The sequence below is a fragment of the Lactuca sativa genome, chromosome 1 (genome assembly GCF_002870075.4).
Source record: "Lactuca sativa cultivar Salinas chromosome 1, Lsat_Salinas_v11, whole genome shotgun sequence".
Classification (NCBI taxonomy): domain Eukaryota; kingdom Viridiplantae; phylum Streptophyta; class Magnoliopsida; order Asterales; family Asteraceae; genus Lactuca; species Lactuca sativa.
In genome coordinates this window covers 18,681,452-18,753,540 of record NC_056623.2, presented here as the reverse complement: position 1 = coordinate 18,753,540, position 72,089 = coordinate 18,681,452, and the positions used below count along the sequence as shown (strand labels likewise).

General features: G+C 38.3%; 2 protein-coding genes across 2 annotated transcripts; one reads left to right on the top strand and one right to left on the bottom strand.

The window, feature by feature from the left end:
- The first annotated feature begins 31,589 nt into the window (after nt 1-31,589).
- Nucleotides 31,590-33,110, top strand: LOC122195820 (uncharacterized). The gene is made up of 3 exons (XM_042897993.1): nt 31,590-31,718; nt 31,812-31,885; nt 32,267-33,110. Exons 1-3 carry the CDS (start codon nt 31,610-31,612, stop codon nt 32,564-32,566), a joined length of 483 nt encoding a protein of 160 aa, XP_042753927.1. The 5' UTR covers nt 31,590-31,609; the 3' UTR covers nt 32,567-33,110.
- Nucleotides 33,111-37,851: 4,741 nt separating this feature from the next.
- Nucleotides 37,852-39,638, bottom strand: LOC111915712 (UDP-glycosyltransferase 89B2). Its single transcript, XM_023911346.3, has one exon. The coding sequence runs from the start codon at nt 39,412-39,414 to the stop codon at nt 38,002-38,004; it is 1,413 nt and encodes a 470-aa protein (XP_023767114.1). The 5' UTR covers nt 39,415-39,638; the 3' UTR covers nt 37,852-38,001.
- Between the last annotated feature and the right edge of the window lie 32,451 nt (nt 39,639-72,089).

The window sequence follows — 72,089 nt, the reverse complement described above, 5'->3', positions numbered from 1 at the left end:
TCATATTTAGGTTGGGCTGACCCATGAAGTCCTTCAGACTCTTGTGGTCCGTATATATAGTATACCGGACTCCGTACAGATAATAGCGCCAGATGTTGAGGGCGAACACCACTGCCCCCAATTCCAAATCGTGGGTAGGATACCTCGTCTCATGAGGCTTCAACTGCGTCGATGCATAAGCTATCACATGCCCTCTCTGCATCAACACCGCACCCAATCTTGATATAGATACATTATAGTAAACTACAAAGTCCTCCACTCCCTCGGGAAGGGCTAACACTGGAGCTTCACACAATCTCTGGAGAAGAGTCTCAAATGAGGCCTGCTGCTCGGGCACCCAGGCAAAAGCAACACCCTTCCGGGTCAATCTGGTGAGAGGAACAACAATCTTGGAGAAATCTCTAATAAATCTCCAATAGTAGCCGGCCAGACCCAGAAAACTCCTGATCTCAGACGGGGATCTCAGCACCTCCTATCTAATAACTGCCTCAATCTTGGCCAGGTCGACCAATATCCCATTATGATTAACGAGGTGTCCCAGGAACTACACCTCTCGTAAAGAGAAATCACACTTGGAGAATTTGGCATAGAGCCTCTCCGACCTCAATACTCCAAGAATCTTTCTAAGGTGCTCCTCATGTGGCTCTCTGGTTCTCAAATACAACAAAATATCGTTGATGAAAATGACCACCGATCGATCCAACATAGTCCTGCACACCCATTTCATGAGGTCCATGAACGCCGTCGATGCATTGGTGAGCCCGAAAGGCATCACCATAACTTGTAGTGCCCATAACGAGTCCTAAAGGCTGTCTTCTGAATATCCTCCTCACAAACTCTCATATGATGATATCTAGATCTCAAATCAATCTTGGAGAACCAATATGCCCCCTGCAACTGATCGAATAAATCGTCGATCCTCGAAAGTGGATAACGATTCTTGACCGTCAGCTTGTTCAACTCCTGGTAATCAATGTACATCCGGTGTGAACCATCCTTTTTCTTGACAAAAAGGATCGGAGCTCCACACAGTGAGCTACTCGTTCTGATGAACCCCTTCCCCAATAGCTCCTGGAGCTGTGAGGATAACTCCTGCATCTCTGGTGCCACATGGCGATAAGGTGCCTTGGAAATAGGCGCCACATCCAGAACCAAATCAATCCGGAACTCCATCTGCCTCTCGGGAGGCACTCCCGGCAACTCCTAGAGAAAAACATCCGAAAACTCGCACACTATTGGAACCTCAGAGATAGAACTCGACCTCCCTGTAGCAACCCGCATATCCATCACATACGCCAAAAAGCCCATACAACCTTGTTGTAGACTCTGTCTCGCTCTGGCGGTAGAGCAGAAAGCTGATTCAAATCATGTACCCACGCCATGCACCGTAAGCACTCCCCCACTAAGGTCTCGTATAGTCACCATCAAATGCTCACAGTCGATCATAGCTCCAAACCGACTCATCCATGCCCACTATGACACAGACATCACCAATCGCGATAGGTACTAGGTTTATCGGGAACTCGACACCAAAATTCTCTAGTACATATCCTCAAAATACATCAGTAGCAAAAACCGCATGATCTTTGGCTATAGAAACCCTAAAGGTTCACTCAACGCCTCACGTTAGATACTGATGTGACGACTAAAAGCTAAAGACACAAAGGATCGACTCGCACCCGCGTCAAATAACACTAAAGCATTACAGAACTGACAAGAAAAGTACCTGTAAATAGCACAAAATAAGCACAAAAAATCTCAAAATAATATAAATAAGGAAATACGTACCAGCCACGACATCAGGTGTTGCGTGGACCTCCTCTTCTATCAGCTTAAAAGCTCTCCCATGAGCCCTCGGAGCCTCGGCCTTCACCGACCGACTATTAGTAGCACGCAAAGCAGTAGGAGTGACCCTAGGCTGATCCCTGAACAAGCTGAGGGCACTTGGCCTTCCGATGGCTGGTCTGGTTGCAGTGAAAGCAAACTGCAAACCCCTTGGGGCAATCCTTCCCCTTGTGCCCCTCTTTGCCACATTTGTAGCAAATCCCCGCCCGACAAGTTCCCTCGTGACTCTTGCCGCACTTGCCACAAGTGCGGCCCTTCTGGCCCCGAGCTCTCGCATCAGCGGGCTTTGCTTGCTTCGTCGCCGGTTGCGACTGTACCGGTCTCCAGTCTCTCCCATAGGACTCCCTTCCTCTCTGGCCTGTAACTCTAGCTTAATCTCCCTCCGTCGGGCATGGTTTGCAACTCGGTCAATGTCTGGTAAGACGAGTTCACCACGAACTCCCGTATGTCCCTCCTTAGAATACTCAGATAACGACTCACACGTTCCTGCTCAGTAGAAATGTGCTCAGGGCAAAACAATGCCCTCTCATGGAACATCCTCGAAATCTCAGTCATAGTTTTTGTCTTCTGCTTGAGAGACAGAAACTCCTGGACTAACCGTTCCCTCTCCACCTGGGGAACATACTCGTCTCGGAACAACTACGTAAACCTCTCCCATGACACTGCAACATGATCTACAGGGGTAAAGCTAGGTGTCACAAACTTCCACCACTCCTTCTCTCCCAAGCGAAGTTGGTTCAGCGCAAACCAAACTCTCAAATGCTTTGGGCATGAACACGTTTAAAACATCCCTCGATTTCGGAGATCCATCTTATAGCAACAACTGGATCCTGTGTCCCATCAAACTCTAGTGGCTTCGTGTTGCAGAATTCCCGGAACAACAACGAGTCACCTCCATGTGGTCTAACAATGGCAACAGTTGCGGTAGCTGAAGCATCAGCGGCCTCGGTAACAACGGCATACCGCTCATCAAATGTCTCAATCAGGGTGGTCTTAATAGACCCAAACATCTCCAGTATCACCTCTCGAATGGTTGTGGCCACCTCCTCATGGATGATCCTGCAGATCTCCTCGTCACCAGCACCACTGCTCTCGGGGTTGTGGCATGTACCCGCCATGATGTCTCTGAAACACAACACGAAATCATCAGAGACTCGCTCGAGCATACTCACACTCGATTTCCCGCCCCTACATGCTCTTTAGCACCCTAAGGATTCTTACTTGGTGTGACATCCCCAAAATCTCGGCCAGAAAAGACCGATTTTCATTTATGCTTTTAAAATAATTTCAGAGTAAATCCTTTTGATTTAAAAGAGTTGCAGAATTTGTTCCCAAAAACAAAACGTGATAAAATAATATTTACCAAAGCATTTCATAAAGAAATCTATTTTCATTATATAATCAAACCTCGGGATGTCATGTTCCGATACAGACCATAAAGCATAAACGATAACATTACAATTCATTCAACAAATATATACATATACAGACTTGTAAACAAAATAACTTGATGGTTCATCCATCCTATGCCCTTGCGCCACTTCCCGTAATACAAATGAACTGAGTGGGTCAGGCTTGGGAGCCTGGTGAGCATATAGGGTTTTCAACCCACAATAAATAATCATATTTAACTTTCACCAACCAACAATAACCCAATTACCCATTCCCGTTATTCTCACTTTATGTCCCTAAGACAACTAACATAAGGGACCTAGTCTAAGAATATTTCATCGGGGCGACAACACATGCTTCGGGGTTCCTCAGCAATATAAGTCAAATAAGGCAACCATGAGGGGGATGGAATACAGCGAATGAACACCCAAGTTCATTAACACCTACAGGTTATGAGCCTACTAGCGTTCCACTGGACTGTCTAGAAAAGTCCGTGGTCGTCATCTAAATTCCGTTAGATGACTGGATCAAAACAACATCGAGGCCTCTCATCTGTTTATTACACACCAACTATCTACCCATGTTCTACCCGACATATTAGTAGATAAAAATACATATTTTTATACATAGTTTAAAACCTGTATAGCATTTTCATTCAATACATATTCCACATAACAGATGAGACACACCCACATAACACGTATTTCATAGAGAATAAATCAGATCTATGAGGTAGAAGAAAGTGAATGTACATTCACACGTATAACAACAAAGTATACACATAACACGTATTTTATATATAATACTTCATAATTATGCATTAGAAGAAAGTAACCACACACTCACATGATCAGAAGATGATCGGACAGCACTACGGCTTGTAGAAGTAGTATTCTTCGGCAGATCTGGAAGATCTTCACAAAAACCGGACTCCTCGCGGGTAGAGCTTCGGCTCAGGAATCTTACTTCTCAGGATCTTCGGGACCTCGGGACTTGTTTCGGGGCTCGGGAATGATACCGGGGCTTCGGGATAATTCTTGCACGAAAAACGATGCAAAAACGCAAGAAAAAGGGAAGAAATGAGCAATGAACTCGGTTGCCCTCGACCTCCTTTTATAGGGGCTGGAAGTTCGAATTACGCTGGGCGTAGTATGAAATTACGCTGGGTGTAATGACGATAAGATCGCTGACTCCCCCAAGGATAATATCGGTTAATATATATTTAAATTAAATATCGAAAATATTTAATAAACTTCAAAAATTCATATCTTCCTCATACGAACTCCGTTTTCAACGTTCTTTATATCCACACGTAGGTGAGTCTACGATCTACAACTTTTGTTTAGACTCCGTCGGCTAATTTTGACTTTATTTTTATTATTTATTTTTAGTAGGCCGGTACAGGAAAACTCCGTTATAAAATCATAACTTCTTCATCCGACGTCCGTTTTCGCCTATCTTTTTATCGTTTTAATCCTATTAACGAGACCTTCGATTCTCATTTAGATTGTTTCGGCTAAAAACCGCTCGATCTCAAATCGAGTATTCGGGCTGCATACTGCTAAGTCGAAACTTCGAAAAATCGTAACTTTCTCATACAAAGTCAGATTTTGGCGTTCTTTTTATGCACGCTCTCGGTTTAACGAACTCTACGACTTTCGTTTAGATCACTAAGGCTAAATATCGCTCTAACGTAAATTTCACTTTTTACATCATTCATCGTTGCCGATTCTGTCGCGAAACTTCGACAGGTCATAACTTCTTCGTTATAACTCGGATTTCGGCATTCTTTATATCTTCGAAATCCTTGTTTCGACCACTACATCTTTATGCAAAGATATCGGGCTTATCTCATACTTTAATTTTGACGCTTAGTTTTATCATTTATTAATTATATCTTTATAATTAAGTAATAAGCACACAAATACACATAATTCACATAATACTCAAATATTTCATCATTAATACTTCAAAAAGAGTTACAAGGGTTAAACTAGACTATTACATCAACGAAAATGCCTAGCCTGGAAACGCGGGCGTTACAATTCTCTCCCCCTTAGGATGATTCCGTCCCCGGAATCACACGTCAACAAACAACTGCGGATAGCGACTCAACATGTCACTCTTCGTTTCCCAAGTGAGATTTGACCCATTCGTATGTTTCCAATGGACAAACACTAATTCGACCATCTTGTGTCGAAGCTTCTTAGTCTTTCGGTTAACAATTGCCTCTGTTTCTTCAATTAACCTCTTGTTTTCATTAATTCTCAATTCAGAAATTGGAATTATATCGGGAACTTCTCCCGTGAACTTCCTCAAATAACACACATTAAAAGTGTTATGAATTCCATTCAGTTCTTCGGGTAATTCGAGCTTATAAGCTTGGTTCCCAATTCTCTAAAGAACTTTAAACGGTCAAATAAACCTTGGACTCAACTTTCCCCTTTTACCAAATCTTATAAGTCCCTTCCACGGCGAGACTTTAAGCAAAACCGAATCTCTAACCTCAAAAGTAATCGGTCTTCTCTTCTTGTCAGCATAGCTCTTTTGACGATCCTGAGATGCTAACATTCTTTCTCTAATTATTTTCAACTTTTCAGCGGTTTGATGGACCATCTCGGGACCCATAAACTGCTTTTCCCCAGCCTCAAGCCAACAAGACAGCGTACGACATTTTTGTCCGTACAAAGCTTGATAAGGTGCCATCTTTATGCTCAAGTGGAAACTATTATTGTAGGAAAATTCTACTAAAGGTAAGTGTTCATCCCAGTTACCTAGGAATTCCAGGGTACATGCTCTCAGCATATCTTCAAGTGTTTGTATTGTTCTTTCACTCTGATACAATCTGATACAATCGTTAACGGAACACCGTGAAGCCTCACAATTTCCTTCACATAAGAATTCGCAAGCTTATCCATAGACCATTTCTCCTTGGCTGCTATGAAATGCGCACTCTTAGTGAATCGATCAACGACCACCCAAATCATGTCATGGCCATTCTTTCTTCGGGGTAGTTTAGTGACAAAATCCATAACAATGTCTTCCCATTTATCCATAGGGACAGGTAAAGGCTCTAAACTCCCAAATGGTTTCTGATGTTGTGTCTTGACTCTCGCACAAGTCACACACTCAGCCACATACTTTGCAACATCAAGCTTCATCGTCGGCCACCAGTAGTAGGGTTTTGGGTCCCTATACATTTTAGTGTACCAGGATGAATTGAGTACATGGTCTTGTGAGCTTCTCCCATCAGAAGATCTCTTATCCCTCCGGACTTAGGTACCCAAATCCGATCTTGGAACACCTTCAGTCCGTGACTGTTTATACCGAACACTAACGTTTTACCCAAACGTTCCGCCTTTCGGTCATTCTTCTCTAAAGCTTCTTCTTGAGCTTTCTTTATACTCTCCACAATTGTTGAGACAACTTCTATTCTCAATGCCCTTGGCCTTTTTCTCTCAACATTGACTTTCCGACTGAGAGCATCAATAACAACATTAGCTTTACCGGGGTGGTAAAGTATCTCACAGTCGTAGTCCTTGAGTAACTCTAGCCAGCGTTGTTGCCTCATATTTAACTCTTTCTGATTAAAGAGATATTGGAGACTCTTATGATCAGTGAAAAGTTTACACTTCGTGCCATAGAGGTAATGCCTCCATATTTTTAGAGCGAAAACTACCGCTGCCAACTCCAAATCATGAGTCGGGTAATTCTTTTCGTGCTCTTTCAGCTGTCGAGACGCATATGCTATCACGTTTTCTCTTTAGGTCAAAACACAACCCAATCCAACCCCAGACGCATCGCTATAGACAGCGAAGTCTTCAACTCAATCAGGAAGAGAAAGTATCGGTGTCTCGCATAGCTTCTTCTTTAGCTTCTCGAATGCTTCTTTATGCTTATCATTCCAAGCATATGTACCTCCTTTGTGGGTCAAGCCTCTTAATGGAGTGGCAATCGAAGAAAATCCTTGGATAAACCTTCGGTAATATCCGGCTAATCCTAAAAAGCTTCGGATCTCCGTGGGACTTTTCGATTGTTCCCACTTCATTACAGCTTCAATCTTTGCTGGATCAACCATTATCCCTTCTTGGTTGACCACGTGACCCAAGAATTGGACTTGTCGAATCCAAAAATCACATTTGGAGAACTTTGCATAAAACTTCTCCTTCTTCAAAACTTCCAACACTTCTCACAAGTGTCTACCATGCTCCTCTTGGCTTTTCGAATAAATCAGAATGTCGTCTATGAACACTATCACGGATTTATAAAGGAACGGACTACAAACCCTATTCATTAAATCCATGAATGCGGCCGGAGCATTGGTTAGTCCAAACGACATAACCAAGAACTCGTAGTGTCCATATCTAGTTCTGAATACAGTCTTCTCGATATATTGCTCTCTTACTTTTAGCTGATGATATCCTGACCTTAGATCGATCTTCTAGAAATAGCTCGAACCTTGAAATTGATCAAACAGGTCATCAATCCTTGGCAACGGATATCTATTCTTTATTGTTGCCTTGTTCAGCTCTCTGTAATCAATGCACATTCTCATACTTCCATCTTTCTTCACTACTAGAGAAATAGCCTTTTACGACGCTCATTGCGCGTCGTAAAAGGCTCAGACGACGCGCAAATGCGCGTCAAGGAAGGCCCTGACATAAAGAGAGACGACGCTCATTTACGACGCACGTTTACGACACGCAATGCGTATCAAGGAAGGCCCTGTCATAAAGGAAGACGACTCGCATTCGCGTGTCGTAACCTTACGACGCGCGTGTTAATGACACGCAATGCGTATCAAGAAAGCCCCTGTCAAGAAAGGCCATGTCATAAATGAAGATGACACACATTTTTGCGTATCGTAAATTTAAATGTTTAAAAAAAATTATATATTTATTAATTTTTAAATTAAATTTGCATTTAATTTCTCATAATAGAAATAAAATACTTTTTTGATAGATTTACTAATTTTCAAATTAAATAACACATTAAAAGTCTCATAATACAAAATAAAATACCATAAACAATAAAGATAATTCATTGCACTAAGGACCATGTTAACAAAAGAATATAACATTATATACCATAAGTACCCTCAAGTAATCAATCTCTTACAATGTTACTAAAAATACCCTCGAGTAATCAATGTATTACAAAGTTAAGAGACTAAGTTGGTATGTAATATGGCACTAAGAAGCCCAAGAATTGTTTGTGTTTTTCCTGTTCCTGGTGGATCCTACATGGACAAAAGGTAAGAATTAACATTTTTAAAGTACAATGCCTCAATAAGGAAATCAATGGTAAAAGGAAAATCTGAATAAGAACAAACTTTATACATATATACATGGAAGTATTGTAATACACAATAACAGCAACAAATACCAAATTACCCTTTGCTTACCTTTTCTTATGGCCACCTCCAAAAGTGAGAATTTGATAAAAGATTTAGGTCACGCATTCTCTCATCAAGCTCTGTATCCAAAAGTGAGAATTTGATAAAAGATTTAAAAAGTGGGAAAATATCAAGAATATAGAGGATAATACATTAAGAAAAAAAATTACCTTCACAAAGAGCAAGTTTCAACCTTCTTCCCCAACAATGTTTGAAAGCAAAAAGCTCATATATATCGATCTCTGCTAAAAGGATATCTATTGCTTGATGATCTTTCTGCAAATTGAAGTACAAAATATATTAGGCATATGATAATAAGGAGAGAATTATATTTTTGTTTTCGTTTTTTATTTTTAATGCTCCTTTCACTGCTGTAATCCAACACATAACAGGATAAATAAATAAATAAAAACTAACAGAGATTAATGTTCTCTAAAATGAAGAACATGATATTTGATAAAAGAGAGAGTTAATTCAAAATTGATGGATGTTTACCTTTAAAAAAGGAAAAAAGACCATGAAATATGTATATTCCTAATAGCAGAGAAGGCAGTGACAGTGAAAATCTTCATTTATCATGACAGATAACCATCCCCCAATCCTTCTACCCACTTATATACTCTGTTGCAACAAACAAAATATATAAAGAATTACCCAAAATGCCCCTCCCATTAATAAGCCCTTTATTCGTAGGATTTTCCCATAATACCCTTATCTAAAATATGTGGCAAGCTTTTTTGGTTAACTCATCAAGTCATTATGTCCAAATTAAGTCAAAAGGAAACAACTATATGTAGCTTTCTGGATTAAGTGCTTAACCCATTAAGCCTATTAAGATAAAAAAAGAAACAAAGTAAGACTAATAAAATATCATATTATTTTCCATTCAGATTCTATATATATATATATATATATATATATATATATATCATTTCACTTTCAAGACTTCAAGTTTTTAAAAAAAATAAAAAATGCCAGTTTACAAAACTAAGCAATTTTAAGTTTAATAAAATATGGGAATACAAATCATCAAACTCACATCTGGACTTGTATGGCAATGATTCTTCTCCATTATGTATTCCATGTATCCCATCAAAAACCACACTAGGAGAACTTGTATAGATAAGCCTCTTCACATTAAGTTTAGTACAAGCATCAATTATGTTCTTAGTACTTGTAAATCCAAAAACAAAAGTTAATACTCTCTTAGAAATTAACTAACTATGTTTATTATATTTCTTTTTACCTGTAATTATTATTATTAAATAATAATTAAAACTTAGGATGTGAACAATAATATATATATATATATATATATATATATATATATATATATATATCCATGGGTCCTACACAATATCAAATAAGGAAACTTACTAGCCCAATTACAGCAGAGACTACAATGGCTGCTAGAGCACACTGTAAAAAAAGTCAACAAGAGGTGAAGTGAAGTCAAGATAGAAAATAAAAAGTTTTAATAACTGTATTATACGTACCTGAGGTATAAATTCAAACAATGGTGTTATGAATAATAAAGCAGAGCAGATGATAATGCCCATGACAAATCCTGACAAACCGGTTTTCGCCCCACTTTCATTAGTAACTGCTGACCTTGAAAAGGAACCTATAAAACATATTTAATTCCAAACTGGTCCTTTTAGAAGCATTTAAATATTTATAAAACCTAGCATGTATTACTATAATTAAGTTATATCACTTGTTCCTTTCTTACCTGTTGCAGGGTATGCTGAGAAAAAGGACCCAACAATATTAGCTACTCCTAGGCCAAACAACTGTTAAAAAAACATTGAATGAGTCAGAAAAGAACATTGAGTGAATGATGCAGCTGGTAGTTATTAATGGAGGAATCAGGTGCAGCCATATGGAAAACCACTTCTGCCCCTTCACAAGCTGCATAATGGCAAAATCACACATCAAACCATGTCAAATGCTAGAAACAATGACCATGTAGCTAAATGATCATAAAAAGTCTATATCTATAGGAAGGATTTAACAGAAAAAACTAATTGAGTTACCTTTATACGCATGTACATGGTGGTGCTGAGGCAGATGTTGGATTTAATAGACAAAGTAAGTACGTTCCACCATTTTTGCAATAGCCATCATCACAGATGCAGGAATCTTGATTCTTGGCCTGCAAACTACATAAAATCATAAATAAAGGCAAAGTGGAGCTTAATCTTTCCATGAAAACAAACCAAAAAGAAGAATATACCTTTCATACCCAAGACCTACAAGAATAAGTGACATGAACTCCCAAAATTGTATTGGTTCCATATTCATTATAAAGTAAGCCTAAAAATTAAAAAATAATAAAAACTTCATACATTATCTCAAGTAAAATTGAAAAGGTTTATTTAAATTACATCTCCTGCGGCTCCCTTTGATGCAGATCCATCTAAAGCTAGAGCAAGAAGGAAGTCAAGAACATATATTAGGATAGAAATAAAAAATAAAATTTAATGAAATATTAATCAGTACAGGTGTAGCAGCTGAACTAGGGTTATAACTAGCAGGGGCTCCTGAAGCATATGGTCCATAGCTTCTCGCCATTCCAATATGTCCCGAGTTATTGCTTCCTAGCTTTATACTGTTGAAGTGGGTATTTAGAATTAGAGGCGGCAGCCACTGGTAGTGCTGGATACATGCCACCACCTTGCTGTGGTTGTTTTGGGAATGTCCCATTGCTTAAAAACTGATGGATAGCAGTCAGTGAAGGGACATAAAATGGGGAAAAAGATTATTAGAACCTAAAAAACAAAAAACATGAAACAAAGTAAAATTTCACAATAATTTTAGCTTCTTATATGAAGATGAGAGAAATTCGTAATTTTTACCTGCATTTCTAGTGGGCCCTAGCCAGATAGAATTTTCAGAGGGATGACTGGAACTTACTTTCCCATTAACATGAGTTTCAGGCATAAAGTAGTTACTGCATTCATGAACAGTATTTAACTTTACATATTTTCTCATACTTCCTGATATTTGCTTATGCGGAACACTAGTTTGACCAGAATCCCCTACAGAGGGTAAAAAGGTAACCTGATGCTGCTATGTATATAAGCATAACACTTTTTGGAGGGAGCTCATCACAAATTGCAGCCAATACCTGCACACACCAATCACAAATGAGTACACCACATTACATGTTTAATCAATTAGAAAACTAGAAAAATAGATAGTAACAAAGTGACCGGGCACCACACATAAGTGTTATCAGCCTTGAATCTCAGTCCAAAACCCATAAAATTAGTTTTTTTAAACAGACATGAAAATGATAACCATAAACAATATACTGCTACTTATCATAACCCATATCATATATTCTAGATAGAAGAGATGAAGTAATAGTAAGGCGTAAGCATCTGACTAAAAAATATTTAAAAATGAAAAGCTCATAAAAGAAATAAATGAATTTTGGATTTAAGCCCTTTACCTGGATAGATTCCAGATTAGCATTCAGACAAGAAACAAATAATAGAGTTGTAATTTGGACTTAAAATTTACTGTTTTAGCTATTCTATGTCAATTCTTTCATTCATGTTACAATTAGAAAATCACAGGCTAGCTTATATGAAAGTTTCAGGGATATGTATTATGCATAATGTCTCTCCATACATACATACACTTCATGTCACATGAGTTATCTGAAAGATTCATGTTTTTTTATAAAACATTGAAATATTATCTTAAAGTTGTTGAGCCTCCTTGTACCCCTGTATCATTCAATCACAAATAAGGTGGTTATGATGGATTCTTAGCTAACTCGGTCATATTTTCAACAAACCCTTAACCAAACCCTTCATTACATATATTTTACTTTCCTTTTTCTCTATCTTGTTCACCTATATCTCCAATACCCCTTTTCACCCTAATGTGTCGATCTCAATGGAACATTTTTAGCTAAAAAGTAAGAAAAATGTATTGACAACTCATACCATTTTGCAAGAAAGGCACATACATGAAGACAGGGGCCATGATTCGATAATCAAATATTGAAAAACTCAGTGAAGCAAATAATCAAACACTTAGTGGGCAATAAAAATCCAACACATTAAAATAAAAAAATAATAAAAAAAAACTTGCACCAGACATGGAAATAAAAAATAAAAAGAAGCTTGAACACAATAAAAAGGAAGTAAGTAGTTAGGGATGATGATGAATAGTTAGTGATGATGGATTTATTTTCAACATATGATTTACCTTGAGATCCAAAATTAGCATGAAGAATAGGAATCACTCTGATAACCCTGTTGCAAAGACTTTCCCACATCATTATGCTTGTCAAAATAAGAAATTACATCAATGAAACTATAAAAATAACATGCAGTTTAAGAAGCAATTAGCGTTAATTTTGAATTGGGGAAACAAACCTTAGTTCTTTTTTCTTCACCATGGAAAAGCACACAAACAGAAGGACGTGTATGATGTTTTCCTTCAAGATCTTCGCCTTCAAAGGTACACGATTCATCTCCATTTTATCATGCTTCCCTACCGATTCCTAATCGAAAACCATGATTTCTAGAGCTTGAACTTTAGGAGGGGGAAGGAAGGAAGCATCGTAACTAGAGCAAGAGGGAAACAAAAATGGAGGATAAAAAAGAAGCGGGTTTTCAAAATGCTTGGGGATTTCATTTTCCCCAGTATCTACTAAAACCCTGGCCTAGCACGTGCTAGAGAGAAGGGAGGTGGCGATGGCTTAGGGTTTACAGAGAGACGGGAAGTAGAGAATGAAGGGAGATCTAGAGGAGAGAGTATCAGAGAGAGGAGAGTGGATTGCAAGGATGAAAGATAGATAGAAGATTTCAAAACAAGGCGGGTTTTCAAAATTTTGGGGATTTCGTTTCCCCCTTGTCTACTAAAAGCGCGTTTCATTAAAATTATAAAGCGACAGGTAAAGACGACGCGCGTTTAAGATAAAGCGCCCTCCGTGTTTTTAATTTTTTTTCTTGAGACACTAAATTAAGGGCACGCAGTAATGCGTGACGTAAATCCTAAATTTTTTTGAAGAGATGACACTATTTTAAGGGCACGTCCTTTTGTGTATCATTAATCAGCGCGTGTCGTAAAAAGCGCGTCATTAAAGGTCTACTTTCTAGTAGTGCTTCTTCACGAATAACACCAGAGCTCCCCAGGGTGATGAACTAGGTCTAATGAAACCTTTGTCCAATAACTCCTGAAGTTGCATCATTAGCTCCTTCATCTCCGTCGGTGCTAATCGGTACGGTGCTTTTGCTATTGGCGTGGTTCCTGGTAACAAGTCTATTCTGAACTCCACTTGTCTATCAGGTGGTAATCCAGGAAGATCTTCAAGAAATACTTCCGGATAATCACACACCACTTGAATACTCTGCATCACCTTCTTTTCCTTCTTAGCATCAATCACGAATGCTAAGTATGATGTACATCCCTTGGTCAAACACTTTCTGGCTTTCATTAGAGAAATGATTCTAGAATTTACTCTACATTTGTCCGCATACACCATAAACGATTCCTTCCCAGGCGGGTTTACTTTTACTATCTTCTTCTTGCATAAAATCTCGGCATCGTTGGCGCTAAGCCAATCCATTCCCAAAACGATGTCGAAACCATTAAGTTCGATAGGCAATAATTCCTCGTGAAACTTATTCCCATTAAGGTCGATTAAGATGTTTTTCATACGATGGCTAACAGGTACAAACTTGCCACTAGCAACTTCGACTAATAAAGCACTATCTAGTCTATTAACATGCAAAGCTAATTTCCTACCAAACTCATGCGAAATAAAGGAGTAGTTGGCTCCAGAATCAAACAAAATTTGAGCAGGTAATTCGTTTACGAGAAAGGTACCTGAAGCGACATCAGCTTCATCTTTCGCAGCCTCAAGTGTCATCTGGAAGGCTCTCGCCTTCGGCTTTGGTGGAATGTTGGGCTTTGCTGCCTCCTTCTTCTTCGGACAGTCTTTCAAAATATGCCCTTCTTCATTACAACCAAAACACATCCTTTTTTTGTTCGGACACTCATTGGCAAAATGCCCAATTTTTCCACACTTGTAGCAGGTTACATCCTCGCTACATTTCCCAAAGTGCTTTTTCTTACACTTATCACACCATTTCGCTTCGCCTCCTTTTCCTCCACCAAACTTTTTTGAATCAGATTTCGAAAATTTGCTTTTCTTACCGGAATCAGATGTTCCCTCAAACTTTCTCTTCTCACCAACCTCAACCTTGTCGTTGGTTCTCCCCTTAATCATGTTCTCAACAGACTTGGCAGCTCAGATAGCTGCCTCTAGAGTATGTGCCTGACGTACTGGCACCTCGTACTCCCATGGGAGTCCCTTCGCATACCGGTCCACCTTTGTCAGCTCGTCTGGGACGATACGCAAGGAAAACTCCATCTTATCGGTGAATTTATTAGTGTATTCATCAACTGACATGCTGCCTTTCGTCAATGCCAAAAACTTGTTTTCTAATTCCAACAGATTTTGGGCCGAGCAGAACTTACACTTGAACTGCACCAAGAATTCTGCCCACGTCAGTTGTAGTGGCTCATTAGGGCTTAACGTCTTCCCTAGAGTGTTCCACCAACGAACGGCTCCACCTCGGAATTGACACACTGCATAGATAGTCTGCAACTTGCCTCTGCAGCCACAAGTCATGATGGCTAACTCCATTTCGGAGATCCAATCCATAACTCCAATCGAATCCTCCTTTCCATTGAAGGTCGATGGTTTGCAAGTTAGAAAGTCCTTGTACTTGCATCCCATTCCATCATTCCTTCCATCATGGTTGTTTTGCCTAACTATCGGTGGGTTGGCTTGACCAATAGACCCACTGAAGTTTCCACCTTCCGAGTGCCCTTCATTTAATTCGGGCTCTTCCACACGAATTGACAGTTCTTCACGATTCTGTTGAAGCAACCGCCTAGTCTCCTCCATTTGACGATCCAACATTGTTTGAATCATCATTCGCACACCAGCCATGGTTATTGGCTCAGGTGCTGCTGCTACGACAGGTATTTGTTCAATCACTGGTGGTTGATTCCTGTTTTCATCAGCATTTCCAACTCCACTTCTTGTTCTCACCATTTTTGATGTACACACCGAATAAGGTGAAATTAGATCCTCATTCACGATAGATATTCAAATCATCCTTATCACTCCGAAATGTTTACATGCTAGTTCTAATATCGTAGATGTACGCTTAGAATCCTACACACATAAGGTTTCTAGATCTGGTCGGCATAGATCCGAACAAATAATATCATATATGGCAACATATAACATTTAGCACATAAAAGCATTTTAGGCAACCTTCCTAAAATAAACTAGTGCTCGTGTCTAAAACATAACAGACACATATCTCAAAATTTCACTTAGCATTCTAAGTTTAAGTCTAGAAATCCTACAAATTCCTAGTTTGCTTAAACTAATGCTCTGATACCAACTGTGACATCCCCAAAATCTCGGCCAGAAAAGACCGATTTTCATTTATGCTTTTAAAATAATTTCAGAGTAAATCCTTTTGATTTAAAAGAGTTGCGAAATTTGTTCCCAAAAACAAAACGTGATAAAATAATATTTACCAAAGCATTTCATAAAGAAATGTATTTTCATTATATAATCAAAACTCGGGATGTCATGTTCCGATACAGACCATAAAGCATAAACAATAACATTACAAGTCATTCAACAAATATATACATATACAGACTTGTAAAAAAAATAACTTGATGGTTCATCCATCCTATGCCCTTGCGCCACTTCCTGTAATACAAATAAACTGAGTGGATCAGGCTTGGGAGCCTGGTGAGCATATAGGGTTTTCAACCCACAATAAATAATCATATTTAACTTTCACCAACCAACAATAACCCAATTACCCATTCCCGTTATTCTCACTTTATGTCCCTAAGACAACTAACATAAGGGACCTAGTCTAAGAATATTTCATCGGGGCGACAACACATGCTTCGGGGTTCCTCAGCAATATAAGTCAAATAAGGCAACCATGAGGGGGATGGAATACAGCGAATGAACACCCAAGTTCATTAACACCTACAGGTTATGAGCCTACTAGCGTTCCACTGGACTGTCTAGAAAAGTCCGTGGTCGTCATCTAAATTCCGTTAGATGACTGGATCAAAACAACATCGAGGCCTCTCATCTGTTTATTACACACCAACTATCTACCCATGTTCTACCCGACATATTAGTAGATAAAAATACATATTTTTATACATAGTTTAAAACCTGTATAGCATTTTCATTCAATACATATTCCACATAACAGATGAGACACACCCACATAACACGTATTTCATAGAGAATAAATCAGATCTATGAGGTAGAAGAAAGTGAATGTACATTCACACGTATAACAACAAAGTATACACATAACACGTATTTTATATATAATACTTCATAATTATGCATTAGAAGAAAGTAACCACACACTCACATGATCAGAAGATGATCGGACAGCACTACGGCTTGTAGAAGTAGTATTCTTCGGCAGATCTGGAAGATCTTCACAAAAACCGGACTCCTCGCAGGCAGAGCTTCGGCTCAGGAATCTTACTTCTCGGGATCTTCGGGACCTCGGGACTTGCTTCGGGGCTTCGGGATAATTCTTGCACGAAAAACGATGCAAAAACGCGAGAAAAAGGGAAGAAATGAGCAATGAACTCGGTTGCCCTCGACCTCCTTTTATAGGGGCTGGAAGTTCGAATTATGTTGGGCGTAATATGAAATTACGCTGGGCGTAATGACGATAAGGTCGCTCACTCCCCCCAAGGATAATATCGGTTAATATATATTTAAATTAAATATCGAAAATATTTAATAAATTTCAAAAATTCATATCTTCCTCATACGAACACCGTTTTCGACGTTCTTTATATCCACGCGTAGGTGAGACTACGATCTACAAGTTTTATTTAGACTCCGTCGGCTAATTTTGACTTTATTTTTATTATTTATTTTTAGTAGGCCGGGACAGGAAAACTCCGTTATAAAATCATAACTTCTTCATCCGACGTCCGTTTTCGCCTATCTTTTTATCGTTTTACTCCTATTAAAGAGACCTTCGATTCTTGTTTAGATTGTTTCGGCTAAAAACCGCTCGATCTCAAATCGAGTATTCGGGTTGCATACTGCTAAGTCGAAACTTCGAAAAATCATAACTTTCTCATACGAAGTCAGATTTTGGCGTTCTTTTTATGCACGCTCTTGGTTTAACGAACTCTACGACTTTCATTTAGATCACTAAGGCTAAATATCACTCTAACGTAAATTTCACTTTTTACGTCATTCAGCGTTGCCGGTTCTGTCGCGAAACTTCGACAGGTCATAACTTCTTCGTTATAACTCGGATTTCGGCATTCTTTATATCTACGAAATCCTTGTTTCGACCACTACATCTTTATGAAAAGATATCGGGCTTATCTCATACTTTAATTTTGATGCTTAGTTTTATCATTTATTAATTATATCTTTATAATTAAGTAATAAGCACACAAATACACATAATTCACATAATACTCAAATATTTCATCATTAATACTTCAAAAAGAGTTACAAGGGTTAACCTAGACTATCACATCAACGAAAATGCCTAGCCTGGAAACGCGGGCGTTACACTTGGGCTACATACAGATCTGATGCTTTCAATAGTACGGGCCCAATACTACCTTCCATACCAACCTATAGTCACCCCAAGTCCTCCTCCTAAGATTCCAATTCACAAGTACTCTATCTCTCATGGATATTAGGCTAATCTCTCAGTAGACTCCTCATATACTCATCTAGATATCTCTCATGGATTAACCCTCGACTTAGAACTCTTTTTAAGTGATTCCTGCTAGATACTCCTACTCAACACATACTTAAGGCAACCACAGATAACACAAATTCCTAGGCTAAGGCATCACAAATCAGAAAAATCTAGCCCTAATTATGAAATATCTAGCCTATCCTCTAGCATGCATCCCTAACATCTCATAAATATCTCATAACACAAATAAGTAAAGGTATTTTGGGAAATCACCGTTCGGGCTCTGGCTGATTGTACACACTGCTCCAACTCGTTTTTTCTTAAAACTCTTACTCGTTTTTAAAAAACTGATTTCTTTTGAATATTTTCCACAAATCCTCAGTTTGAGTCAACACACACCTGAAGGTATATCCAAATCCCTCAAACCAACCCTCTTATACCAACTTGTAACACCGTAAATTTTCAAACAAAATTTTCATTTTAAAAATCACGTATTCTCATGACATAGTTCACAAAACCCAAATGACAAAGTTTTCAAAAACACATATTCAAAAAATGTTTTAAACATAATTTAGGATCCACAAAATGTAACTCCGCCTCGTGTGTACAATCAAGTCGGCGCCTTCCCGTGATCCTGAGAAGTACCTGAAACACATAATACATAACACGGTAAGAACAAAGCTTAGTGAGTCCCCAAAATACCACACATATCTCATTAGCCTCTCATGGCTAAGCTCAAATGAGACCCTTCGGTCAATGTGTCTCAGTCTGAGCCTCTGGTCCCACAACGCGACTGGACCCTCTGGTCCTAACTTAGTAAGCTCAGAATAATACACAACATAAATCACAAAGACATAATGCAGGATATCACAATACTCAATATAAGCACATAAGACCCTCTCGTCACACAAAGATTACCACTCTAGGTAAGTATAGTGAGAAGACTCACCTCGTAAGCAAGCAAGGAACTAAATACCCCTCGAACAGTCTAAACCACGCCTACATGTAATAAACATCTCTAATTAACACTTAAAGATCACAACTCTAAATAAACTCATGTTAATCCCTCTTTAACTTCTGGGATGGGTAAAAGACCATTTTACCCCTCCATGACCTCCATCCCTCAAGTTTGACCAAACCCTAAAGTCAACAAAAGTCAACACTCGAGTCAACAGTCCATGTTGACCCACCTCGTCGAGTGAATCTGTGCGACTCGTCGAGTCCCTTTGGTTCCTCAGAACCCTCATGAAGGTCCAACTCAACTCGCCAAGTTGACCCGTCCATTCGTCGAGTTACAGTGTGTTCAGACTCATCGGGACAAACTTCAACCGACTCGTTGAGTCAACTCATCGACTTACTGAGTCCCTTAAGTCGAATTCTCATTCAGATGTTTTAAGGTGGTACTGCTACCCCATACTCCAGATCTATCTTCCTAAGGCTCAAGTTTCACGTAATGATGCAAGCTTTACGTGCATGCATGGCATATTAGGCTCATAATGTCAATACAAGCTCCAACAAGGTCTAGATGCACAAGAGCTTGTCTCCTGCTCAATAAAGCTTGGGTCTTTGGACTCACAAGGCTCCCTACAGTCCAGATCTGAGGTTTCAACCTAAAGCCATGCTTAAATCACTTAATGACACAAGATGGATGGGAGAAAACCCTAAAAACTCCCTAAAACAAGATCTCATAAGGAAATGATCAAGTTAACATCTTTTTACCTCCAACTGAAGCAAATCTCTGAGGAATCTCTGGATCCAAAAGCCTCCTCTTGATCCAAGCTTGATGTTCCCCACTTCTCCTCCAAAAGATCACAAAAATGCCCAAGATTAACTCTCTTTTGTCTCTTAGCTCACTGTAGGTGATTAGGGTTTAACACAGGGGAGTTGGTTGGCTGGTGAGGTAGAAATGAGAGCATAAGGCCCTTTAAATATGACACAAACTCGGGGATATAGGGTTTCCTCACACAGAGCCAACTCGGCGAGTCGGCTCTACGACTCGTCGAGTTAGTCAGTAAACCAACATGACCAATCCGACTCTACTCGACGAGTCGGGCATATAACTTGTCGAGTCACTCATTCAATCGCAAACAAAAAAAATCGGGACGTTACAATTCTACATGAACTTGGCGATTAGAGAGGTAACTCGACGAGTTGGTTAGGATTTTCCCGACATTCTGGACACTGCATGGACTTGACGAGTTGTCTGAAAACTCGGCGAGTCGACCAGGATTTTCATGATTTCTTGAGTTCTAAAGGAACTCAATGATTCAGTGAACTACACTCGACGAGTTGGGTCAACATGGACTGTTGACCTTGACCGTTGACTTTGACTTTGACCAAAGGTTGACCAGTTTGACTTCTAGGGGTATTTTAGTAATTTGGGAATTTATAGAAGTGGATCATTGGTAGATGTAGGTGATTTAGTTTGGAGATGTATTAGGGGAGTTTGACATTATCATCATGAGCCACTTGTGAGGTGAGTTGTCCTCGCTATACAAAGAGGGTCGAAGGCACCAATGTCGGCCCTTTATTTGGATTGTTATCCTGGTTATTGCATGATGATATGCTTAGTGACCTGTTACGTTGGTATCCTGGTATATAGGATAATGTTATGTTGGTGACTGGTTAGGTCGGTATCCTGGTATATAGGATGATGCTATGTTAGTGAACGGTTAGGTCGCTATCCTGGTATATAGGATGATGCTATGTTAGTGATATGTTAGATCTATATGAATATTTATACATGCTAGCTAGTGTATTATATTTATGTTCACATGATTGTTTGATTGGAGGTTGGGTTGAGGCAGTCATGGTTTGTGCTTGCGCCAACATACCTAAGGTGGACCAGATAGACTGCCGACCCGATTAGGGCGTACTAGTCAGGCTGAAGGCCCTGCGAGCGGTCCGGATAGGTTGAAGGCCCTGAGTGGCGGTCCCGATGTGCCAATGGCTCAGAGAACGGTCCAGGTAGATTGGTTGCCCTACGAGGCGGTCCAGTCAGACTGATGGCTCATTATGCATGTTGTTTGTTTATATGATATGGTTATGGTTTTTATGGTGTTGGTATTTTGGGGAACTCACTAAGCTTCGGGCTTACAGTTGTTGATTATGTTTCAGTTAATTCTGATGATCGCGGGAAGGCGAAGGCGTGAGCATGCACCTCCTTATATTTTTATGATTTGATTATGGGAAACTCTGACATGAAATCATTTTGAAAACAAATTTGTAATAATTATTGGTTTTTGAATGATTTAAAAAGTTTTAAATTGGCATGGTTTTTATGGGTGTTACAGGACGGTAATCACATTCTCTCTCCTAGGGTTTGGTGATTTTTAAATAAACCTAACTTGTGTTAAATCCTTTTGTTTATTTTTTGGTGTTGTGGGTCTGATTCCAATAGAGGGGTACTCTTTTGGATCATTCATCTTTGAGACAACATGGAATGTATGAGATCACAAGCAAGTGAAACTGAGGTTGTCAATCCTTTACTTTAGTTATTTTTCAAAGTAGGTTGCTATAACTAGTAAACATAGATCTTAGGATGCATGTGCACTTAGGTATATCTTTTTATAATCCCTCTACCTATGAGTTGTATACTTGATGCTTTAAATCCTTAACAGTTGGAGACTTATCAGAGAATATGACTTAAGAATCATCAGAAATGTGAGTAGTTGGCTTAATAGATAATAACTGATTACGTACGTTGAACAAAAAGTTTCACTTTAAGGAGTTACAATATACAAAAAATGACCAATCATATATAATGATACATTTTTTTACCCTAAAAAATATGGATGAAAGTGGGTCCAAACATGACCCAAATGGACCCGGAACCGAAAACTAGCTAACGGGATTTTGTATGACAAGAAAGAGGAAAGGTATATAGGAATCAATTTTGGGTATGGTACCGGATAAAGTGTGTCCAAAACTGAAAAACCCGGAAACATCAAAGTGGGTCGGGTGGAATCAGGTAAAACGGGTATAGAACCTGAAATTTGGTAAAATCAAAATTATTTGGTGATTACTTAGTGGGTTGAACTTTGAAAATTTCTAGTTTTGAGATTGTAATGTCCCAAAACAATCATAGTAAATTTTTCTTCATTATTAGACGAATAAAAGGAGTTTCCAAATAACCATGAGTCATCAAAACATTGTCTCACACGACATCATAAAAATCAGAGTATCCAAACATACACGCACTCAAATCATAAAACTACTCGATCATGTGTACAATCATGCATTTACCTTGACCCGATCCTCAAAAGTACCTAAAACATTTAAATCCACAACTGTAAGCCAAAGCTTAGCGAGTTTTCCCAAAATACACCACACAACAATACACATACAATGTATGCTCACCACGCCTACAACACAAGGCCAAACAACCATCCGGATCCTACAACATCCAAGTTGGGATGATCCCCTTGGGTCTACGATATAAACTAGACCGCTCGGGTATCTTGGCCTACAACACAAAGTAGGACCGCCTCAGCCTAATAACAAAATATTCAAATATTCAAATAACAAAAAAAAAATATGCAATCATAACATATCTAACAGTCTAATAGATCACTACAACATTCCAACATTCTAACATACAAAGGATATATCGCTATACAAAGTTTAGTAAGAAGTACTCACCTCACAGATGAAAGCAGAAATCTCTACAACTCCTCTCATAGAGAAAACCGATACCACACCCACTTAACCAAATAAGGATACGTACTTAATCTAAGAACTGAACCTTAAAGTTTGACCTCAATTCAAACCTGGTCAAAACGTCAACGGTCAAAAAGCCAACACTGTGGCCACGTCGTGGTGGCTAAACACTAAAACAATCATGAATCTTCTCGCCGCCGCATCGTGACAGTAACCTTTCTACGTCGTGATAATGACCTAACCAATTTAATTCATTAAGCTCTTAATCCTTATTTTCAAAGCTCTAAATCTCATATCTAGATCGGTTTTGGCCATGTCTAGATAAACTTTCCAACTTATCCCTTCTCTAGCCTCTAGAAGCCTAGATCTAAATCCATAACTCAAAAAGGGACCAAACAACCTAGAAATCTCATGCATGGTTGATTTATGAAAAAGATACAAACCTTATGGGATAATAAGTTCTAAGAACTAGCATAGATCATATCTAAGGTCCTAGAGTTGCTTTAAACTCCATGGATTCATTTCCAAAAAACAAAAAAGGACTTAATCACATCACAAACAACTCATGGAGTGGAAAGGTATGAACTTTATACCTTCTAGAATCTAAAGATTGAAGTAGAAGCATCCCCCTAACAATAACAAGTCATCCCACAAGCTTGAATCACCCTCTCTTTCTTCAATGAACCTCGAAAGGTCAAGAACACACACACACACACACACCAGGGTTTCTCTAAAAGGGATGGAATCTGGAGTTGAGAGCAAAACCTAGCAATAATGTTTTTTAAATGGCCCTCAAGACCCGAAATAGGGTTTTTTTCTTTTGCCGCAACCACATTGTGGCCATTGCATCACTACATCGTAGTGATTGAAAATACACATTCCTTTATAGAGAGCTACCACATTGTGGTAAGCTTCATCACCACATACTAGCATCCATAAAAACTCTTAAAATTAGAAAGGTTGGGTCTCGAGGACCATACCTGGAAGTAGATGTTACAATTCTCCCCCACTTGAATTAGATTTCTTCATCGAAACCTGCAGTAACAAACAAGTATGGGTAGTGCTCGTGCATCCTCGTATCAGGTTCCTAATTCCACTCTAAACCCATTCGATGTTGCCGCTACACCTTAACCAAAGGAACTACCTTGTTGTGAAAGGCATTCATCTTTCTATCCAAGATAGCTACCAATCTCTCTACATATCTCAGACTCTCATCAACCTTAATATCGTCCAATGGTACCACAGATACATTATCTAATAAGCACATCCAAAGCTGAGAGACATGGAAAGTTTTATGGGTCTGCCTAAGCTCTTCCGATATATCTAATTGGTAGGCTATCGTACCCAACCTAGCCACAACTCGGAATGGCCCAAAAAATCTGGGCCCCAGCTTGCCCAACTTCCTAAAGTGAATAACACCCTTCCAAGGCGACACGTTCAGCAATACCATATCCCTAAAATGAAACTCAAAATCAGATCGTCGTTAATTAGCATAACTCTTCTATCTACTCTACGTCGTCTGCATCCTCTGTCTGACCTACTGAATGAGCTTCGTCGTCTTGAGAATTACATCAGTGCTCCTCATGACCCTCTGCCCAAAATCTCCCCAGAATACTAGGTTCTAACACCTCCTTCCATAAAGAAGCTCATAAGGAGGTGCACGAATGCTAGAATGATAACTGTTTTTGTACGAAAAGTCGGCCAAAGTGAGGTACGTGTCCTAGCTCCCGCCAAAATTGATGATGCAGGATCTCAACATATCCTCGAGCATCTGAATAGTCCACTCATTCTTCCAATTTGTTTATGGATTATATGCAGTACTAAAATTCAACCGAGTACCCAACTCATCATGGAACCTCTTCCAAAACCTGGAAGTGAATCGTACATCTCGATCAGATATGATAGAAATAGGCACACCATGGTGAGAAATAATCTCTCTCACATAGATGTCGGCCAATTTTTCAGCCAATGAACTTTCCTGAATAGCAAGGAAGTGGGCACTCTTTGTCAGACGGTTGAAAATCACCCAAATAACATCAAACCCCTTGGTCATCCTTGGCTGTTCAATGATAAAATCCATGGTGATCTGCTCTCATTTCCACACGAGAATATCTAAGGATTGTAACTTTCCGTGAGGTCTTTGATTTTCTTCCTTGACCTTCCGACAAGTTAAACACCTCTTAACAAACCAAGCTATCTCTTTCTTCATGTAATGCCACCAATAGCTAAGTCTCAAGTCATGATACATTTTTATCGTGCTAGGGTGAATCGAGAACTTGGACTTGTGCACCTCCTCTAACAATGTATAACGAACCTAACCAGAAATTGGAACCCAAACCTATCCACACCAATTCAATAGTCCCTGACTGTCGGTGATAAAGGTAGTAATATGACCTTGGTCTTCTCTTTCTTCCAGTTTTCCTTCTTGATCCGCTCTATTTGAGCGTCACTGATCATATCCGGAAATGCTGAAATGACGGTCATCCTCAAACATAAGTCCTGAACAGGAATACTAGTTGTCTTGCGACTTAAAGCATCTTCAACCACATTGGCCTTCTCCGGATGTTACAAGATCTCACCGTCATAATCCTTCACCACATCGAGCCACCTACGCTGCGACTTAAAGCATCTTCGACCACATTGGACTTAAAGCATCTTCGACCACGAATTCATAATGACCATATCGAGTCGGAAAGGCCATCTTCTCAATGTCCCCCTCTCTGACCCTCATATTTTTATACCCCGATCTCAAATCAATATTGGAGAACTAATACGCGCCCTATACTTGATCAAAAAGATCAGTAATCCCCGGGAGTGGATAACAGTTCTTTACTGTCAACTTGATCAACTCCCGATAATCAATACACATACCATGCAACCCATCCTTATTATCACAAATAAGATTGGTGCTCCCCAAGGGGAGATACTCGGGCGGACAAACTCCTTGCCTAGCAGCTCCTAAAGCTGCAAGAACAACTCTTGCATCTCAGGCGGTGCGAGACGATATGGCGCCTTAGCGATTTGAGATGCCCTAGGGATCAAATCGATCCTAAACTTAACTTGTCTCACAGGAGGTACACCAGGTAAATTCTATGGAAACACATTGAGAAACTCTCGAACCATAGAAACATCAGCAATGGAATGTCCCCTCGCATCTCTAGTATCAGTCATATAATCAAGGTATTGAGTACAACCCTGCTACAAATATTTTCTTGGCCCTTGTGGTAGAACAGAAAGCCGAACAAACCCTGGTACCCTCTCTGTAGACATTCAGTTCTCCCCAATTTGGAGTATGCCCCATCTTTAACTGCTACTCACAATCGATTAGAGCCCCGAACCGACCCAACCAATCTATACCCACAATCATACATACATTTCCTATCGCTATAGGGACCAGGTCTATCGGAAATTGCACCCTGGAAATCTCTGACACATAGTCGTGGAAAATGCTCAAAGAGGAAACCTTGTGTTCATTGGCGATGGAAACTTGCAACAGACACTCCAATACTCAAAGAGCTATGTCAAAAATCCTATTAAAGGAAAGTGATATAAAGAACTTACTCACACCTGAATCGATCAACATTATAGCACGCAAAGAGTTAACTAGGAATGTACCTAAGCAAATCATAAACATAAGCATGCAATTCAAAATAAGAGCTAACATAAGCATATATAGATACATACCAATAACGACGTTAGGTGTCATCATGGCCTCTTCTGCTGTCAACTGATAAGCATAACCCCTAGCCTTCGGAGCCTCAGCTCTCCCCTGGCCGCCATCTGTGATCCTTAAATTCATAAAGGTTGGTGTATGCACTGGCCTATCAATCAAGGGAAACTTGTACTTCACATAGCCAACCTAATCATAATGATAACAAACCCTTGTAACCTGTTGTTGTTATAACTGCTATAAATCCCGCACATAATGGCTCTGCTTGCCATACCAATGACATCTCATCGTTGACCGACATAAAACCTCGTACACCTTGCCACATTTACTGCAAGTGCAGCCCTTTTGGCTTCTAGATCGTGAATCATCAGGCCTGAACCACTTAGATGCTAGTTGGGTCTAGACTGGGTTCTGCCTCTTCTACCTCCTCTGAGTCTTCAACTCGATATATCTCCTATGGGAGTGGGACTACAGTTTTGCTAGGGTCTGTTATTGGGCAGTCATTACAAACTCTTTGATCTTCATCTTGAGCATGCTCAAGTATCATGACATCTATACCTGCTCCGAAGCAACATACTCAGGGAAAAAAGGCTCTCTCTATAAACATCTTGGTGATCTTCGTCACCAATTATACCGTCTGCTTGAGCGATAGATACTCCTGAGCCAACCTCTATCTCTCTATTTCTATATCTCTCTCTCTCTCTTTCTCTCTCTCTCTCTCTATATATATATATATATATATATATATATATATATGTGTGTGTGTGTGTGTGTGTGTGTGTGTATATATATATATATATATATATATATATATATATATATATATATATATATATAGTACCACACACGCCTAGCCAAATAAGGATACATCCTCAATCTAAGACCTGAACCCTAAAGTTTGACCTCAAGTAAAACTTGGTCAAAAAGTCAAAGGTCAGAAGTCAACAGTCTAGTCACCATGTCATTGCCAACACCATGGACACAAAGTGGAGGCTAAATTCCAAAACTATCACTAATCCCTTTGTCGCGACAATGTGGAAACAAACTTGCCACGTCATGGTTACGTCTTGACCAACATAATTCATTAATCTCTTAATCCTTATTTCGAGAACTCCGAAGCTCAAATCTGGATTGATTTAGGCTATGTATGGATAAAGTTTTCAACTTTATCCCTTCTCTAGCCTCTATAAGCTTGGATCTAAAACCCTAACTCTAAAAGGGACCAAGTAACCTAGAAAGATCAGGCATGGTTGATTTATGATAAAGATACAAACTTTATGGGACCATAAGGTCCAAGAACTAGCATAGATCTTATCCAAGGTGTTGGAGTTGCTTCAAACTCCAAGAATTCATTTCCAAAAACCAAAAATGTACTTACTCACATCATAAGCAACTCATGGAGTGGAAATTTCTAAACTTTATACCTTCTGGAGTCTAAGTATTGAAGTAAAAGCAGCCCCTAACAACAAAAAGTCACCTTACATGCTTGATTCATCCTCTCATTCTTCAATGAACCTTGAAAGGTCTAGAACACTCACTTTTTCACCAAGAATACACATAAACACACACACACACACTCTAGGGTAGGGATGAGCATATGACCCGTTGGACCGGACCGGACCGGAAAAAAACCGGGACCGGACCCCGACCAGACCGGATATTCAGATTAATGGGCCAGTTTTCGGGTTTTGTTTTTACCACTATTCGGACTTCGGGTTTGGACCGGACCGTACCCGGAATACGGGTTTTAACCCGGACCGGACCGAAAAACTTTTTCACCTTAATTTCTTTTGTACATATTTTAGAATATATAAATAATAATATTGACTTATTAGTTAATGCTATAAAGTTTTTATTAAATTATAAATTATTGCTACAAAAAAAGAATATATCTAATGTGATTGCGTATTAAAATTAAGTACCACATGTCTCACCAAATTGAATATTCCGTAATGTATCTATCGTAATATTATTTATTAGGCTTTTTTTTTTCTAAAAACCATGAACATTTATTTACTATTAGTGTTTTTAGAAATTGTGAGGCTTGTCCATAAGAGCGACGACTAAAAAAAAAACCTTTGTGCGGCTCTTTCATAGTTGTGACAATTATTTTTTGGGTTCGGCCCTCCAACTCTCCATCGCATTCCACCATTACAAAAAAAAAACGGTCCAATTCGGTCCAAAACCCGAAACCGGTTTAATACCCGAAATCGGACCGGACCGAACCCGGACCCGATACATACAAAAACGGTCCGGTTTTCGGTTAAGGTAATTCATGATTTTCGGTCTTCGGACCGGTCCAGCCCGGGTCTTACCCGTTGCTCATCCCTACTCTAGGGTTTCTCTCAAATGGATGGAAGCTGGAGTTAAGGGCAAACCTTAGCCATAATGTTGTTTAAATAGGGCTCAAGACTCGAAATTAGGGTTTTCATTCTGCTGCCACCACATTGTGGCCATGTCATGGTGATTGAAAACGCGTGTTCCTTTATGGAGCGCTACCACATCGTGGTGAGCTTCATCAGCACGTCGTGACATCTATAAAAACTCTTAAAATTAGAAAGGTTGGGTCTCGAGGGCAATACTTGGAAATAGATGTTACAAATATATCTCGATTTCGAGGGACTGTACATCATTGAATATCAAATGAAAATTATCAAAATTATAGTCTAAATTATGAATAAACTCTAAACTACATTTTGAAAAAAATTGCATGCAAATCCGACTTCAATTGAATTAGATATGCATGTTCTAAAATTTTCATAGAATACAAAAAAAAGTTGAAAAACTAAAAATTTCCAGTTTTGATATCTCGACTTTGGAGGATTGTAAGTCAATAAATATGAAACCTAAAACAACAAAATTATAATCTAAAATAAATTACAAACTCTAAACTACATACTGAAAAAAAAATTGCATGCTAATCTGACTTCTAACAAATTAGATATGTATGTTTTAAAATTTTCATAGAATACAGAAAAAAAATTGAAAAACTGAAAATTTTCAGATTTGATATCTCAACTTTGGGGAACTGTAAATCAATAAATATGAAACCAAAAATGACAAAAGTATAGTCTAAAATTATATAAAAACTCTAAACTACACGTTAGTAGAAATCGCATGCTAATCCGACTTCAAAATAATTAGATATGCATGTTTTAAAATTTTCACTGAATACAAAAAAAAAAAAAAAAAGTTTTCAGCTTTGATATCCGGCTTTTCGGGGATTGTAAGTCAATTTATATGAAACCAATATAAAATTATAGTTTAAAATCATATACAAACTCAAAAATACATGTTGGAAAAAACTGCATGTCAATTCGACTTCAAATGAATGAGATATGTATGTTTTAAACTTTTCACAAAAACTGGTTTTGGCCCCTAAAACCGGTTCCGGATCCTAACACGGGTTCCGATTCTTAAACCCGGTTTGCCCGGACCCAAAGGACTCATACCCGGATGACCCGAAACCAGGATAAAAACATTCTTTAAACCTGGACTGGTTGTAAATATTTCAATTCTAACGGCTCCGATTCCGATCTGATTTTCCGATTTTAAATCTAATTCATATTAAAAATTCATTATACCTTAATATAATTATATATTGCTATTTAAGATTTTAAACAAAATTTACAATTTTATATATAAGTTAGTGCTGTCATTTCAACTTTACGATGTTAATCAGTTTTGTTTTCTCTAAATTTACTCAAATTATTATATTTATGGGTAATTACCAATCTAGCCAAATTAAGGAAGTGATTATCAATGTTTAGCCAAAAATTAGTAAATGTCCAAATATAGCTCACGAAACCGTAGGTTCCTTAAATCATCTACGGTTTCGTATTTTGTATAATTTTTTTTTTCATTTGTAAGCTACAAAACTGTAGGTTTTGGGAAACCTACGGTTTCCTCTCGGTTTAGCTATGGTATCCCAAACTGTAGCCTACGGTTTTGGGGGGAAAATACGTTTTTTTTTTTTTTTTTAATCTACTGTTTTTGGGGTTTCGTCTACTGTTTTGTGAAAAAACCTATGGTTTTAATTTTTTTAAATTTTTTTTTTTAAAATTTTGAATTTTTTTTATAAGATGTACAAATCGACACTGCACAAATTGTGCATTGGACACTTATACACCGTAGGTTTCGTATGAAACCTACGGTTTTATATTTTTTTTTCAATTTTATTCAAAAAAAATTTAACCTCATATACAAAACCTACTCCTAATCACAAACATGGTAAAATTTTGATGAAAATTAGATAAAACATGGTAAAAATGACTAATCTGAAATTTTTTTTATTATATACTATGGGCTAATGGGCCACGAAAAAATAAACGGGCCCGTGAAACAGTAGATCATTAGCATAAAAAAGTACTTTTCGACCTAAAACAGTAATCAACGGTGTTGACAGTAGTCAACTTATAGTTGACTACTATTTTGTTGGCTATTTTTGGCTAAATGGTATTTTTTGGCTACTTTTTAATAAATAATTAAGAAAAAAAAGACTAGATTTGTAATTACCCATCTTGGTATATAATATATTGTCTTGTGTTTGTCATTATTAAATAATAATTCAAAAGCCTACTTATAAACATGACTATTAGTATTAAATAACGTAATATTTTATTCACTTGTCTCAATTGTCTCAACCATCATGTGAAACCCAATATTTAACTTTATTTGTTTATTAATCCAATAGTTTGAGTTAAAATAAATGAATTTGGGTCTCCAAAAAAGTGCTGCTTGTACCCACTTTTATATATTTTAATGGGATAAAGGTTAAAGAATATATCTTTGACTTTGACTTGAATCTTGGGTCTATAAATTATCAATGCTCTCCTTCCCATTCCATTTTCTCCATATCGTTTTGTTCTTAAAAGTATGCATGCAAAGAAAGAAACAAAGAACAAAATGGTTTCCATAAGGTTTCGTATCTTTGTCTTTGCAATCATATTCATGTTACTTAACGGTGTTGCATATTCTCTTCAAGGTAACTTCACTTACTCAAACAATCTTTTCTTTTGAATTCAACTAATTATGATATCCCTTTAGAGTGCTTAAGTTTCGGTTTGAACTTGTGTAGATGCTAAGATGGTGATGGTGGTTGGAGATAAATCTGCAGAAGAAGAAAGGCCCTTGTTGTCCAGACAAGAAAAGGTGAATTTTGCTCACTTAACCATGGAATGCTACATGAACACATGTGTATGGTTTCATTCCAAAATTCGAGTCACCAAAAATGTTATATGGTATATTCTCCTTAAAAAACAAGCACATCGGTTTTAAATGTATCTTTATTGATCAGGACACTAGCAAATTTTTGTGTATGAATTAGTTTTTAAAATCATGGTATTTAGATTGGCCAGATTGTTCTTTCAAAACGTCCAAATATTGTAATTTGCAACAATGAGCACTTTCTTCAAACTCTATAATACAGAAGCTAAGAACCCTATATACTTAGCATATTTGGTTTAATCATGCTTACATCTTATAAAGTATATTACAACTGACTTAGGACATTTATATTTGAATTGTTTTTAGGGTACCCTCTATGCAGTTTCTGCAAGTGTTGGAACATTGGTAAATGGAATGATAAATGGTAGGAGAATGCTGGTGAAGATGGCGGAGGAACAACATATAAATGGTGACGAGATGGTGTCAAAGAAAGCTTCGTCTTCTTCAAGTGGAAACCCTAGAAAAGGTGGTCATAAAATGACCAAGAGAAGCAAGAAGATAGATCATAATGATGATGATCATCATCATGTCAAAATGAGCTCGACTTTCATGGCTCTTAATTCTGATTACCATGTCCCAAGGTCTCATCCACCCAAAAATAACTGACTTCATATAGATAGGGTTAATGATCGTATACATTCAAGAAAGGGGAGCAATTTTGTAGTGCTAGTTTCTTTCTTTCTTTCTTATACCTTTGCTCCATCCTTTTATTTGATCTTGTTGGTAGGCTATATATAGGTAAAACTTGTGGAAATCTCATATAACTGTACGTTACCACACATATATACTACTAGGATTAAGACAGCTAATATTTTTGTTTATATATATCTATTTAATCAATCAATGTATTATTGAGGTTTTGGGTCATTTTGGACACTTTGTACGTTATGATTATCTTTTGCTGATTATTATTTACTTCAGATACTGATATTATTTGTGAGTAACATTAAAAGAGGTGCTATCAATCAAGAAACATAGGTCAAATTCTATTTTTATTTTCTTTTTGAAAAGAAGAGTCCTATTAAAAACACTTCCCCTATGTTTTTTATAAGTTTTTTCTAAAATGAATCTTAAATAAAACCTTATGATGAGCCGTCCACCACACAAACACACAACCAACACAATAAAATAAAAAAATAAAAAAAAAAATAAAAAAAAAAAAGGTCCACTACACAAACACACACCCAACACACATTTTCATATAAGGGCACATTTGATTCGAAGATTGGCAGCAAATGAATGAAATTAGAAAGAAAAGAATTTTAATTCCTTCATGCGTTTGACTGGACTTAGAGACCGAAAGAGATTCCTAAATAAAATAATTTTTTTGTTATATATAGAAAAGTAAATTTATTCTAAAGTTGGATGAAAAACATTCATTTTCATCAAAAAAAAAAGTAACAGAATACATAAGTATTCTTTTACTTATCTGAAAACCAATATCCACCACTACTGCTACCAACCATTAACCGCCACCATTAGCACCACCACCACTATCGCCGCCACCAGCCATCACTAGCCACCACCGCCGTCACTACTACCACCGCTGCCCCCACCACCTCCACCCGCCACCACCACCACACTTTGTATACGTTTTATATCTCATTATTTATACATAATCATATTTCATATCATATCATAACTCATAATATGATAAATACATGGTATAGAAATCGACTTAAGACCATGTTTATTGGGAGGAATCACAACTCATCATGACACTATAACACCGTATAAAAAAAACTATTGATCACAATCGAAGTCGGCGGGCTATGGAAGATCACAAATTCACAACCCAACTTTGACTGACACAACAGTATTGGTCGTTTTATTTTATTTTTTCTTTTAGTTTTCAATTTAAAAAAAATCATGCTTTCTGAATTGTATAAAAAATATATTAAAATTTACTACTTTTTTATTTTTTACAAATAAAATATATATATATATATATATATATATATATATATATATATATATATATATATATATATATATATATGACATTTTCATATAAAATATATTTATAATTGTGTTAGGTTTTTGACAAATGATAAAAAAATAAATAAATAAATAAATAAAATGATCAATTATATATGTAATGGAAAGAATTAAAGAGTCAAGTAAATTGTGTATATGATTTATTACTATATTAGGTGTGAGACCCGGTATTACATGTGTTTATTTAAAATAAAAATTAAATATAAAATTCTAAACATTAAGAACTTTGAATTTATAAGAAAAATGAAAAAAAAAATGTTGAATTATAAAAATTAAAGTGTTTTATTTCTCTTTTAAATTTAAACAAATAATTTAGATAAGTAAATAAAAGAAACTAATAAAACTTTAACTTGGTAATTTTGAAATTTAAAGGAAAGTTCATTAATGAAATTGATATGCATTTATTAATACATTTAATATTATATGAAATTTAATTAAATGGAAAAACCATAAAATGACACGTGGAATAAAATTTAATTTAAAATTACCATAAAATTATGAAAAAACATCATAAAAGGTCCCTGTGGTTTCCCAAAATCTGAAGTTTAGTCCTTGTGGTTTAAAAATGTCATAGATGGTCCCTGTGCTTTCAAAACTTTTGACGATTGATCCTTATTGCTAACTCCGTTAAGTTCTGTCCGTTAACTAAAAGGCATTTTCGTCATTTCACGATCACAAGGACCATTTATGATGTTTTTCTTATTTTTTTAAAAAAAGGGAAATAATATGCAAAGTCTCTCTCTCTCTCTCTTTCTCTCTCTCTCTCTCTCTCTCTCTCTCTCTCTCTCTCCCTCTCGGAAAACACCCTTTTTAAGTACCCCACCCTATTCTTCATATTCTCGTGTCTGTTCACCAACAACCTCCCTTCCCTTATGTCCATCATTTTTCGATCACTCAACAGTTATTCAAGGGAGTTAGTGGGTTTCTTGGTGGAGGTTACTGAGTGAGAAAGAGAATCAAGTGAGAAAGGGGAGAAATTTAGAACCAGAAAATAGAGCAGGGGTTTCCTTCCCCTCCTGACCTCATTGGATTTGGGTATGAACACCACCACAATCCCTAAAATACTAAACATGTTCTGAATTTTGGGTTCTTGAATCGATGTATAGGAAATGAAGGAAGGAGCTTCGTGGTTATTTCTAACCTAGTTGTCGATGGTTAGGTGTTACAATAAGGAGGTGGGGTTTAAGTAAATTGGTACAAACAACAGGGAAAGGAATCATCGTCTTCATCAGGTCAATGAAGAAACAAACGAACAGAAGGAAAAATCGAGAATCTCCGGTGAGGCTGAGAGATCACGAGAAAGGGCGACTGAAACCGATGAAGAAGAAAAGGAGTTGTTGGATTTTCCAACGACCCTTCTCTTGTCTGTTCGTTTCCGGCTAACGCAAAAGGGGAAGGGAAAACTTCGTCCCTCACCTGTTTGAGAAAGAACTAGACAAAATCAGAAGTCGAGTGGGGGTGTGGGACCTCCTCTTCATCAGATTGAAGGAGAAGAAAATGAGAGCAATGACATGGGGTGTTTGGGGGTTGAGCTTCGACGGGAAGGTATCCGTTAGAGGTTGGGATGGAGGCAACAACCTCCTCTTATCTTTGCGTTTTCCAGTGATCAGAGGACCACCCACCTCCGGTGGGTGAGTCTTGACAGTCTAATGAAGAAGAAATGGGGACAACAATAGCAAGTATCGGGGGTGTTTGTGTGGTGCTAAACGAAGAAAAAAAACAGGAGAGAGAGAGAGAGGGGTCCCTTTTGTATATTATTGTATTTTTTATAAAATAAGAGGAATCATCATAAATGGTTCCTGTGGTAGTGAAATGACGAAAATGTCATTTAGTTAATGGACAGAACTTAACGAAGTTAGCAATAAGGACCAATCATCAAAAGTTTTGAAAGCACAGGGACCATCTATGACGTTTTTAAACCACGGGGGCTAAACTTCAGATTTTTGGAAACCACAAAGACCATTTATGATGTTTTTTCTAAAATTACATATGGCAAAATGAATGAGAAGGTGACATATGGCAAAAAGATCCTTATTTATTAGAGTAGGTATGTGATTATATGAGTTGAGACTTTTGGTTTTTTCGTGCCACAGGCGGTAGAACTCCTGAACAGAATCCAACAGGTCTAATGTTATATCTCCTAAATCTACAAATTATATTTAAAAAAAAAAAAAAAAGTTTTGCCACCCAGAACGGACTAGCGGCGTAATTTGTTGCCCGTTTGCCTTGCGTCGATATGTATTGACTTTTTTTTTTATCATCAACTAGTTGTGAGACCCGTATATTATATACGGGTTTGGTAAAACAAAAAATTATATATATGAAGATTTAAACAAAGATTTGTTTAAATTTGAAAATTTTGATTTGAAATTCAAAATTTAAAATTTGAATTTAAAAGGAAACATATTAAATACAATATATAAGTACTAATATTGTAGTTTGTTGACTATTTTTAAATAAGACAATTATTAATTGATGTGTAAATTTGATTGTTAATTAAGAAATGATATAAAATGAGAAAATGACAAGTGGAAAAAAAAACATTTATTTAAAAATACTAAAAAATGACATGTGTCTAACTTAATATAAGAGTGACAAGTGGCAAAAAAAAATCTTCATTTATTAGAATAGATATTAAAAAATTACTTTGTTTAAAAACAAATCATGTATATAAAATTATTGTCTTAAATTATGTCTTGAAAAACTTTATAACTCAATAATAACTTTCAATTTAATCTTTTTTTGCCATTTACACCTTTTTTATACATTGATTTGTAGGAGAGATATATTTGTAAATGAAAAAGCATGGTTCTAAAAAGCATGTCAGGCGCATGTCATGGTGTGTTAAGACGCGAGGGTTGGTATAGTTGTTACGAAAACGTTCAAGACGGGTTTGTTACGAATGGCGCACAAATAACATGTCCAGACGTGCCTTATCAACTTATTGCCTGAGTTTTTTTTCAAGGCATGACCATATGTATTTTTTTCTGATTAGGTATAAAAAATTATTTTTTAATTATTATATGATAATATAATACTTTTCAAAACTTGATATAATTTATATAATTCTATAATTTTATAATTTATCTTTTTAATGTATATAAAATTATTACATCTTAGAAAACATCATGGTTTAAACTAGGGGTGTTCAAAACCGGATATCCGAAAATTCGGATAGTTGATTTTTGATATCCGAATCTGTATCCGAAATTTCGGATATCCGAAAATTCGGATACGGATTCGGATATTAAACCGGATATCCGAATTTCATTAGTTTTAAATAAATAAAATAAACTCTCCAAAAACAAGAACGTTTCCATGCATTTGTTAGATATAGTAATATTTCATTTGGTCCGGCTAAATGCAAGATACCTCACGATACCTAAAGATCTTGAAAAATCAAACTCAAATTACTAAAATCAACAAAAAAATGTAACATTTATATCATCCATACTTTGCGTACCAAGTAAAAGTGTTAATAATTTGTCTTTTTGAATTTCAAATAAAAAAACTAAATGCATTAAAACTATTTTTAATAATTTTTATATTATATATTTCGGATTTCGGATATCCAAAATATCCGAAAATTTCACATTTTAATATTCGTATCCGAATCCGAAAATCCGGATATCCGAATTTCGGGTATCCGAAATTTCGGATATCCGATTTTTCGGATATTTTCGGATCGGATTTTTCGGATCGGATGTTCGGATGCGGATATTTTTGAACACCCCTAGTTTAAACTTGACTTTACAGTCAAGTTCACACCTCTCATCATTTAGTATTTTAGAAAAAGAGTTAAGAAGGAATGGATGTGGAATTCTTATTTTATATAATTAAAAAATTGTAGATAAATAGAAAAAAAAAATTGTAAAAATATGACAAACAAATCGTTTTGGACTACATACAAATTGATTTATTTTTTGGATTAAATTAAAAGAAAATAAATACCCACACTGACCATTTTTTACAGCGTTTTTTAAGAAAAAAACTTAAATTTTGCACAATTTTCTTGATTTTTGCTAATTGGTCCACTGATTCCTTTAATGTGATAAACTGGCCACTAATCTATCCAACTCTTTCCATGAACTCCCATTTTCACTTGTTGCTTGCTTTGCCGCACTCCCAAATTCCTTCGCTCGCTCTCTCTCCACTCGGGTCTTCTCACTCAATGATTTACTAAACAACTCGGCTAACTCGCCCGAGTCAGGAACAGTATCCGGTCCCTCACTCGCTCTGATTCCCACTTTCAACTCGTGCAACAGCGTCGCGTTGGAGAACTGGTCAGCGCTCATCGGCCACGTCAGCATTAAAACCCCCGCCGCCACCGCTTCCATGATCGAGTTCCAACCGCAGTGAGTCAAGAACGCACTTACCGAGTCATGACTCAGTATAGCCACCTGCGGCGCCCACCCTCTAACAACAACACCCCTACCGGCCACACGTTCCTCGAATCCAGCCGGAATCTTGCCGTATTTTCCTGTCACGTGTCCGGCGGTGGGTTCTTTCACCGACCATACGAAGTTTACGAGGCTTTTCTCTAAACCCAGTGCCACCACCTCCATCTGTTCGTTGGTCAACACCGCTTGACTTCCGAAACAGACATACACCACCGACTGAGATGCACACGTGTCGAGCCATGATAAGACGTCCTTTGAGCTGGACCCACCTCTGCTGATTGTACTATTGCTAGGAGGGAGTAAAGGCCCAACGGCGAACACACGATCATGGCGGAGCTCTTCCTTAAGGTGGTCAACATAAACTCGTTCCAACTCGGAGAACGAATTGATGACGATTCCCCAGCTCGCCATGTTAGCGGATAAGCCATCTTTGATGAATTCCGAAGTTGGGTCTCCTTCCACGTAGCTTCGATAAATCGGGGACAGCTGCCACCAAGGGTATTCCGGGGAATTCGGGATTTTGGGAAATCTTATCATCTCGTTTTCGTTTTGTGGTTCAGCCCTTTTGGGTGGGTAGCGCCACAAGGAAAAGATGACGGAAAGAGCTAACGCACCAGACGGAGAGAAGGTGTAACGGCGAATGCCAAGCTGGCATGCGAGGTGATGAGTCCATCCAAGAAACATGTCGGAGACGATGGCTACCGGCGGGGTAGGGTGATTGTGGAACCAATCGAGAAGGGGGGTGTGTAGATCGCCTAGGGCCACCATCATGGACTTGAAGCCACCGGCGGGTAGGTCTTTGACATTTTCGATGCCGGAAGGAATGGAGGGGTGTGGTGGGAATGGGAGGACGAGGGTGGTGATGGTAGTTGGATGGGCGGAGAGGAGAGAGGATAAAACAGGGAGATTGTTGGGAGTGACGAGAATTGTGATGAATACGCCTCGGATGGCTAGTTGATGGGTGAGATCAAGAAGAGATAGCATATGTCCCTGGGCTGGGTAAGGGAAAACCAGGATGTGGGAGCCAGGATCGATGCCGGCTATCGGAATCGGCATAGTTGATCGCCGGTGGTATGTGTGTGGCGGATGTGCGACAGTCTGGGGATTAGATCATGAGATTGGTAACTTCTCGTATCTCGATGAAAACTAGGTTAAGGCTGATCTACACCGTTCCCTTATATCATTATACTAAGTTACAGGTTTGGTCCCTTTGATAACACGCATCTACACTTTTAATCAAATTTAATTTTTGACGTCGCTTAACTTAATTTCTAAAACGTGAGAGTCGTGGTTCTTAAAACTTGGAAATATCGAATTTTAGTCGGAGATTTAAATTCTAAATTTGTTAAACTTTAAAATATTAAAAAATTATTTATATTATAATAAAGCGGATAAATACAAGGAATATCAAAGGGTGGAACATGAACAGTATTAGAGGGCGGGAACCAAACGTGAAAACAAAAAAGTATAAAACCATTTTAATTTGATTCAAGGATATGACCTCAAAATTTTAACAAAATAATTAAGATGAAATATCTGTGCATCACTTATCAAAGTGGAACTCCCCGACTTTTTGTTTTTTTTTAAGTCTCAGACAATTTCCTCTAAACTAATTTTTTCAGAAATTTCTTTGGAAATGCAAAACTAAAAACCCGATAATGTGAACACTAGACATAAAGATGTAAGTGAGTTAAAGTACTTAGGGCCATTGGATTTCGCCATTAAATAATATCATAACAAAATAGTTTAATATAATTAATACAATACTAGTCAATCATCTAATAATTTCTATTGATATTGAACTTTTTCAAAGTGTTCATGTAACATCCTATGTTTCAAATTCAAACTATTTTTTTAAACACAAATATAGCATTCATTTTCCATAAAGATAAAATATCAAGAATTAATGTCACAAAACCATTTATGTATTTGAAACATCGTGAATCAAAACATAATCATTAGTGATGCATGTACAATACAATCAAATTGGAGTCTTTCCTCGATCAAAAAACATTAACACTCCGTTCCCAAATTCAACTTAACGAGAGAAAGGAAAGGAAATAGGTGGAAATGAAAGAAATTGGTGTTCCTGAGTTTCATTAAAGGAAATAAGTTGAGAGAAATGGAATGATCATTTTCCCTCCTATCTTTCCTTCCGATTTGGGAGGATTTGGAAGGAAAGAAGAAAATGATTAATTTTCTTCCACTTCTCTCCAACTCAGGAACACAAAAGAAAATTTTGTTTTTCTTTCCTTTCTCTTCTTTTCTCTCGTGACATTCTTTTCTCTTCTTTTCTTTTCTTTTGATAAACTCGGGAACAGGGTGTAAATCAACAACTGCAAGTTAAAGTTTAGTGAGTTCTCAAAAATATCATATATTACATTACATATTAAGTGCATATATACAATGCTCATAGTCAACACCTCGGTGGACCTATAGGCATAAGGACATCATCCCAAAGAGATGTTAAACTTTCAGCCATCATCAATTCATAGTAAACACCTTAGTGTAGACCTGGCAAAACATGACACGACACGAAAACCCGACACGAACTTAGCGGGTCAGGGTCAGAGATTTAGACACGTTTATAAACGGGTTGACACGACACGACACGATAATTAAACAAGTAGGGTTAGGGTCAACACTTTCAACTCGAATATGACCTATTTAATTATATATTATTTATTATTAATTTCATATTTTTATAAATATATTATATGTTATAGACTTGTAGGGAGTCAAACTCGATAATTAGAAGGAATATTCAAATTTTCAAAGTTACTTAATTTTAGTCATCCTCACCAACTATCCCTTTTGCTCCCCAACTTTAACTCTTTTTATTTTTCCTTCTAAGCTAACTATAAATTTTGTCATTCCATCTCATAACTTCAGTGTTTCACTTTTCCTTTTTGCCTCCACATCTCCTACTTTCCAACCTTTAAAATATTTCAACCCGACATGACACAATATATTTACAAGGTCTAAGCCTTAACTCGAAACCCGACACGAAAATAAACGGGTTGACACGACACGATAATTAAATGGGTTGGGTTAGGGTCAAGCCCTTTCAACCCGTTTAATGTCTTGACACGACACGAACCCGACACGACACGACACATTTGTCAGGTCTACCTTAGCGCGCCTATAGGCACAAAGCCATCATCCTAAATATCTGTTAAACTTCTAGCTACCATTCTAGTTGGCTTGAAAGCTTATAGCCAACTTCCCCTAGGATCCAACACATAATAAGCAAACAAACTAAGCAACTTAAACATACAGTCGTACCCAATGAAGCTGGTCACATGAATCAAAGAGTTAAACCAACACACACTCGCATAATCGAATGTATCAACAATGAGAACAACCTAGATTACAATCAGAGGTCAAACCTCAGTTTATAGCTTAATTCCTCAAAGTTTTGACCAAAAGTCAAACCGGTCAAAACTTAAATGGTCAACGGTTAACTAGTCAAAGTCAACAATCAACCACATGGCGGCCAGCTCCTTGTTCGTTTCACGAAAGCTAAACGACAAAACAATCGCAACATGCTAATGGTCGCACCACTAATTTTGGTTATTCAACAAGCTTTCATTAAGCTCTTAATCCCTTAATGTAACATCGTGATTTTTTCACCCATTTTTTAATACATTTATTTAACAAAATAAGTTAGCAGAATTCTTATTTTGAATTTCATGAAAACATCATCAATGTTACTTTTATTACCAAAAACAACATTTATCAAAATTAAAGTTCATAAACCAATCCAAATTAAGTTCTCAAAAACAAGTGTTATGAAACTCAATGGCATGTCCAAATGGTATCAATACTAAGACATAAATCGAAAGGTAACCACCCATAAGCCCTCAATACTCACCCGACCATCATATCATGCTACCTATACCAATACAAGGCAAAAGCCACACAAAAAAAAAAAGAAACAAGTGTCAGTTTAAGCTAAGTGACTCAACCAGAAGTACAATGTTAGGAAAACACACATAGCATATCATCACATACATCACTTACATGACACGCAACACATACATCACTAGAGCATCATTAAAGTCTACAGTTGTTATTTATCTTTTATTGTTAGATAAATATTAAGTATTCCTAACCTATCCCTAGATCCATCACTAACCCATAAGTTAGACACCCCACACATGGGTCCATTACTAACCCGTAAGGTAGACACCCCACACGCAGGTCCATCATTAACCTGAAGGAAAAACCCGTTCACTACTAAGTGACCGACCCAACCCTTCCCCCATTGGGTCCATCACTAACCCAAGATGTAAAAATATCATTCACTACTAACATGACCAGCTCGACCCAATGTTCTAAGTGAGGCGCAACTCTCACTCGTAACATTGCCCTCAATGCATTACGTTCGATACTCTGACTATGTGCGTTGTCATTCAAGAGTGGTACTTATCATTGTTTTCCATCACTAGAAACTTCCCACCTGTAAATGTGATATTTGATCCAGCGCCATCACTACGCCAATATCACTCTAGTCCTTGAACACCTTAGTGTCCACGAACCGTGTCTCAAATGGTGGTCTAGAAAAACCACTCTACGTCACTATTGGCTTAATTTATTTCCCCTTTAGGTATCTTTCAACCTATAAGTCCCTCACAAGTATCTGGATAGGGTACACACCTAAATCTATGTTGCTATCCCTTACGCCCCACTAAGTGTATTCCCCTTTTTAATTAATGCATTATTAATTCGTCACGTAAAGATTACACAACTAGCCTCCCTAAGGGGCTGTTTATTTTGCACTTCCCAAGTCCAATCATAGCTGACTATTGACTCGGTCAGTAGTCAGTCCGCTTGATAATGTTAAAATGTGGCCGGCTCGGTCAGTTATTTCTAACCAAGACACTGACTCGGTCCACTCAAATTTAGTTATTGACCTAAATGAAATAATCGTCATCCTATTTTGCCCTTGCGCTAAAGGAAAAACACAAACAGAACCTCTTCAGTTGCACTTTGCTTCCTTCCCCACCTCTGCATCTGTCGATATTCCTCAGCCTCTGCCAGCGACACCATCACCCTATTCTATCGTTCATCACCTTTTATCGGCGTTCCACTTTTGTTTACAAATCCTTCATCCTCCTTCGCCTCCGCCTACATTGTTAACTTCCTCCTTCGTGCCATTGACTTCCTCAGTGAGTCATCTCCCTTAAGTTTTTCTTCCATGTTGAAAGCATTTTTTTAGTTTCTTCCATGCAATTCTATCACATGTAAGATTTAATCCCTATAATTAGTTTGTTGTAAATGGTTTTCCCAATTTCGAAAAATAATTTGTCTACGAATTCCCAGTGCTCTTGCGATTCCTTTTATTACTTCATGGTATTTTGATCCCTGTAATTAGATTTGATCCATATGATTAGTTTTTAGTTGGAACTGATTATCTTCAAGTGCATTGCTTTTGTGATGTGAAGGAAGTAGCTAGAGTAATCCTTAAAGATGTTAGGTACTAACTTTTGGGGCTGAAGTCTACCCAAGGAGATCTGTGATAGATGGCAACTTAATCCGGTTCATTTGATGGTTTTAATGAAAGGTTGTTCAGAAACAAGTTTTAAGTCATGTTGTTTTGATCATGATTTGGGAATGGTATGAGTCTTTGTTGAATTAGAGTTGTGTTAACAAAAGAAAGGAAGATAATTCTTTTTTGATATGGCTAACAAAGGGTGAAGCTTTAATGCTCATGATGAATTTGACGCAAATTTTAGAAAAGGCACAATGCATTGGGCTGTTATACACGGAAAAAGATTGGATTGAGGTTTGATAGAGAAAATTGGGATAGTTGATAAATTGTTTATGACGAGTACATTGAAATTGTTGTTTTATTTTTGGTAATTATTTGATATTTGGTGTTTCAATTCATAGTAGTTTCATATATATATATATATATATATATATATATATATATATATATATATATATATATATATATACAGTGTAATTGTTTTCTCGATAATAATGTTTGATGTTGTTGTAGAGTAGAGCTTTATCATGTGTAATTGATAAAACTACATCTATAATGTAAAATCCCGATGTGAGGTATTTCTAAATTTAACCCCTTTAATTCATTTATGTTGTGTTTTCATCCCAAAGTTCAAGACATTTATGCAAAAGGGCCTTAATGGCATTGTTTTAATGTTAGGCCTTCGGAGTACGCCATGCGTACGTGGTGTACGTTGAGCATACATCAGTATACGTTGGCGTACTTGCCAGATGAAGAAACCCTAATTTTTAAGGTTTGGTTTGTATTTAAGCACTCTTATGGTCTCATTTCCTTCACCTTATCAGCCTCCACCCTCTCATACGTGTTTGCAACCCTAATATCCTCTTGAGAAGCCATTTCTAAACTTGTGTGTGTGTTTTGGTGCTTTTGAAGAAGAAGAAAGGAAGAGAAGACCCTTGAAAGAGTGAAGCTTTCTCGATCCAAGATCACACTACCTTTTGGCACTATTTTGAGGTATCAAGTTCTGAACTTGGTGTAGTTTCATGTAGATTTTTTTGGGTTAGTTTTAGGCTCTTTTTGTCCCAAATGTGGTGTTTCATGAACAAATCATGTTCTTGACCCATTAAGTCGTCCTTTCAGACCCTTGTGAGGGTCTTAAGTCATAAAAATGGGTTTCAAATGGTTGGTTTTGCTCCATGTATCTTGTAGAATGTCTTGATGGATGAAGAAGTTGAGATAAGCACTTAATGGCCATGTAAAGTCATAAAGTTGGAATATTATGACTTTAGAGTGTATTTTAGCCTTGGATCTGAAATATGGACGTAAGTGCTTATGCCATTAAGCACTTAATAAGTTTTAGTACACCTTGCGTACGAGGTCAACCACCCCAATGGTGGTCAACATGTGAGGACTCGAGTATGCCCAACGTACCTTCGAAGTACGCCCCATGTATTCGCACTAGGTCAATCCGGTTGAGTTGACTCGAATAGGTTGACTCGGTTGACTTATTTGGTTTGACCAGTTGACTTTGACTTTGACCTAGTTTGACCTTAAGGGCATTTTGGGAATTCTAATTGATATTGGTCAATTGGTTGGAATAGGAGGCGGTTGGAGTTGAGATTCGTAGTTGAGACCTCATCAACTTTTATCCAGTTTACGAGATAAGTGTTCATCACTGTACTTACGGGTCGAAGGCACCAATGCCGGCCTATTGGTTTGATATCCTGCTATTCACTGATATGTTGAGCATGGAATAGATATGCATGATTATGCTAATTGTGGATATGCTAGTCTGGTAGATCTGTAGGACTACCTGTGATTCTGTTTGCATGATTATATGTATATGTGTATTATTTGTTATATGTCGACATATTGTGTGGGGTTGAGGTTGTACTGCTCTGTGTTGTAGCCAACAAATCCTGGAGCATTCCAGATTTGAGTTAAGGGTCGGGTTGGGAATTCCAGACTCATACTGAGGGCTCACAAGCATTCCAGATACAAGCTGAGGACCGGGTGGTATGTCAGACTCATACTAAGGGCTTGATGGTAATTCAGTCTGAAGGCTGATCTGGTTAGGGAGCAAGCCAGGCATAAGTTGTAGGCCCCGAAGGCAAGCCATACTTGTGTTTATGGGCTCAGGGGTAATCCGGTCTTTTATTTGTGGACCCATTGCATGTTGTTATTGTATATATGTTATTTGGTTGTGTGTCGGTATTTTAGGGGAACTCACTAAATGTTGGCTTACAGTTTTGGGTTATGTTTCAGGTACTTCGGATGACCGCGGGAAGGCGAAGGCATGGCCGTACACATCTTCTAATTATGATCTATGATTTTGGGAAAAGTCTGATATTGGAAATGTTTTGAAAACTTTTTTATAAACACTTTATGGTTTTCGGTTGTATTTAAAAAGTTTAAATTTATCATGAATTTTATGAGCATTACATATAATATTTCAACTTGAACGTGTAGATGCAAGAACTCAATTGTATAATTTAATTTCTGTTTGTTATAAGATTGCATTCAATTTTATTTTTGATGCATGGAACTTGGTAGTTTGAGGGTCATATAGTCATTTTATGCAGTCAGTCAGATGCAAAATCAAACAACAAGTTTTTGTTTGAAGTTAACTTACTTAGAACTCAATAGATTTCTAACCCAATCAGCTCTAACCTAGTTAGCAACTATCAAACGACCCCTAAGTAATTCTGCTCAATTTCTATTAATAATATTAGATGGCATATTACTTACATACTCTACATTATGTAAACATGCAACAAAGTATAAGTTAAGGCACTTTACATCTTTTATATAATCATGCTCATATCATCACTTCATCATTAATGCAAGCATGCATTATCCTAACCAAAATACGTAAATATTACCAAAAAATTTAGCATCCAAATGTCACACTCAATCAACGCAAATCCCTCTTTCTATTATGGACCTACCATACCCCTCACATCAAAATAACAAAAAAAAAAGAGTATAGCATGAAGGAAACATCACTCACATCAAAATTTCATTTAAAATTGGGGTACATGCAACCTAAACAACATAGGTTCATTCCAATCCCTCTAAGATATGGAATTCCTAACAAGTACTTTAATTAACCACAAAGATTGACTCACGTTTGTAAAAAAGCACCATTTCCGCACTTTAAATCTTATAGTACTTGAGGTATTAATATTTCCCTTAACACAACGCAAATAAGTAGAATACTGTAAGTCTACAAGATCAAAAATAGCTATTCTATACCCCCAAACATGTAAACTAGTTACTAGGCTAAATGCTCATATTTTGACTTGAAACAACAGTCTGTTCAATACCACTTCAACACTACCTAAACTTATAGAATTTTTTTTTTCATATTCTAGTAGTTTAGACTTTTATCTTTTCAGTAAGTGCTCATACTGGTCCATACGATTTTTCTATAATTTTCTATGAATTTTACAAAACTGCATATCCATGCAGCTAATATGTGACCAATCAGTGAAGATGATGATTTTCACCTTGGTTAGAGACAACATAAGGTACTAGGAAAACTCAGGGACAAACTAGACGCAAAATCTAAACTTTGAGAGTTTACGGATCCTAAATGTGACTCTCGATTATTTTTCTAGATTTTTTACAAAACAGGGAAAGAATAGGCAGTTTCCTACAATTCCTAGTTTTGAGTTGTATGTAGGGATGCAAGCGGATCGGGTATTCCCCGCTACCCGTGGGGACCCGACCCGAACGGATCGGGTATTGAGATCGGGGATGGGGATTCAATTTCTTAACTGTAACGGGGACGGGGCAGGGACGGTTATGCTATTACCCGCCCCATTTAAGACTTGATATATATATATATATATATATATATATATATATATATATATATATATATATATATATATTAAATAAACATATAGAAAATTGATTTTATTAATTACTTCTTAAGTTACCGAGGTATAGGTTACTGAACAGTTTAGCATGTGTGTTAATCTTGGATTAAGCTGCAAAGTTGCAAAAAGTAAGAATATGATACCTTTAATAGCAAAAGTTTTGTGTGCCCAATTCAAACTCGTTAACTATGTATATATATATTTTTAAAGTTGTTTATTTACCGAACAACTTTATATCTTCATGTCTTAAACAATTTTATATTTTTTAGATACCGCGGAAGAAGTAATTGTCATAATTATTATATGTTTTTCTACTTTCATCTTTCTAAAAAATAGAACATTATCTACTAAATGGGTATCCACCGGGTTCTCCGAACCCGTTGCAGATTTGTTCACCCAAACCCATTAGGCATCTGGCGGGGCGAGCCAGGGATGGGTGTGGGGATCGGAGGTCGGGTTCGCGGACGGGTATTGTAGTATCCGTCAATATCCGCCCCCGTTTGCATCTCTAGTTGTAAGGGTTAATTGACAACTTAACTCATTAATACATAACCAAAAATGACTATAAAGCTGAAAATTAAGTTCTTAAAAGTAACATAATGTCATGAAGTCAAAAAGACAATTTCAATTTCAAACCATGAGTCAATGTACATTGATTTTAAGGAAAAAACAAAGTACATTGCTAAAAGAGAAAACACCATTAAAGGGATTGAGTTCCCTCCACCATTAAGCCACATATTAGACCTTTAAGGACTATTTTTATGACTTTTTGGATGGTTCAAAAAATGGTCTTTTACAGAAAAATACTCACTAGAAATGAGATAGAGATCAACATGAGTTTTAACAACAACAAAGAAGGTAAGAATTCAAAACTTTGAGCAATTTACGGACTTGATTATTAACACTTTTGAGAGTCTTCTTAACATGATTTTTGAAAAACATAAATCATCAAAACACAATCAAATATGGCTGGAGTTGATCACATTAATCACAAGATTGAAGGTAGAAAGAGGCATAATCAATAACACTAATGAGAAACCAATTGACTTCACCAACTCAACCAACTCAAAAGAAATTGCAAAGGAATTACATAAGAAGGAAAACTAAGAACTTTCCAAGGAGAGAAATTGACTCCAACGGCTTCAAGGTCATCCCACAGTGAGAGTCGATTGCCTACTGATGAGATATGGTCCACTGGCGTGGCCTAGACTGCTCTAGCGCGCCAGCCTGGCCTGGCGCGCTCCTGCCAGCCTTGCCTGGTGCTCCCTTGCCATCCTCTCATGGTGCGTACCCGCCAGCCCCGCTCAGCGCCTCCGGGCGGCCTTGCCCAACTCCTTGCTAGTTGGGCCTGAATTGGGTAGGCCCAAGGCCTGACCTAATTGTCCCCTATATAATGAACAGTACCTCCTCCATGGAGAGGGACCTTTCCCCTGGACCTCTCCCTAGATCTTCCCCCATGGCTCAGCCGCCACTATACTCCGGCCGGGTGGCTCAGCCGCCACCCGCCGTCGTCAGCCACCAGCACCAAGATGGTTCTCTCCAGCTATGGAGGACCATCTCAGATCTTCTAGCTGATCTAACTTGACCGTCGGAGCCCGCTCCCGGGGCACAGTCCCTGGGGCGGCTCTAACAGGTTTGCACTGTGATGTCAGATCTCCGTCGCAGCAGAAGACCAGAAGACTCGTCGGAGACTGATGTTCCATCATTTGGCGCCATCCGTGGGACCCGAACCCACGACCACGCGGTGGTCCGATGACTACCTTCTCAAGTAGACCCTCCACAACTGGCAGTGATTCACCGGAGTCGAAGCTATCTCACCAACAATTGAATGCCTTCACCAGACCAGGTCTCGCCGGTACCTGGAGCTACAACGTAACTGGTCGAATGCCCCGGTTAAGCAGTATCCACCAACAACAATGGAACGCCCAGCTTCAATCGCCACAAACAACGCTCATCACCACCTTCAGCCACATTTTGTCGCTAAGCAGCTTTAGCCGCCAAACAGACCTGCGTTGCCGGCGAGGCTTGTTCTTCCCATCGCTGATCGTTCCATCTTCGAGAATCATCATCATCGTCAGAACACGTAGCAGAATGGCGATGCCTGCAAGATCTCATCTCTGATATTCAACTACTGATGATGAACACTAACAGGAAATCGCTAAAATCATCACCGAACAACAATCGCCAGAGCCATTACCGGTTAGTCTGCAGCCCACCTTAAGCACAAGTGATGAAGAACCTCCAGCTCCGACGAAGCAGCATCTGTTGGCTCTTGTTTCCTGACTCGACGTCGACGACCTGATCCAAAACAACACCTTTAGTGTTGGGTCAAAAATATGGTTTATACTTTGCTTATCTAGGAAAATATATTTTTATGTAATGTTGTATGTGTTTGCGGTTTGTGTGTACGGTCGTACACGTGTGTGTGGCCGCACACCCTATGTACGGCCGTACACAGGGTGTGCGGCTGTACACATGTGTATGGCTGGAGGTCCATATAAATAGAGGAGTGCATGTGGGAGTGTACGAAAAAAAAGGAGAGAAGAGAGCATCTTGTAGAGAGAGAAAGTTAGAGAGAAGAAGTGTGTGAAAGAGAATCTATTGTATGGAGCATCATTCATATTGAATACATCATTAGATTCTTAATCTTCTTCTTCTCCTTCTCTTCTATATTGATCTGACATCATCCAATTGATTGGGATTCCGCACCATCAATTGGATCTGATTGATACACAAGCAATTTTGGGGACTTACAATTGGTATCAGAGCTTGGTTGTATCAATCAATTTTGTTAGATTTGGAGCTTATTTGATCTTATTTTGAAAGGAGAATAGCGTTTTTGGATAGATCTCGCAAAAATAAAGGGGGTTACTTCTTTGCATTTTTCATAAAAACGATTTTTTGATCGAGTTTTAGAGCAAAAAAGGGTGAAAAACGTCGTTTTTTCGCGAACCGGTTGAAGGAGTGCTGCTAGTTGAAGGTGTGCGGCTCAACAGCCTCGGTGTGCGGCTCAGGAGTATACGGCTCGGTGTATGCGGCTCAGCAGCCTCGGTGTGCGGCTCAATGTGTGCGACTCGGACGTGTGCGGTCTCGTGTACGGTCCAGCTCCTTCGCCTCGGACTCGCATCTAGTTCACGGCTCAGCAGCATTGGTCTCGGCTTCGCGGCTTCGTCCTCGCTTCGCAGCCATCCTAGCACAGAAGCCTTCGCACCGAAAAAGTGAAAAGGGAATTGAGGTTGCCAGGAATCGAACGTGGGACCTCTTGGTCATTGCCACAGCGCCTTAACCAATTCGACTAGCACACCCTTTGTGTCATCCCTTCGAAACATAAAACATAACCTGTCCCTCTCGGTTTATAATTTCGCAAATTGACAATTTCAACCCAAAAATCAATTTTTTTATTTTTAAAATCCTTTTTCAACCCAAATTATTTTTATTTTTAATTTTTGATTTTATTTTTATCTTTGACCTTAATATTTTGACTTTGAATTTTAAAAGTTGACCTTTGACTTTAAATTTTGACTGTCTCGTTTGACTTTTAATTTTTCAAATTTGGCTTTTAGGTTTGACTTTTTAAATTTGACTTTTAAGGTTGACTTTCTCGGTTTTTAAGTCAAAGGGCAATTAAAAAAATAATAAATAATAAATAATAAAAAAATAAAAAATAATAATAATAAATAAATGAATAAATAAAAATGAGTTCCACATCAATTCCGGTAAATGAAGTTTCATGTACTCCATCTTTTAAAGCTACGATTAAATTTCTTCACGAACAAATTGATTTGCTAAAAAGGGAAAATGAGGACCTTAAATATGAAGGCTATACTCTAAGGAAAGATCAGAAACCGTTAAAAGCTGAATTAGAAACCAAAATCAAGGATTTCCGAAAACTCCAAGAAGATTACAGCAACAAGTGTGAAAATTATGATCACATTAAGAAAAAACTTGCTGCTGTAACTGAAGAACTTGACGCTTTGAAAATTAAGAATGATAAAATAGATGTTTGTTTCAAAAATTACATTGCATCAAGTAAGACAGTTGAGTCCTTGTGTGAAACCCAACTAAAATTCAAAGAAAATCAAAACAAGGGTTTAGGGTATGATAGTGTTCCTCCCCCTTTCAATCATAACTATATATCCATACCTTTAACTCAGGAATAGATTGACCGAGAACCATTTATGGTATACGGTAAACCATTTGTTGAACAGGCAACTGAGGGTGTTGAGCTGAACGATACTAATGCTTTTACTTCATGTGCAGGTAAAGTAGCAGAGGATCAGAACAAGGAGAACACCATTGAACAAACCAACATCTCCTTGAACTCTGAATCGGTTGCTTTGAACTCAACTGCTTCTGATCAACCTGCTGTTGAGAAGTACAGGCCACCAAGTCAAGTGAAACAGCCAACCTGTTGCAACTGTGCGTGTGGGAACAATCAGAAACGAGGAAAGGATACGCCACCAGGGGCAGGAAGAAACAACTTCCCAGTGAAGAAAAAGACATGTTTTCACTGTGGAACACCTGGACACATTGCCAAAAATTGTCCTAATCGCGCATACGTTCCCTACTATGAACAAGGCTGGCAGAACGCGCCAAGAGGGAGATTTTCTAAAAGAAACCCCTCAAGGTCACGTTCAGACCATGGTAACTGGAACGCACAGGAAAGGCCAAGAATCCAACTCCCAAGAACAAGAAGGGAATGTCGGCCAAGAAGCCAAATCCAAGAGATGCTTCCGTGAAGTCAAAATCAAAATCATCTCAAAGGCCGACATCAAGTTCAAAAGCAAGTACTGAGCCACACATCAGATCGAAAAAGAAATGGGTTAAACCCAACTACAAATGGGTTCCAAAGGCTCACTCTCCCAAATCTTCTAACGATTCTAATATTTCTACATCTTCTATTTGTGATAAGCAGGATATGTCATGGGAGAGAGTACCATGAAAGGATGACAAAGGTCAACCCAGTTTCAAAATGGATTGGGTTCCAAAGACCAATTGATCCCGCTCTGTGCTAGAGCAGCTATGGAGGCATATCATCAGACTTCGGTTTGTTGGTAATGGCTGCTCCTGGCACATGATAGGTGACATCTCTCAACTGTACAACACTCGGAACATTTGTCTGATAGTATATGTCCTTGTGGGAAGGGAAGAAAGGAAGTGATCAATCACGGGGTTTGTGCTTAATGACATGAAGAATTTTTAGATCTGTTCTGAGATTACGCGTGCTGTTCTCAGACCTTCTGGATGCAAATTCAATCGGTGACTTACGGTTTGAGTTTTCTTCTCTATACTTCTAAGTTTTTTTCTTAAGCTGGTTCGCTTTAAAGACAAATTTTTGTTTTAGGATAGTTTAAATTTGCGCATTTACTTTCGTTTCTCTCCTATGCACAAATTTAGGGGGAGAAATAAAAACAAAACATAAATTAGAAAATTTTAAAAATAAAAAAAAAACATTAGAAAATAAAAAAAATAAAAAAAAATATGTTGGTTATGGAATGTGCTTGAGGGAGATGTTTTGGGAAATGAGTGATAACGAGCAATCTGAGTCTGCGTAACGTACCCAAAGTTGAAGGGTCTATGCTCTGGTTTGATGCGTCGGTAGGCACGAAAGATTCTAAATGGACATGACTAGGAAGAGTTGAACTTAAGAAATCAAATGACTTGACAAATCTTGACCTAGTTAGATACGTTTAGCCTGACAATACGACGCTTGGATAGGTTGAGCAGGGAGATATATATGGGAATCTACTCGTCACATTAAATGAACCCGTATCTGGAACCGTGGTTTAACTTTTCCTCCATGTGCGGATTATGTCCTTAATTCCGGTATTGATGGGGCGACTGGTAAATTCCGATAAATTAGGTCTGTAGAAAATCATTTTCTTTCTTTCTGTCTGTTAGTCATATGTTACCTCCTCTGCGTGATTGGAAGAGATCCGACCTGGACTGTAACATATGCAACTCTATTTCTTTGCATATTATACATATACATATATGAAATTCCTCTTATCTGTTAGCCATATGCTGTCTCTTTTGCGCGACTAACAATCCGACCTGGTACACAGCATATGCACTATAAGTGATAATACTCTGAATCTATCTTCTCCCCTAATGATGGTCTGCTCATCCGATGTAAGGAGTACTCTGGAAGTCCTTGATTACCGGGGCATATCTGGAAGCGGGAAACATGTTCCAGTACAATTAAAATTGAACACTCAAAGATTGTCTATAGATCTCGCTGCTCAATTTAGGTGGACAACAATATCCCTGGTCGTCGTCAGCTGAATGGTCCTTAAGATATAGTATCTAGAAACTTAGGATCAGATATAATATCTAGGAACTCAGGATCACATTGTCTTGTCACTTAAAGTATGTCCTAATTTTGTCACAATTTTTCGTGTTTAAGTGGACAACAATACCGACGATCGACCAGACAAAGACGTGAAGATGAAAGGTATCGACAAGCGGATAAAGGCTGTCTAAAAAACTTTGATCCCAATTCATTCTCAAAGTTAGATATCATTTTATTAAATTTGTTTATAGTTTTCCTCTATGCACAAATTTTAGGGGGAGAATTAAAATAAATCAAAAATTTTAAAAAATCAGAAAAATTCAAAAATCAAACAAAAAAATAGAAAATTAAAAAAAATGTTATTTCTGTTTTATTTTTCCAAAAAATATAAAAATCCAAAAATATTTTTTTTTGTGTGCTAATTTTTCTTTTAGTTTTGTTTTGTCTTGAAAAGTGATTTCAGGTATAGATAAGACTCATGGAGTTTGTGTTGAAGATTTCTGAGCCAAGGCTTCATATGTGAGCATCGAAGAATTCGCATTCGGAGGAGCAAGACATGAAGATTATTCTTTTGACATTCCATCCTTCAACCCCAGAAGCAAGGTGAAGCTGAAATTGAAGAATATGCGACAGATTGCATTGAATCCTCCTCAATCAGTGTGTTGCTATCTTTGTACCTGCTAAAGTGATCTAGAAGAATTGTTCTCTCCGTTGTTCTCTCTGAAGATTCTCAAGCTGAAAGCGCTATCTTTCAAGAATCAGTACATCAAGCCTCCTCACCCAATCAATTTGAAGACGAATGCTGAAGCCAAGCTCCTAACGAAGATTAACAAGAAAAGCCAGCTACTTTTCTAGGAAAATATATTTTTATGTAATGTTGTATGTGTTTGCGGTTTGTGTGTACGGCCGTACACGTGTGTACGGCCGTACACGTGTGTACGGCCGCACACCCTGTGTACGACCGTACACAGGGTGTGCGGCTGTACACATGTGTATGGCTGGAGGTCCATATAAATATAGGAGTGCATGTGGGAGTGTACGAAAAAAAAGGAGAGAAGAGAGCATCTTGTAGAGAGAGAAAGTTAGAGAGAAGAAGTGTGTGAAAGAGAATCTATTGTATGGAGCATCATTCATATTGAATACATCATTAGATTCTTAATCTTCTTCTTCTCCTTCTCTTCTATATTGATCATACATCCTCCAATTGATTGGGATTCCACACCATCAATTGGATCTGATTGATACACAAGCAATTTTGGGGACTTACATTTAGCAGCCAACTTTGAACGACAGGAAGAATTGCTATCGATCTACCTCTCTTCGCTAAACAACTCCGGCCTCAACCAGATCCCATGTTCTCCCAAATCTTCACTGAGAGTCAAAGCCAAAACATCACTGCCGGAAAATGAAGGCAAAACAACATATCCCACCACGTATCGATCCGCCTATCGACGCAGTCCATCACCGCTACAACCTCGACCATCTCAGGTCGCGACCAATCCCCGATGATGTAGCGACGACCGGCTATGCCAGCTTCAAAGCCCTACAAAAGAAAAAGAAACAAAACAAAAGTGGAGCTCCTTCAACATTGCTGACAGAGAGATGTTGCTCCGATCCTCTTTTACATCCAATGACTCCGAAGAATACCCATTTCCACTTTCCAGTCGTGTGTTTCTTTTGGGATCATGACAGTGAAGACCCAGTTGGTAGATCCCCTTTTCAAACCTGATAAATGATGGGCCTACATGTAGAATTGTCCATCTCTAATACGAAAAGAAGTTGGGCCTATTTCATCAAATGGTCACAATACTATATTTGGGCTGCGTCGTTCGATTGGGGCCTCACCTATATTGGCTCTTTTTATGATATTGGGCTACCTCAAAGGGACCACGTGAACAATAAATTGAGCCAACTTTACAAAACAAAGATTAACTGCTCAACGCCCGCACACCGCAAGCTCCGCTCAGCAAATACATTTTAGAATACGCTTGGTATTTTTTAAAAAAAAAGGGAGGGGGAGAAGAGTAGTACACTACTACTGCTACTCGTGAAGCATTTTGAAATATCCCTCAATAATTGTGTTTCTCGGCTATCAGCAGCTGTGTTGACCAACTTCAGGCAGCCTTGCCACTCAGCCGTCACCACTCATGTTGATCGGCCCTCGCTAGTCTCGCTGCTTAGCCCTTAGCAGCTGCGCTGCCTGGCTCTCAGCGGTTGTGCAGCCTGACTCTCAGTAGCAATGCGGCCCAGCTCAGCAGCAGCAAGGCCTAGCCATCAATAGTTACGTTGTCGGACTAGCAATCGCGCTGCTTAGCCCTCGGCAGCCACGCACCACCCAGTTTTTGTTAGTACTTGGGTCGCCTAGCTCTTTCCAGCAGCTATGTATCTTGCCTTTCAGCGGTTATACATCCGTCTTCGCCTCCTCAAAAGAGAGAGAAAAAATTAGGGGGGGTAGTGTTGGTACGACACTATGTAGAAGTGATTTCTATTCAAAAGGGGCAGAGTTAAAATACACGAAGAGCAGATGTATGCATAGTAGTGCACTCCCGAGGTGACATTAATATTCCAGGTCAAAAGACTAGCCTCGTGGTTCAACCCTCGGTAGTCTCGCTGCCCAGCTCTCAAATGTCGTGCTACCTATCTATCACTAGCAGCTCGCTGCCCGGGCCTCAGCGGCCCTGCTGACCAATTCCTGACAGCAGCCTCATTACGCACCTCTTAACAGTGGCTACGCTATCAAGCTCTAAGTAGCACTGCCACATAGCTCTCCGCAAACAGCCTAGACACCGAGGCCTCAATTATTAGTACGACTAGCGAGGCAACAAAGCGTAAGGGACCATTCCACTTTAACTCAGACTGGTCACACGAGCTAGACACATAGATTGTAGGGTGCTACGCCCAATCAGGCGAGGTTCAGTACCCTCGCCTCGAGTCGCCTGGCTTCTCAGCCCGACACCACTATAGCGGCACGCTCCACATGCGAGGTTTAGTACCCTCGCCTCGAGTCGCCTGGCTTCTCAGCCCGACTCCATTATAGTGGCAAGCTCCGCATGCGGCGTTCAATACCCTCGCCTCGAGTCGCCTGGCTTGTCAGCCCGACTCCACTATAGCGGCACGCTCCGCATGCGAGGTTCAGTACCCTCTCCTCGAGTCTCCTGGCTTCTCAGCCCGACTCCATTATAGCAGCAAGCTCCACATGCGAGGTTCAGTACCCTCGCCTCGAGTCGCCTGGCTTCTCATGCCGACTCCATTATAGCGGCAAGCTCCGCATGCGAGGTTTAGTACCCTCGCCTCGAGTCGCCTGGCTTCTCAGCCCGACTCCATTATAGCGGCAAGCTCTGCATACGAGGTTCAGTACCCTCGCCTCAATTCTCCTGGCTTCTCAGCCCGATTCCATTATAGCGGCAAGCTCCACATGCGAGGTTCAGTACCCTCACCTCGAGTCCATGCGAGTTTCAGCACCCTCGCCTCGAGTCGCCTGGCTTCCCAGCCTGACTCCATTACAGCGGCAAGCTCCTCATGCGAGGTTCAGTACCTTCGCCTTAAGTCGCCTGGCTTCTCAGCCCGACTCCATTATAGCAGCAAGCTCCGCATGCGAAGTTCAGTACCCTCGCCTCGAGTCGCCTGGCTTCTCAGCCCGACTTCATTATAGCGGCAAGCTCCGCATGCGAGGTTCAATACCTTTGCCTCGAGTCTCCTGGCTTCTCATCCCGACTCCAGTATAGCAACAGGCCCCGACTGTTCCACGCGATGCTCTTCCGTGTGATTTATCTACGATTGTCGGCAGCCAAGCCCGATCCATTCCGCGTGATGCTCTCCCGCGTGGTTTATCTACGATCGCTAGCAGCCAAGCCTGATCTATTCCACATGATGCTCTTCCGTGTGATTTATCTACGATCGTTAGTAGCCAAACACGATCTGTTATACGCAATGCTTTCCCGCAAGACATCTCCATATTTGCTAGCTGCTAAGCCTAAGCTATTCTCCTAAGTCGCGCATCATAAGTCGCGCATCACAAGCTTATTCCACGACCAACACCATGATCTTGGTGTTTCCTATCTCACAGTCATCACGGCTCTCTGGTGCTCGGACGATCGATGAAGTGTTATCTGCATTACAACCTGCTATGGTGAGGCTACTTGCCAGCAAGAAGGTCATCCCGACAACTACCCTGCTACCCACGACCCCACGACACCTCTGTCTCTTAGCTTTCGGAGATGGTCTCGCTGTGTAACCCTACCTGTAGCCTCGTCGCGTACCCCACATCATCTCTGTTTCCTGGCTTTCGGAAATGGTATCGCTGTGTAACCCTACCTGTAGCCTCGTCGCGTACCCCGCAACATCTCTGCTGCCTGGCTCTCGGCAACAGTCTCACTACATGTTCCTCAAAAATTCTATTGTCTGGCTATCGACAATAGTCTTACTACGTGACCCTCGCTAGCAACCTAGTCGCCAAGCTCTCGGAATCTATTCCTTGCCTCCCCTAAGAAAAGGGGGGGGGGGGAATAGGGTCGGTACGCCGCAATGCAGACTATGTAGATGGTTACTGGTGGCATCCCATCTCACATGGCTACCACAACAATCACGTCGGATAACAGTCTCAGGGACTGAATGGAAAGCTTACGCTTCTTAGCTACCCCGGTCCGACATTCCACCGACATCAGTGTCGCGTAACACTCTGTAGCAGCCTCGGTCCGCATGATCGCAGCAACAGTTACGTTGCATCTCACGACCGGCTCACACTCCGCATGATCACAACCCCACGGCTTTCGTGGGCGAGGTTCGGTCATTTCTCTTTATTATTTAAATGCTCTGGTGCTTTATCTAGTCCGATCCGATTGTCAGCAACCCAATCGCATCAAACTAGGGGGACTTGACGACGCACAATTTAAATGACTCAATCCAGTCCGATGTCATTGGTCGCATACCAATAACACCAGACTGGGGGGACTTGATGAGATATGGTCTGCTGGCGTGGCCTAGACTGCTCTAGCGTGCCAGCTTAGCCTGGCGCGCTCCCGCCAGCCTTGCTTGGCGTTCTCCTGCCAACTTTGCCGGGGACTCCCTTGCCAGCCCTGCTAGGGACTCTCCTGTTGGTTTATCCGACTAAGTCCAGTCCGATGTCATTGTTCGCGTACCAATAACACCAGACTGGGGGGACTTGATGAGATATGGTCCACTGGCGTGGCCTAGACTGCTCTAGCGTGCCAGCCTGGCCTGGCGCGCTCCTGCCAGCCTTGCCTGGCGCTCCCTTGCCATCCTCTCCAGGTGCACGCCCGCCAACCCCGCTCGGCGCCTCCGGGCGGCCTTGCCCAGCTCCTTGCTAGCTGGGCCTGAATTGGGCAGGCCCAAGGCCTGACCTAATTGTCCCCTATATATTGAACAGTACCTCCTCCATGGAGAGGGACCTTTCCCCTGGACCTCTCCCTAGATCTTCCCCCATGGCTCAGTCGCCACTATACTCCGGCCGGGTGGCTCAGCCGCCACCCGCCGCCGTCAGCCACCAGCACCAAGATGGTTCTCTCCAGCTATGGAGGACCATCTCAGATCTTCTAGCTGATCTAACTTGACCGTCGGAGCCCGCTCCCGGGGCACAGTCCCTGGGGCGGCTCTAACGGGTTTGCACTGTGATGTCAGATCTCCGCTGCAGCAGAAGACCAGAAGACTCGCTGGAGGCTGATGTTCCATCACTTACAATCCTTCCCACCACTCCCTTGCATTCTCTGTCTCGCACCCCTACCTCACGATCGTTGTTTTCCTTTTTTTTCCTTGCTAATTGACGTACATGAAAACAATAATAGCATATTGCTTGATTTTAGATCATCTCATAAATCATATGTGAAGACTAGGAAAGGATACAAGGTGAATCAATCCAAGTCTTGTAGTTTATAATCCAAATTTCGCTAATTGGACCCTCAAATTTTGGCTTTAAACGCCTTTCCAACCAAACCCTAGACACTTTGACAATTTAAGTTTCTTTTTATGCCATTTTAGTCCCTTAACACCATTTACACCAATTAAATGAATTATATTTAACCTAATATCCAATAAATCCATGTGATTAAATTATTTAACCTTTTAATTATCGATTAATTCTTTTAGATATTAAATAATATTATTTTTATTTAATTTATTCCATTTTAGCATCATAAAACTAAAATCTTTTGCATAAATATTTCTTCGAATAACACAGAGATAACGTCATTAACGGAAGGATTTTAGGGTCATTACACTTAATTCTAAAGCCCAAACTTTAAATTTGATTCTTATAAGGGACGTAATGGATTAAGTTTTCAACTTTTTTCATTTCCTAACCAAAACAAGCTCAAAACCCAAACCCTAACTCTCTAGACGTTCTTAATGGAAAATATTTTGTGCATGACCCAATTAGAACCCAAGCACACACCTTTCTCTAACATCCTAAGTCTAAAAATCACCACAAAATCGTCCTAAGGTTTTGGAGTAGCTCATACTCCAAGAACATTCCTCAAAATGACCAACAAAGGGCTCCAAATCATGAAACAAGAGCTAAAGAGTTATAAAGGCAGAAGCTTTATACCTTTCAAAGCTCCAGAAGATGCTAGCAATGCAAGAACTTAGTTGGAAGAAACTCTACAAGCTCCAAGATCACTTCTTATCCAAATGGCACTCCAAGGCTCAAAATATTCCACATACACTAGAATACACACTTAAGGAAATTGTTTTCATTATTGTGGGTTTGGAGCTTGATAGAAGCAAACCCTAAAATGTTAACACCATTATATAGAGCCCAAGGCCCGAGATCTTAGGTTCTAGGATGTGGCGGCTTCACGTCGAGATCAAAACAAGGTTGTGTTGCTACTTACTGACATGACACTTGTCACAACCTTCAGAAGTCGTGTCACGCTTAGCCACAATCCCTAAATCTCAGTCTTTTATTAAATCAACAAGAATTCAACTCATACCTAGAAAGTGGGTGTTACATTTTAAAATTCATCGACTTCCACAACTTCACTCATTCTCTAGGTAAGGATTAATCATTATGCATCTCCTAGTCAGTCGGGTAGCGCCTAGGGACTAATCAAAGATTAATCAGGGAATGGTCGAGATTTTTACAACACTATTAAGTACAATACAAACTCCTCACATTGTGAAATGTAGTGTTTTTATATTGTTACCATGAGTGTTGATAAGTATAACATTCATTTATGTGACATCCCCATTTCCACGGCCAGAAAAGACCGATTTTGTTTATGCTTTATAAAAATCAGAGTACTTCTTTTCATAAAAATGTTGCGGAATTTGTTCCCAGAAAAATACGATAAATACGTCATCAAAATTTTTTTGAAGAAACGTATTTTATTCATTTTAAAACATTTGGGATGTCATCGTCAATATATGAACATAAGCATAAACGAAACTTACATTTATTTACACTAGTGATCTACATCTCTTTAATCTCTCAGTGTAATGTCACTTCATATCGACACCTGTGATATAAGTAAACTGAGTGGGTCAGGTTGGGAAACCTGGTGAGTACATAGGGTTTTCAACCCACAATAATATAATTATTATGTTTAATCATCAAACAGTTAACTCAATTACCCATCCCCATTATCTTCTTTATTCTTAAGGATCTACCCTGAGAATCAATTATTTCTTGTTCATTCATTCCTAAGGACTATCCTAAGGAATAGGTACAAATTCCATCGTTGTAAATGACACATCTGTCAAGCACAACTACTAGTTTTGTCACTTAGGCGCAGCTGCCAAAATTGTGACATTCTCTATGGGGCGCATCTGCCGGAATAGTCCTTTAGGCGCATCTACCGTGGTTATGAGGTTCTCTATTAGGCGCTTCTGCCTGTAGAGTCCTTTAGGCGCATCTTCCAGGGTTTTATTGACAGTATCGTTTTCAAGAGTCCACTCACAATACATATCAATGGGTTTTTAGAGTACACCAGTGAACACATCGTTCACAACACCTACAAGTTGCGAGCCTGCTAGTGTTCCACTGGACTGTCTAGAATAGTTCGTGGTTGCCATCCATACTTTGCTAAATGACGGGGCCATCATTTGGGAAAAAGGCTTCTCACATCGTCCACCTCTCACCCTATTTCACCTCTCAAATCATCATCCAACTCATATTTCGTCTATTACATCTACCCATGTCTTTGTTGGATTAATGTCTAAGTCCATAACTATAATTGGTAAGACTTGACCCGACCCGGCATGGTCCATTTGGGTTGCATGGCATCATGCACTTGGATAGACTAAAAGAGAGAAATAAGACACTTATGATTATTAATATATTATAAGTTCTAGTATATTAATAATAAGAATAATAAGATTATTTAATTAGTATTGATCGAGAATTAATCTAGGATTAATTAAGTGATCAAAAGAAGACTAATTAAATATATGGGTTGATTGTGTAAATCATCCATACTTGTATAGTGGGCTAATGCTCCATGGATTATCTAGTTGGGCCAAAACCCATATGATGCTCCATGGATGCTCCATGGTGTATTTGAACCCATGGATCCAAGGAAATGGAAAGTCATGACAATTAGGGTTTGCCCTAATTGTAACACTATATAAAGATATTATTCTTGGCAAAATCGGCACTAGTATTATTCTAGAGAGGGCTAGCCGATTTCATGAAGTGTAGAATTCTCTCTAAGTTATTCCAAGTGTATTTGGTGTTGTGTGAACCATTTGAGGTGTCACACTTGGGGCACTTGGCACTCAAGCTTCATGAAGACATTCTACATCAAAGAGGTATGTATTCTATCTTGTTATATTGATTGTTTTGTATGCTAGATTAGGATAATACCTTGGATGTTCTTATTTGCATGTATAATAGAGAAAACATAGATCCAAGGTATTTAGGGTTGCATGTACACTTAGGAGTGTTAGAATGCTCATAACCCAACAGTGGTATCAGAGACTAGGCTTGTTTTCTTGTTATACCTGCAATAGAAGCTGAAAAAATGAATTTGGTGCTGTCTGATCATCAGACTCGGCGAGTCCATTAGAGGACTCGGCGATTCCATGCCTAAAATGTGATCAATTCGATCCAACTCGCCGAGTTCGTTCATGCACTCGACGAGTTGGAACCCCAGACAGCATATTTTCGAGTTTTTTTGGCTAGAAATGGACTAGGAACATTACCCTAAGTTGTTTTTGAACTTATAAACGTGTTTTTTGATGTGGTAATGTTCATGCTAATCCATTTTCAAAGATAATTGTCAATAGATTCATGTTTTGTATTAGTTTAAGGTTTAGACTAATTACATGAAAAAGTTTGATTTGAATTATCTTGTTCTTATGAGTTGCTTAGATTAATAGAAAAGTTAATTGAAATAGTTGTTTTCAATCCATTTTAATCTAAGAGTTGAGTATAAAATGTGTTTGTGTAACTTGTCCTCAAGTTACATGAAAAGTCACATTTAAGACTCATAAAACTCATAAAAGTTGGCAATGGTTACAAAATGAAGAGTCTTGTGTCATTGAATAATTTTTTATGACTCCAAACTTGTCCTCAAGTTATGGAAGTTCAAGAGTCACTTCATTAAAGAAAAATATGTAACCATAATTAAATCCATAAGTTATAAAATAAAGAAAAAGTTATTTCTTTTATTAGTTTAAAGTCTTCCATAACTTGTCCTCAAGTTATGGAACTTGAAGAGTTTTTGGATTAAAACTACTTTAAACACATAAGTTATGGAATTAATTAGTTTTGAATAGTTTCAAAACTTGCCCTCACGTTTTGGAATTTGAAAAGTTTTCACTTATGAATACTTTAATTCCAAGTTAGCCCTTAGAATTTTAAAAGTTAAAATTCAACCCTTATACTTTATAATATTATAAGTTAATAATATATATATGTATAAGAGTAAAGTCAGTCTTACCGCTAGTACGCCTCATTCACGAAGCCGGTCTATAAGGTGGGTATAAGGTTGTTGCCTATAAAATGGCAACTTAATGGGTGTCCACTCTCACCCACCGCTTGCTTGACTGGTGGAGGGTCGTTAGCCGAACGGGTTTGACAAGACTATAATTCTCCTTTCATTAAAAGTATTAATGATAAATACTAAGTAACTAAACTCTTAATAAATACCCAATCTTAGTTACTTAGGAAAAAGTGAATAAGGTGCTAATCCATGAAATTACACTTTGCACTTTGTTTAAGTCGGTTAGTGGAGCGTGTGTGGTTAACCGGCACACTAACGCGTATTTAACAAGGTAGGCAAAGGGTAACTTAATGTTTATCATAGTATCGATGGAGCATGTGTGGTTAACCGGCACATCGATTAAGGGGTAAACACTTAAGGGTACCAAGTAATTTGCATGGTTACTTCACACCTTGTTTTGTGATCCTCGGCATCCCAGTCACAAAACCTGAAGGGCACACTCGAGATTGAAACATGCCTTTGAACAGTTCAATGAATCTCAAAGATCTAGGAGTTTCAAAACCAATTAAAACCTAATAATACATTTCGTTTATCTTGGTGGAAATTGGTGAATCGTCATTCACCTACCTTCAAATATTTTATAGCTTGGATTACGACATACCTCTTCTAAGTTATAAAATAGTTTGTTGGGTCCTAGCCTTAATATTTCATATTGGGTGTCATATTAAGGACTTTAAATCAACTATCTTGAATATCTCCCAAAAGATGTCTGGTTTAGACACCTATGATCTTCCCAAATCTCTTGAAACAAGGTTTCCTAATGAAGATGATGTCTCATGGATATCATACTTCTTTCTCCTCCTTCAACTATTCTCCCTAACCCACAAGTTCTTGAAAAGTTTAAGGTCACTCAAGCCCTATTGGCAAGGCAAGGTCTAGGTGTGATCACATCTTTGAGATGTAGTCACATATTGACAAGCCGGGAGAGTTGGGTGTCAAAGTCTTGAGAAAGTTGGTGGTTCAATCACTTTCTAAGTCACATAGTGAATTCTTTTGGAACACCTATGAAACAGACTATGACAAGACCCTTAATGATCTTATCTATTTGTTAAGATCAACTTCCTAAAACTTTATGGACATTGACAATGATGACATTGGATATCTAGTAAAGCTTTCTCTTCCCAATGGAAAGGGATCGGCCATAGTCAACTCGGTTGACCAAATGGTAAAGAGAAAAGCTAAGTCTGGATAGTCTCGTGTACCATTATCAAAGGGTCCATATGTTTAGATTGCCAAAGGAAGGGGCATTGGTTGTGAAGCTGCCAAATTTACCTAAGGATGTTAAAGTCAATAAGTTTGACTCTACTCCAAATAAAGTCCACTATCTAACTCTGTTAAGTTTCTATCCTGAGATTCTTGATACATAATGTGACTAGGTCACATGGTGATGTTTTAAGAATCAAAGAAAAATGAAGAAACTTAAAGAAAGAATATGCTGAATCTGTTCGTGTAGATGGATTTCTATCGCATAGTTTGAAGATCAGATTCTTGAGCTACTTCTTAGGAGTTATGAGATATTGCTTAGGAATAGATAACAACAAGTTTTCATATGGATTGTAAGGATAAGTTTTTCCGCAAAGTTTTAAAATAAAAGAAAAATTTTAGATTTTATTTATTTTAAAATATCCTTACAATGGCATTTGAGAAAAAATTGTTGCTTATATGATTCCAATAATAGCAAGAGTGGAAATATGAAATTGATTCTTTCATTTGTGGTAATGTCTAGATTTACCAAATAAGGAAAGATTCTCATCACCCAAGTTTCAATTGGACCGGAACTTGGAATACTGCAAGTTGTATATCATGATGAATGAGAACCTTCAAGTATTGGAAAATTAAGACTAATTACTCGTTCACATGGATGTGTGAGTCAAGTAAAGGACTAAGGGATCGAGTACACATTCTTGTGCACTGATTAAGTCCACCACAAAAGATTGATAAGACTATTCATCATAGTTTACTAAAGCTCAGTAAATATGATTATACTTACAAGCTTAAGTGTAACTCTGAGACATTGGAAAAGGTTCCAATGTATGGCAGAGCGAATAAGAAGAATCAAATTAGGCAGAAGGATAAAAGTTTCTCAAATCTGAAAAGATGGGAGAGTACTTTAGTATCAGTTTTTGTGATCATCTTAATGATTAAGAAACCATAGCACAATTAGTTCTCTAAGGAAGTCTTAGTGCATTCTTATGACTAAGAAGAGGGATCTTGAATTGTTGAAATGGTTAAATCAAGAAGATGAGTCATACTTCGTTCCAATACAAGTCTTAGAGTCATACTCCAAGATTGTAACTTGAGTGACATGTCTTAAAGAAAGGTTTAAAACACTTGTCAAATGTAAGAGTAAAAGTTTTCTACTCTTGTACATTTGAAATTGGTAAGCTGTGATGTTTTGGATAAAACAAAGACCAACTAAGGCCAATTGTGTGAAGTGTTTGTCTTGATTAGAATCCACACTATCTCTTGGATATTTGACAAGGGAGTCTTATAGGTCAAGAGGACAGTGGGAGTCTTAAAGGTCTTGAAAGTCTCAAGAACTAATCAAGAATAAAACCTAAAGCTCTTCACTAGCACACAACTTGAGGTTCATAACCTATCGTGTTGACATATTCTGTGCCCATTCCAGTTAAAGTTGACTTTGCATATGAGTTCTTAGAGTTCTCAATTGGTTGCACAACTACTTGGAAGCAATGGCAGGCCCTTGAGCTGCCAGGTGGCAAGAAATTAAGATTGAGTTCAATCCATATGGTTTTGGATTTGTCATTATCTGTGTCTTGTGATTATGGTTTTGACAAATTCATATGAGTAGGAACTCATACACCATAAAAATCTAAGTGTCATAAGGTTTCTCTCCGATTCATGAAAATGATGGTGAGGAAACACTTTCACTAAGTAGATTTTAGCTAGATAGCAATTGTGATATTTGCATTCTCAAAGTCGTTAGTGGAGCGTGTGTGGTTTACCGGCACACTAACCTGGACTTGTGAGAAGTGGCAAAGAGGTCTAACCATTATGATTACGGCATACCTCTTCATAATTGTTTAGACACACAAGTGTACTATCTAAGGGAAGGTGTATGTTTTTGATAAGGTCTTATCAAAACAATCTAGTATCAGAAATCTGAACTTTGGAAGAAAGTCAGCTGATTTCTGAATACATGTCAGAGCTAGTGGGAGCATAAGTGTTATGCTAATAATCATCATGTTAGTGGGAGCATGATAATTATGATAAGTATTGCAAGTTAGCAATGTTAATTATAGAAAACAAAAGTTTCAATTGGGAAAAGTTGTTTTGCTATAATTAAGGGAGAGGAAATTATACTTCATCTCAAATCTATAAGCTTAGATCGTGAGGTTTTAATCATTTAGTCAAGGAAATATATATGAATTTCATGTTGGAATGGCTCAACATAAGGAAATTCTGTATATGGGTCCATTATTTGCGTTCTAAATTCGATTATGATTACGGCATCCCTTTTCATAATCTGAATTATGAGAACTTGGCAAATTGAAATGGAAATGTTATAGCAAAAGACTGGTTTAGTCTTTATGTAAGACATCATGAATCGTGTCCCATATGCTTCGGATATAGGATCGATTACATGTGCTATAATCATCCTTTCTAAAATTTTCCGAATGCCTAGGGCATTAAGAAGGGAAAAAGGTTTAGAACTGGATATGACTAAAAGGATTAAACAATTGTCGAGGACAATCTAAGGTTTACCAAAGATTGGTTGCTCAAGGACAGTTGGAAGTATAGTGATAATTCTGGAAGGACCATATTGACATAGTCTGTAAGGAGGCAACTCTTGTTCAGAAGTGATAGTCAAAATGGCATCTGGAAATGTTTCAAAGTTAGGATTTTCAATCTGTGTAAGATTAAGGAAACTTAATGCAAGAAGGATATTTCCAAGGAGTTGATCTCTTTTGGAATACTCTGTAATGATTGTTTCCAAGTCTTTGTGAGTTTGTGCATAATCGTTACAAGAGGATCAATGCATATAAGTTGAGAATCTAACAGATTTCAGTAAATGACATGAATTTGGAATTCTTGCATTTGCAGTAAGGATTTGGGAGTGTAAAAAGAGAATCATTGAAGTTATGTTCAATTGATCTAGTTCACAAAGTAAAGATCATAGACAAACATAGTATGCATACTTGGTGTGTGGCATGACTAGTGTTTAAGAAAACATAGTGTACATGCTTGGAGCATGGGACAACTATTGTTTTAAATTCAAGAATAAAGTTGATAGCTGAAACAGTATACAATGAATAATGTGTAATCATATGGTGATAAATAAAAGGTGTTTTATTTATGTTCAAAGGGTTGATACCATATTGGATTCAATTATTATTGTGTTTCATTTTGCATGTTTTGACTTCCCGAATAAACTGGGTTATTCTTCCGGAATGACTAAGTTATTCAAACCATCCACAGTCGGTCATATGTTGGAAGTAGATATGAATTAAGATTGTCATGAGTTGGCTTGTAGAGGTCTAAGGTGTTGGACAAAGGGCTACAACACTCATGAGTGCTCATAAGTTCTGAGTATTGGATTCAACCCGCGCTCATTGGAATCACTTCATGGATTTTATCACGAGTGATCATGAGACGATAATATCTTATATTCTTCAAACCTAGACATATGAGTTGTTACTATGAGTTGGTTGTACATTGATTGCACGAAAACGCATACGGTAACTCGGTGTTATAAAACGTGCCTTTGTGTATGATTCAACAAGTAGTAGAACAAGCCATATGAGTCGAAGTTTATCCGTTCCTTTTACCTTCGGGATAAAAGCGATATCTGTGGGCCCCTCGATGATTTGATGATGACAAATGGAAGTGCTCGGCCGGGCCAGGACTAATTTGATTTGTTCAATTAGTCAGTCGTCATAAATCGAAAATCGGGAAACAACAAATGGACAGAGAGAATGATTATAATCCATGTCTCAGTCCATATGATATCTAGAATGGAGGAATATATGATCCCTTATCTAATGGACAAGTCATTGACAAAGGTCAGAGTTCATCTACAAGGTCAGAGTTCGACGGAAGCTTTTGAGAGCTACGATTGCCAGTTGGTTCCTGAAGTCATACGCAATAATAGTTTTAGACTTATCCAAGTGGGAGACTGTTGGATTAATGTCTAAGTCCATAACTATAATTGGTAAGACTTGACCCGACCCGGCATGGTCCATTTGGGTTGCATGGCATCATGCACTTGGATAGACTAAAAGAGAGAAATAAGACACTTATGATTATTAATATATTATAAGTTCTAGTATATTAATAATAAGAATAATAAGATTATTTAATTAGTATTGATCGAGAATTAATCTAGGATTAATTAAGTGATCAAAAGAAGACTAATTAAATATATGGGTTGATTGTGTAAATCATCCATACTTGTATAGTGGGCTAATGCTCCATGGATTATCTAGTTGGGCCAAAACCCATATGATGCTCCATGGTGTATTTGAACCCATGGATCCAAGGAAATGGAAAGTCATGACAATTAGGGTTTGCCCTAATTGTAACACTATATAAAGATATTATTCTTGGCAAAATCGGCACTAGTATTATTCTAGAGAGGGCTAGCCGATTTCATGAAGTGTAGAATTCTCTCTAAGTTATTCCAAGTGTATTTGGTGTTGTGTGAACCATTTGAGGTGTCACACTTGGGGCACTTGGCACTCAAGCTTCATGAAGACATTCTACATCAAAGAGGTATGTATTCTATCTTGTTATATTGATTGTTTTGTATGCTAGATTAGGATAATACCTTGGATGTTCTTATTTGCATGTATAATAGAGAAAACATAGATCCAAGGTATTTAGGGTTGCATGTACACTTAGGAGTGTTAGAATGCTCATAACCCAACAGTCTTGCCCTAACATTTTCGTAGATATAAAATACATATATAGTTTAAATCATTTAAAACGTGTATAAAATCGTTCATCCAACATAGACAACAAGTACTCACGTAATATGCACACATAGCACTTAATTTATATAAAATACTTCATAGCTATGTGTAAGATGAAAGGGACCATGCACTCACCTGAAAAGGTGGTGATTCTGCCTTCGAATAGCGCTTCGTTATCTCAAAACAATTATCCCTCGATAAAACCTAGTATCATTATCACTAGGGTTTAGTATAATGTTAACCGTGACTAATTAATAGTCTAGCTATTATTATTATTATATAAGCGTTAAACAACACTCTATATAACTCATAATAATAGCTTAAATAATTATTTTAAGCTCCTAATAATGTTACTATATTAAAACATAAGCTATACTAAAGATAGGTTAGGCGTAGCTCACTTACAGTGGGTTTTTCTCAAAACCAGGCTCCGCTGGATCAGCGTTCCCGAGCCGAAAGACTCTTCTTCTCGGAGCCCTCGGGCGCTCCGGGGCTTCCGCCTCGTGCTAGGGAGGTTCCCTAGGCTTTTCGGGGGGTTTCGGGGCTAGAGAGAAGTTCTAGAGAGAGAAGGAAGTGAAGGGAGGTGTGAGAATGAATGGAGGGGGGCATCTCTATTTATAGGAGGCTGGAAAGTCACTCATGTCGTGAGTTTCTTGATGCTCACGTCGTGAGCCTACTTGGGCACCAAGGCAAAGCCTGGTGCTGACACGTGGCATCGCACACAGGGTGGAAATCATCTGATTTTCAAAAATTCATAACTTTTGCATACGAACTCCGTTTTCGACATTCTTTATATCCACGCGTAGGTAAAAACAAGATCTACAACTTTCATTTAGACTCCATCAGCTAATTCTCGACCAATCTTAAATTTAACAGTAGGAGGAGTTTAGACTGCTAAATGACCGCGAAGAATTCGTAACTCTTTCATACGGAATCCGTTTTCGTCTATCTTTTTACCATTGAGTTCCTATTAATGAGATCTTCAACTATCATTTAGGTCACATAAGCCAAAAACCACTCGAACTAAAATTCGAGTTTCGGGCCGTGCATTGCTAAGTCGAATCTTAGAAAAATCATAACTTCCTCATACGAAGTCAAATTTGGGCGTTCTTTTTTTGTATGTTCTCGGTTTAACATATAATACAATTTTGGTTTAGATCAATTAGGCTAAAAAGTCCTCCATCATAAATTCACTATTTATGTCTCCCGGTGCCGTGCCGGTTTTGCCGTAAAACTTTGACGGGCCATAACTTCTTCGTTATAACTCGGATTTCGGCGTTCTTTATATGTACGGAACCCTTGAGACATATTCTACAACTTGGTTAAGATTATTTATTCTAAATAATCATTTGTCGAAAAGTCGTTTTCGACCTCTATTATCTCTAAATTGATTAGCCCGAATCTACGGACGTTACAATTTATAATGAGTTTATCATATTTTTATCGGTATTTACATTATGTGTAAAATATGAAGAGTTTTTTCTTGGAATTATCTCACAAAAACCTTAAGTTTGTCATATTTGAATAGTTTCTATTTTTTTTTACGAGTTTTCCTCATATCTTTCCCTTAATTTCCAACTATACCCTTTATACTTGTTATCAAAAGTTTCCATGTCATCTTTTTTTTTTTTTTTTTTGTTTTTTTTTTTTTAAGTTTTCAGGTTAACATAAAGTGGAACCTGTAAGAAAATTCTCAAGTTTCAAATTTTGCACGGTTTACCCTAAATGTTTTTTTTTTCAAATTTACACCCATAATTTTTATGCGACATGTTAATTACTCGTTTACCTTTTTCTCTGTTTCACGATTCTTGGACAATTTTTATTGATGCAACATGTCAATGTCATATTAAAGGAAAGGGACAGAATGGTCAGAAGGAGGTTATAAGTCAAGACCTCTTGGATGTATTGCATATGTCTTACCGGTGAACCATTAATACGTTTGTAATTAACGTCTCTCTCTCACTATATATATATATATATATATATATATATATATATATATATATATATATATATATATATATATATATATATATATAGGTTTTATAGAAAACAAAAATCCCTAAAAACCCCTAAAATCATAAAAGTGTATAAAAATACTCAGAGATCAAAAAAAAATTTGACCTTATATTCTTAAATATCACAACATTTTATACACACACACACATATAGACTTGAGGTCTGGATATCATC

Bases quoted from the DNA above. Each gene is read 5' to 3' on its own strand.
- LOC122195820 (XM_042897993.1), top strand. From the start codon at position 31,610: ATGCATGCAAAGAAAGAAACAAAGAACAAAATGGTTTCCATAAGGTTT. The intron at 31,719-31,811 runs GTAACTTCACTT...GAACTTGTGTAG, and splicing joins TGTTGCATATTCTCTTCAAG to ATGCTAAGATGGTGATGGTG. The intron at 31,886-32,266 runs GTGAATTTTGCT...AATTGTTTTTAG, and splicing joins TGTTGTCCAGACAAGAAAAG to GGTACCCTCTATGCAGTTTC.
- LOC111915712 (XM_023911346.3), bottom strand. From the start codon at position 39,414: ATGCCGATTCCGATAGCCGGCATCGATCCTGGCTCCCACATCCTGGTT.